At 33.3% G+C, this 52,959-nt stretch overlaps 1 pseudogene; it reads right to left on the minus strand.

The window, feature by feature from the left end:
- Positions 1–31,351: 31,351 nt before the first annotated feature.
- LOC111737678 lies at positions 31,352–31,470 on the minus strand (annotated as a pseudogene).
- Between the last annotated feature and the right edge of the window lie 21,489 nt (positions 31,471–52,959).

Raw genomic sequence — 52,959 nt, forward strand, 5'->3', positions numbered from 1 at the left:
TGTGTGTGTGTGTGTGTGTGTGTGTATGTGTTTATAGGTTATTTTTTGCCTATCAGTGACCAAAATATATAAATTATATTTGAGCCTTTCTTAAGATAAACCTTCACCATGCTTTCTAAAGGGTTTATGTATGTATTAATTTATTTGAATGACAACCAATAATTAAGTATTATTTATTTCTAGTCACTATTTCAAGGGCTCGGCCTATTTACAAAGTCATCTGCAGCATTTATATTTGCTTATTTTGATATTTCCTAGTCTGTATTAAAAATTCATTAAACCCATCAAAAATTCATTAACACTCAGGTTAAAGAAAAAGTTTCTCATTTCTGTTTTCCTGGTTCTCTGTTAGTTGATGTTCACTGTTCTTATTTTTACAGTGAGACTAAAAGTTGCTTGAGAGAAGTATATATTTCTTTTTTTGAATTTTCAGGAATGCTTTGGCACAATGTTTGCCAAATTGTAGGTAGACTCCCAAAGACACATTTGCTACATAAGTAATAACTTGTTAAAAAAAAAAAGAAAGAAAGAAAGGTTGAGAACTGGGAGAAATGGTTTTAAAGGTCTCAGTTTACAATCAAGAGCAGACAAAACCTAAATATTTGCAAAGTTTAGTAAAAGAAGAATTTAATGGTAGTCCTAGTAATAGGCTACTTAATCTGGGGCTCTGGTTCTTTATTTGGATCCCAATATTATTATTACTGCATCAATATTATTATAACTGTGTGTGTGTGTGGGTGGGGGTTATCCACTCATTCATTATTATTCTCTTTAATTATAAGTCATATTAAGTAGGCATTATCCTCATTTTATAAATAAAGTTAATAATGCTAAGAGAAGTTAAGCTATTCATAATTTCACAAGAAGAGTAAATATATTTTTACTTGGTGATGTCTTAATTTAGTGCCCATGCTTCTGGTTATCTATCCAGCTTTCCTTCCATAAGGGCACCTCTTTTGGAACTAGGGGCACTATTCTGGCAAATCCTGATGATATGGCTATTGCTAGGAATTGCTACATGAGTACTCTTGGCGCTGTCATTTCCCTGAACAATATTCCACTTGGATTTACATTTTGGTCAGTCCTTCTCTGACTGACAGAATTTGGTCCAGTTTCTAAAACTTTTTCCAGATTCCCATTGTTTCTGGTCTTGAATTTCTCCATGCTCTCTTTCTACATTGTTGAAGTTACCAAATATCAGTCTTTATCTACACTGTTATAAAACTATCATCAGTTTAAGATAAAAGAGTTAGGGGAGACTTCATATAATAAGTTGAACTTTAGTCAAACGTTGAAGATTGAGTAGGAATTGGATTAGAGAAAGAAATGGTATAGTGCACTTTTGGAAAGAAAAAAAAAAAAACAAATGAAACCTTTGCATTTGAACCCTGAACAATGTATTCAAGTAAGATTCTATCCCTTTTGGGTAGAGAAGTTCATTTATAAAGTGCCAAAAGCCCATTAATAATAAAACCAATAATATATGACTAGAACCTTACGGTGTATATGTCTCTCTTTCTTGTGAGTGAGATTATTGAATCCTCAACTATTACCTTACTATAGTTTGGAAAGATTTAATCATGCTGACTTTACACGAAGGAGAAATAACATCTCAGTCATAAAGTTTAAATTTGCATGGCTAGAATATAAAAATTAGTTTGAGTGTCTGAAAATCAAACCTAGAGTTTTATCTGCCCCAATTTCATTTTGTGTGTGTCTCAATCTGTGTGTAACAAGTAAAGTCACTAGTTTCATAATCTGACTGGGTCTCTAAATAATTATTCCCTGCTCTTCTACCCAGTGGTGATATGGCATTATGCTAGAAAATGTCAAATATAACAATCTCCCTCCACCCCAATTTTGTATATACACTGTGGACTCTAATAAACTATTCTTGAGAAGAAAAGGAAAATTAAAAAAAGTTATAGAAATAAAATCCCCAAATAAACTCAATAAGGTAGATGGCACATAATTCAACTCCATACACATAGATAAAACATATAAAAATGAAATATAGTGTCATTTTATGACTCATGATTAAGCATGCTAAACTGAAGATTAATGCTGTGATTTTAGTCCCATTATTCTTAAGTGTCTCAGTATGAAGTCAGTGCAATGATTGAACCATTTTGTGAAAACTGCTTAACTCATCAAAAAAAGAAAATGTTATTTAAACCTGAAAATAAAGAAGATGTATGTGGCAGGCAGCAGGGGGACCGGTAGGTCAGCTGGTACAGGCTGCTGAACAATTGTGACATTCCAGTTTTGAGATTCCTTGCAGCTCATCATCATAAATATTGAAGAAAATTTTGATATATATCTCGTTCATTAGATGTTCATACTACAACCTAAATTAAGGTATGAATTTTGAAGACAATGTGGTGATATGAATACATGTGCTACAATTTTATTGTATAATTCGACTCTTCATTCTGCCCTCACCCTCAAACAATAATTTTGTAGCTTTGCCAGTGTAATATTTCACTGGCTATTCCAATAAAATTATTGAAACTGATGAAAGCTCCCAGAATGTGCAAACCCTCATGTGAAAACTATTGTGCTATTTCCTGGATTTGGCTGGCTTAAGATACATTTATCTTCTGTACTGTCAGCAGCTGTATTCTGCCTTGGAGAATTGCCTCTCTTCCTATTTGCTTAAGGTCTTGATGGGAAAAGCAATCAAAATTCCTAGATCTTCCTTGGTTAAACTTGCATGGATGAGGCATGATTGGGGAATCTGATTTTTCCTCCCAGAAATGTGAACCTTGAGCAGAGAAAGCAAAGACCACATGTGTTAGAGTTGCTTTATCCCAAATGGTCCATAATAGGACTGCCCCTGATGTCCTCATCCTAAACCCTCAAACTGTGCAGACTCCTGGCTCCTGTCCTTTCCCAAATACAATTCTTCAGCTTTTCTTTGACTTTTAAACTTTACCATAAATTTATTTTTCCCCCTTTTTATGTTTGTTTCTTCTTTCTCTTCCTTTCCTTTTTTCTTGAATTAGTTACAGTTTCTGTTGCTAGCAAATAAAATAAGACAAAGTGAAAACAAAACAATGCTTCACATATGCAGCTAATGTGGTTGAAAAGCTTCATATTTTTACTTTATAGTTTCATGCCACCCACCCTACAGCCCAATCTGAGTTCAGAGGCTTTACTCCAACTCTGATTCCTCATATTGTGGGGGAAAAAAAGTGGTCTTGAAGGAAAAAAAAAAAAACAAAAACAAAAACCTACATACATGGAATCCTATATGCCTCCCATCCCTTTACATATCAAGTTGCCTCAGGTTACCACTTCTGATAGAATAGTGTCCAATTAGTGTCTCTTTTAATGGCAGTACAACCTGAAGAACTCTGTATGACAGCCATTCTTTTTTTTTTTTCCTCCAGCCAGAATTATTCAAAGATTTTTACACAAAAATATAACACAAAGTGAGTGGCTTATTTTCACATCTCAACTGAGGGCCATGAAGTATGGACTTAGGAAAGGAACTTTACTGTAAAGCCCAGGATTAAAAATTCAGATTTGTGTGAAGAGGATTGGCTAGATCTCAGTTCTATCGTAAGTAGTAGGCAAAACAAAGTCAAGTTGGGATTACAAAACTTTAAAAAAAATAAAAATAATTGATATTTATTGTCATTTCATCATGCTGGTGTAACCCCATTCTATTAGTGGTTGCCATGCTATGGACTGCTATACCTTTAAAATGTGCATTTCACCAGTGAGTAAATCTAGCTTTTTATGACTTAAACCACTTGCTCAGTAATATACCAGTATATCTACGGTTGTCATCTGAAATAGCCCAACTCTAGGGCCCACATTGTTCATTACTAGTTTAGGCTGTCTTCTGAACAAGTTGTAAGAGTGAGAATTGAAAGAAAAACAAAGACAGATTGACTTCTTGGTGGTGTTGTAGATCCCTGTAGTTGTAGTTTCCAGAGCCTGCCTTGAAAAGACAAGGTTATAAACTTACATATGTTCATGGAGATTTTATGTGAAAGTGGAGGGGTGAGGTTGGTGTTAGTGTGAAGATTCCATGCTATAAAAGTAAAAACTATAAAAGTAAGCGACATCTGAGTCTGGGAGTGAGATGGACAGACAAGAGATGATGGGGAGGAAAGGACAGAAACAGAGAGACAGAGTGAGTGAGTGTTATGGCCAGTTAAGTATGTGTTTATATTTCCCAGAGTCATACATGATTTGGACAAACTAGGGAGGTTTTATTTGAATCTACCTTTGATCTGAACTCAGTCTTGGCATAGCCCCTTTTCTCTATTTTTTTTCTTTGAAATGGAAGACAGGACTACCTTTGACAGTTTAAACATATTCATCCAATTGCATGTTAAATTCTGAGCAAAACTGAATCTCCTGTTGTGAAAATGCCCTGTGATACTGATTTGCAATCTCCTAGAACCATGATGTTTATCTAAATTGTCTGAGCATACTGCCAAGTTCGACAGACTGAAGAGGAGAGAATATGTCAATCTTTTTGAGTATTTTAGTAGATTCTTAACAGGTTACCAAATCTTTTTTGTTTTTAAAAGTGTGAATATTTATTCTGTATTCCATTCTGGGAAAATCAATGCTGTTTGATTTTGCAATGTTGAAAATGCATGGGTAGCTCGGCAAATTACCTTTCTTCTTTCTTATCAATTGTTTTTCCTATGGAAATATGGGCCAAGAAGTAAAGACTAGGGAGCCAGTGCCTCAGGATATACAGCATCAGACTGACAGTCAGGAGACCAGGATTCTCTTCCCGAAGTTGCTAATGAACAGAATAGTATCGGGCATGCCCATAAACCTGTGTTTGTGTATGAAATGAGAAGGCTGGATTTTATAACAGAGAATCTCTAAAATAGAGTTCATTCTAGAACAATAACTACATTATTTAAAAAAATAAATCTTATTTTAATAAAATATAGAGTTCTATATAAATAAATAATAGAGTTCTCTATATTCATATCTATTTTATGACACATCAAAGGACATAAGATTATTTTTGTAAACAATTAAAGTGTCAGCATTTTTTCAAATAAAAGTTATGTTTTAAAATGTGATAATCCAGGTGTTTACTTTTTATAGAACTGTGGGCCTTCTTTCTCAATAATAGTGACACATCTCATGGACACTGTTATTGGAAATACATATTAGGCTGAAGAATGAGTCCTTTGGCTCTATCTTTTATACATGGATTTTAATACCTAATATTTAGCTGACTTGGCTCAAGGATTTCAAGTTCAGTGTGTCAGTTTATTAAATATTTTCAAATGGTCCTATAGAAAACTCCCTGATAGGCAGCAGCATTTTATGAAAAAAAAAATTGAGGAAAATCTAATACATATGTTAGTAAAATAATAGTTCTCATGCCTCTATGCACCATTTAATATCTTTCACAAAGTTCCAGAGGTCCAAGTTGATCGATTTATCAATGACTTTGAAAAGAAGAGATTTCTATGTGAATGTGGATAGAATGGGAATTAGATAATATTAAGTTGTAGGTAGATCTGGAAAAGGGACACAATGTCAACTAGCTGTTTCAAAATGGACATACATATGACAATATTTTTAGGGAGAATTTTCACTATTACGTGTTTGAAACAATCCTAGTTTTTAAATGTTTCTGTAATAAAGCATTATCTTCATTACATAGTGTTTCATGCCTCGATTATAATAATCTTTTTATTGCAGTGTAATCATTGTGTATGTCTGTTCCTCAAGCAGATTTTCAGGTCTTACTTAGCTCTGAACTCTGGGCCTTGAAAAATGCCTCTTAATAAGTAAGTGTTTGAAAGCTTCTACTTAGCCTTCTGTGTTTATCTTAAAAGTCACTGTCTCAAGGAAGACTTCCCTGATACTCCAGGGTAAGCCAGGACATTCTACCATATATACTTACAGCACCATAAATAAAAGGTGCTTTCTTTTTATTTAGTACTTCACAATTACATATTTATTTATGTGTTTTCCTCTTCTAGGCTCCAAGCTCCAGAGAGATAGGAAGGAAATCTGGAGGGCTTTTAGTCCAATCTCCTGGCCTGAGCCCTGACACTGACTGATAGTAAGTATGCATGAAATATTCCTTGAAAGAATGAAAAAACAAGTTAAAAAAACAAGTCAATCAAGAGTATTGAAATCAGTTTAGCATCTCCACGTGTAACAGATGTGGGTTAAAAATTATAGCATTGAGTTCATGCTATCAAAAGGTATGCTTATAAAACTATCATTTCCCAAACACATCACTGGGGATTCTATTCTGCACCCTCCTCCTCTTGAAAGGTTTGTATTTATCTGTAATACATTTGAATCAGGAAGGCAAGTCTACACAGGCAGATGTTCAACTTGCTCTTTTTTTTTTCCCCCTTTGTTTCCTTCCACTGCGTAGTAAAATAAAGGGCTTCTGTCACTATTTAACACACAGCACAGTAACTCAAACACACTGCTGCTAATTTAAGATTCCTAGTTAACAATACAGGACAATGCAGCTTGTGACAGCAGTAGCTAAATACAGGTGATACATCAATACTAGAATCTCATTAAGGCTAAAGAAAATCTATTTTAACTAAGCCACTTTTTTTTTTAACTAAGTGTTAAATGTAATCATGTCTTCAAATGAGAGTAATACACAGTTGGCATCTATCTATCTATCTATCTATCTATCTATCTATCTATCTATCTATCTATCTATCTATCTATCTATCTATCATCTATCCTATATAAACATCCATCTATCTTGGAATCTTATGAAGAATTGTGATTTTTCTATTTGAGAAAATTTAGAATAATAAAATGAGGAATAACACTATAAATGATTATATTATGTCAAATGACAATGTAAAGTTTTGGTAAAGTCGCACGTGCATTAGATAAAACTTTTGTTATGTGCTTTTTAAATTTACTTCCATCTAAGTTTGATTAGCATATTTTAAAAAGTGACCCTTAAGGCCATCTCACTAGTAATTCTTCATCCAATAGATCTTGTTTGAGAATTCCCTTGAAAGGAACAAAGCATGCCAGACAAATTAAATGAAAGGAACAGATGCAGATTAAGAGTGATGACCATTCTGAGCCTGAACATTTAATTTCACTAAATATTATTTTCCATCTTCATGAGCACATTATAAAGAAATGTTGGAACTTCAATTTCCTCTACCATTTCATTTAATAAAACCTTTGTTTCCTCTGAGCTCTTAAAGAGATGTTAGCTTTAAATCACACTGACTTTACCCTTTGCAATTTACATATGTTGAAGAAATAAAAGCCTTTTCAAGAGTCACCATGGGGCCTGGGAGCCCTCAAAGCAATGTTAAGACCTTGAATTTAATGTGAGCTGCCTCAAACACAAAACACAAATCTTCCCTGTGGAATACTAATGGCTTTTGTGTACAGTTACACTTTCTTGTGATTTTTTTTAAGTCTAAGAGCAGCCCACGTATAAAAAAGCCTTTGTACTGGTGACTGGGAAATGCAACTTCAGCGCTGAGGCAAAATGGCATCATTCCATACGTCATCACTGCATAGTCATATTTATATTGGGATAATTAGGAAAGCTTTGAAAGACTAAAAAGTAATAATACTGAAACTGCAATTCATGGATTGTGCATCACATACCTTAAGTTGAGAATCATATTTGTACGAAGATTTATTCAAAAGGTATTTTAAATATCTAAAATACAGTTCTGAGTTTGGTCTTTGATATCTAACAGTTGATTTTTTTCAAAGTTATTCTTTTTATCAAAGCCACATTTTTACTTTATTTTCTGAAACATATTTCTGGTTTTAAATATCAACAGGATCCATACAAGAATTCTAAAGGTTCAGTGGATGCTGATTTCCTAAAATGACCTCTATCTTGCCCTCATAATAGAGTTTCGTTATATAATTTACATGTCATCAAATGGCCCAGAAGGTTTTAAACATGACAGAAGGGCATTAACATGCTAAGAAATTCTTAGTGATGTTTTCTTTGGAGTCTCTGCAGGTTTAGGAAACTCCAGAAGTTCAAAAGTAGCAGTGAAGAATGCATAGTGGAACAAACAAGCCCTTGAATCCTTGTTCTCAGATCTGACTGCACAATTGTATTATTTCAAGAGTTGGGAAAAAATAAATAAATAAATAAATAAATAAATAAATAAATAAATAGATAGATAGATAGATAGATAGATAGATAGATAAGAGAGAGAGAGAGAGAGAGAGAGAGAGAGAGAGGGAGGGAGGGAGGCTGGGACCTGCAACATTTGGAATAATGATAACATAAAGCCTGTGGTGGAGGAAGCTTGAGCTATACTAACATATAGTATAGGAGCCTGGGACCTGCCCTAAATAAATGAAATTGGAGTCTCTTGGTCTGTATTGTCCAATACAGTAGCCACTAGCAACATGACTGAGAACTTGAAAGGTACTAGTCTGAATCAAGATGTGCTTGAGTATAAAATACACACTGAATTTCAAAAAAGTGCTATGAAACCAAGATACATACTGATGAAGACTCTCTCCTTGACCAGGCTTTAGACAGGCTCCTCTGAATTTTCTTTCAAATAGGCCTCATCCTTGGCCCCTTCCTTAGCAGTTTTAGTAAAAACGCTGCTAAGTTAGTTTTGCTAGAATCACCTCCACCCTTGATATCTGATCAAGTTCCTCATCCCCCCGCCAACCCCCCGCTATTGACAAGAATCCTGTTAGGCCAGTTTGGCAAACACCCCACTAACCATGATGGTTCCTTTTAGTAATTTTTCATTCACAGACCCCCTCATTCACCTTGGCTATAAATTCCCAGTTGTCCCTTGCATTCCAAGTTCGATTCCATCTCTCTCTCCTATTGTAGTAGACTTGAAAACAACTGTATTGCCACATTTAACAATTGTTCAGTTAATAATTTATCTTTAAGAATACAAAAGAATATTAAACATATTAATAATTTTAATATGAATTGAATGTTGAAATGATATTTGGAATATATTAAGTTATATAAAATATATTATCAAAATTAATTTGGCCTGTTTCTTTTTACCTTTCTTCTAAGGTAATTTAAGACAACTTAAAGTTATATATTTACCTTGCAATATTTTTATTAGACAGCAGTGCTCTAGCAGTAAAGCCAGGGCATCAGTAATTTAGAAAACATTTCAGGTGATTAAATGTACAGCAAGGATTGCAACCCTCAATCTTCAATCTCATTAGCACAGGAGGAAAATGTATATTATTCAAATATGTTATATATCTTACTGTGTAATAGGCACAGTTTTATGAGCTTTATACTTATTAATTTGTCATAGCAACAGTATATGGTAAAGACTATTATTATCCCCATTTTATGCATGGAAAAATGAGGTGTAGAGAGACAAACTGCGTTGCTCAATGTCACAGAGCAGTGAAAAGAAGTGTCAGAATTTGAACTTAGGCAGTGGAACGTGAATTCATGTTTTCCACTATTATTCCCTACTATTAGAAATATTTAAGCAAAGGTTATAGTCATTTAATTTTTCTTGAGGAAAATGCATATATGTAAATATATGTGAGTATAAGTATAAATATAAGTATAAATATAAATATATAGAGAGAGCGTTGTCTCTATTTTACCAATATGCTCAGTTATATCAAATTTGCCCCAAAGTTATATCAGACTTCACTTCATGTTTGTCTTCTATAAGATTTGGCATGATAATCCTATTTCCCAATTTTCTGGTCTCCTTAGTATTATAGCAAATGAACTATTTCAATAAATTCCCGATTTACGTGCATTTGAGGTAAAACTCATATTTTCATCTGATTTAATCAAAGGACTTATTTTGTATTGTTAAAGATAAATTATTCACTGGACAGTTAATTCATCTAGTTCAGAGAATCTTTACCAAGGTGTTGGAGTAAAGTATGGCCTGGGGTAGGAAAATGGAAAAAGATGTTTTAATTGTCAAATACAGAGATCAATCTGTAAGAGACTGATTACTAAAACATCCTCTACAATACCACAATACTATTCTCACATAGTTAACAATGCTATCTTAATTCTTTAATATAAAAAGTCGGTATGGTATTATATCAAAAATATGTTAGTATAGCTCACCCTTCCTCCACCACAGGCTTTATGTTATCATTATTCCAAATGTTGCAGAAGTATTGAGACTAGAAACAAAATTATGCAAAATAGACAATAATAGTCATTTGTAGAATATCATTATAAGAATACCTTGAAATGCTCACTGTCTTTAAAATACATTTTAGGCTTCACTATATTTAGTTAGAAATAAGATTCATAATGCTGATAAGATTGAAAGGTTTGTAGTTTGTTTTTGTTTTTAAATGTAGTTCTTTGCTTTTGTTCTCAGCTCTCAGTTTTACTGCCCTTAACAATAATATCCACAGAATTCTCATATCAGGTGCCTCTGCTTACAGGTTCAGTTTTGGACTGGGTAGCACAAGCATTAGACCATATGCTGAGATTAAAGATGCATCAGGTTTGGCATGAGAGGGCCATAATCTATCGATCCCTAAGTGTCCTTGGGCACGTAACTAAACCACTATGCACTCTAGTTTTTTCATCAGAGAAATAAAGAAATATATTAATATTCTATTTGCAGGAATTAAGTAAGATTTGTATAAAACTGCAAGTTCCATTTGCCCTTTTTTTCTTTCTATCCTCATGAGAATAGATGCATTTTAACAGTTCCACAAGCCATTCGAGCAAATGCGCACACGTGCACACACAATCACATGCACACATATACTTCAGTCAGATGAGAATTACTCTAATGATCAACATGATACCAACATGACCAATACCTCCTCATGATATTCCCAAAGGGATAATCTCAATACCCGCAATATGATCTAAAGTACTTCTCTGTTTCCATATTTCATCTGCACACCCCGCCCACAAGTGATCCATGTTCTAAGCTCCTAAATGAAGACCTAATCATCCCCACTCTTGCCTGTTTACCTTATCTAGTTCTACCAGATCTAGCCCAACAAATTGGGTTTCCTAGACCTGAAAAATTGTCCTACAGCAGAGAAATTTTACCTGTGAGCATTCAGATTTTCCTAAAAGCCACATTCCTCTATATATCTCCTTTCTCTTTTGTATATAAATTTCCTCTGTGGTCGTATCAGCCAACTTATGTCAAATGTTTCCCTAATTTTTTTAAAAAAATTGTGAATACCATGATGAATCTGGACCAATTCAGTAAATGAAATAGAATATTCTCTGGAAACTAGGACTCAGAACAGGGAGTTCATCAGTCTAGTGAATCAGAAAATATTATCCCATCTCTTTTCTTTCAACCTAATGTCAGAACTATCTTTATTATCAACTTAATCTGCTATAGAAGATGTAATTGAGAATACTAATTGTCTATAAAAATGCACATCTTTTACAAAGAAAGAATTTCAGCCAGGCATATGGACATTAGTTCTCAGATTTCTTTCTGAAATTTAGGCTGACCTCTCTATTGGCCAATGGTTCTGGTGGTATCATCTGTGGCTGAAATTATCTAGAGATTTAACTGGGGCTGAGTGATCCAAGCCAACTTTATTCATGTGTCTGGCTATTGGCATTTACAGTTATCTGAGCCACATCATCTGTGTTGTCTTTGTCCATGTGTTCTCTCATCATACAGGTTGCCCCACATGCTCATGGATTGTCCCAAGACACTTCCCAATAGGATTCTGTACAAAGTAATATGTACCAGTTCTAGGCTTCTACATTAACACAGTGGATATACTTTTTCATGATTTGTTTCCATGGCCCATCTTCTGAAAACTAAACACAGTGGTGACTAAGTTTAAATCATGCAAAATATGCTACTGGCCTGTGTGTGGCTTATTAATAACTCAAAGGAACCTGGACCCTCATATGATTGTGAAGAGTGCAATTAACCCACTGACCCTACCTGTTGAACTCAGGACAATTATGTGGTAGAGCCATAATTAACTCCTTTGTTCTTTAAGCTGCTATGTTGTTAAGTCAAAATGTAAACTTCTAACTCCCCTCCCCCCAAAAAGGAAAAAAAAACAAAAAACAAAAACAAAAACAAAAACCCCCAAAAAACAGGTGGAATGCAAAACCAGCTTGAACCTTATAGTAGTTAACATTGAAATAAGTCATGATAAATTTCAAATTTTAGTGTCTGTAACTGAAAAACAAAATATAAAATAGACACACTCCAATTAATGGAATCAATATAAGAAATAATATTTTTTGCCCCAAATGACCCATAAAATGAAAGTCAATAAATTATTCTATATGAGAGAAAACAGACATGCAAGTAAGTACTAGTCTGATGTAACATCAATATCTACGAATATAAAAAAAATAATAAAAGTATAATGTCTCAAGCTGTAAGTTCATCTAATGACAAATGCAGAATCAACCATGCTGCCACTGAAACGTTAACAAAAATATTGATCATTAAGTCAATTTTACCATTTTTTTCTACACTTAGTTGTATATACTATGTGAGCAAAACAATTGCAATTTATAAGTTTTATAGGATAGCTGAAGGCGGAGAGTTAAGAGATAACATTTGAATAGCCCATTAAACTTAGTCATCGTTCCCTGGGGGATAATTACCTGTGGTTATTGAGCAAACCTCACTAGAATGTTATTAGTATTTTCAGTGGTTTTGGGAATAGTCTTAAGGCTGTTCCTAGGAGGGTAGAAGATGGGGAAGAAGATGAGGAAATCCTTCTTCCTCTATCATAGATAGCAATTTCTAATTCATTCTCCAGAGACCAAACATATTAAATCTAGCCAAACGAATGTATTAACTAAAAGAAAATGTGTGTGTGTGGTGAGGCGGGGGAGTGGGGGGGGGGGCGAGGGAGTTGGGGGGGGCGGGGGGCGGATTTGGAAAGAAATTTTTTTAAAAAAGAAAGAAAAGTAAAGAAAACAAGAGCCTGGAAAGAAGTGAGCATGTGTCTTAATGGTGAATTTAGAAATAGATTCATCTTGTTTGTTGGTTTCTTGTTCGGCGTTGACATCTATGTGGAGAGAAATTAAGTTTTTCTCACTGTCCTAAAAGCCATTATGAAAGTATTTTTTTTATTTATTTTTTTCTTCATTTAGAAGCAATTTCATGGTTTTAAGTTTCAGTTTTTTGATTCATGGTATTTCCTACTAACTCTTCCCCACTGTGCTTTTTATCTAATTATCTCACGCTCTTTCTCATGTTCCAGTTTTTAATAGGTTTCCTTTTCACAGTTCACTGGATACCAAAGAGTTTCTGGCAATAGAAGAGCTAGGCTTACACCAAGAGTATACTAAAACTGGAAAGGACTCTAAGATTCCGAATTGCAACCACCTCATTGTGCAGATAACAAAACTAAGGCTTAAGAAAGGGGGATCCTTGTCTAACATTGGTGTAATTCAGGGAGAACCAGTTAACCAGGGGCTAATCAGAGTCGGCATATAGTGGGAGCTCAATAAACTCCCGTCTATAAGAATATTTATTATTCTTAGAATTTAGAATATATAAGAATATACATATACAACCTCCATGCAGCCTCCAGTGGCCTTTCCCTACCTGGTCTCTGTTTTTCCTTGGTGGACACAGCTATGCGTATAATATTTGGCAAAGGTTTGTCAAGTATATTTGAGAAAAAGAAACTCCTTCAGACTTATTTTGAAGAAAAGCTTTGGCTTTTACTTGTGAAAAGGTAAAAGTGATTGAAAGCTTATAACTATGCATGACCTTCAGTTGTTACTTATTTTTACCTAACCAATTCCTATCCATTTACTAAATCTCTTCTCTAAAGAGTCACTTCAAGTAATTATAGACCTTTTTCTCCTTCCCTTTAATTTGTAGTATGAAGGGAACATTTACTACTCAGTTGACAATGAAATAAGAATATTTCCCTCTCTTAATGGCTTTTTGGTTTCTCCTATGATTCTTTCTTGACTTTTATATCAGTAGATAGTATATTTCTTTGAGCCAGAAGTCATGTCTTATATACACTATTGATTTTCCCATAATTCATGAAAGGAGCAGACTTACATTTATTGAGTTCTTATAATAATGCTCCATTTTGCCAAGTATTTTACAGATATCATTTCATTTAATCCTTATGAAAATCCCTTGAGGTAGAGCTTATTATCCCATTCTACATAGAAGTGAAAGTGAAGTATAAATATTAGTTAAAAGAAGTTCCCCAAGAACTAAAATTTAGTAAGCAGTAAAACAGGTGATTAATCTAAAGTCAACTTTTTCCTGACAGTACACTTTTCACTAAATAATGTCAGTTGTACTTACTACTTGGCATATAGTGGGAGCTCAATAAACTCCCGACTATAAGAATATTTATTAGTCTTAGAATTTAGAATACGTAAGAATATATATGTACATGACATATATATGTGTGTGTGTGTGTGTGTGTGTGTGTGTGTGTTTATGATTGTGAATCATGTGTATGGATGATTTCAGTCTTTAAAGACAACTTGCTATTTGAGAAATGGCTCTCTCAAATAGAATTATTCAAAAATTCCTCGCCATTGTCTACTCAGCCAATGTACAAATTCAAGCATGTTCAAGCATATCCATCAGTTAATCTTAAAAGCTGTAATATTTTTATGAGAAACTTTATTTAACTTTAATAGGTTTCACACTTGAAAGTTAAAATATAATAGACTTAGTGGTCTTATTCTGGGAGGAGAAATAAAGTCAAATAGAACATTCACAGTGGGAGTTTAAAGGATTTAAAATGCAAGGCAGAGCTTAGTTTAATCAGATACTATACATCAGTGAAGCTTTATGAACAGAATGGGAGTCAATTCTATCAATCTTGGGACAATGACTTCCCTAGAGTAAATTTTTAAAACAAGTTCACACAATGATAGATTATCTCATTTCATAGTTAATTTAGTGAGGATGAGAATTAGGAATAATGTATATGTGGATGACTAAAATAAACACTACCATTCTTTAGCAGGCAAAATTTGGTGGGATGAGTTGAGAAAGTACTGCAAATTATATATTGTTTAATAATCTCAGTGTCACAGATTATCTAGGATTCAATAATAGTAACTTGATCTGTAATGTATGATAGTTTTCTTCAAATTATATTAATAACAATGTTTTATATGCATGTCAGTTAATCATTTATGTACATGTATATTATTCATATGCATTGTTATATGTATAAAATCAATTAATGTTTAATTATAGTTATAATTTATAATTATAAATAGTTATAATTAATATTTGTCCTTTAAATTTATTAACATAATTATAATATTTAATTATGAACATTTAATTATAATAATAATTAAAATAATGTGTTAATAATATTTGCTTTATTAAAAGACATACTAAAATAAGTTTGGTCTTCATACATGTTTCTAATGCCTCAGTTTTATTTTAAGCTTAAACCTTCAAGAACAGCTTTGTGCATCTACAGGCACACTGCAAAAACTCACAAAATCAGAGGTAATCTGAATGTCTGAAAATAGAGAAACAGGTAAATAAATGGTAGTTCTACTCTTTAGAAAGCTATGAGGTAATTTTAAAATTAAAATTATTATTACTATTATAACCCTTACATCGAAGAAATATTGTAATATTCTCTCAAAAAGCATAGTAAAAAATTGAATATTCAGTCTTATTTTAACTAGGTAAAGTTTTAATAACAGCTACTATTAATTAAGTTTCAATTCTATGTTTGAGGATGCACTAGAAGCTTTAAAGATGTTATAAAATTAATCTCTATAAAACATTAAATGACATAAATTTTAAGATGTACCATTAAATTAATAACAACTCTTAAAAATGGGAGAGAGAAAATGAAGCAACACCACATGTTAAATTTATGCATCAATTATAAAATTCTTTTTGACTTTACACATATAGTTTCCAATCAAAACATCAAAATCACATTTCCAAGATTACGTAGGTTCGTTCTTTTCCTCCCAACCAGTTCAGTGAGGTTATGTCATACATTTGTGCTATGGATTAAATTGTGTTCCCCCAAAATTCGTATGTTGATGCCTTAACCCTCCTTCCCCTACCATCATATAACTGTATCTGAAAATAAGGCTTTAGGAGATAATCAAGGTTAAATGAGGTCATAAGGGTGAGGCCCAATCTGACAGGATTAGTGGAATTATAAAAAGAGGAAGAGAGAAAGAGATCTCTCAGTGTACATGCATCAAGGAAAGACATATTCTAAAATCAGTTTGGTCTTCATACATGTGAGAACACAATGAGAAGGAGTTGTCTGCAAGCTAAGAAGAAAGATTTATAAGAAACCAAATCATCTGGCACCTTGATTTTCAACTTTCCAGTCTCCAAAACTGTGAGAAATAAATTTTTGTTGTTTAAGCTATGTAATCCGTGGTATTTTTGTAACAGCAGCAAACAAGACTTATGTAATTTATAATATATAAATATTATGTATTAGAAATAATGTAATTTATAATAATAATCATATATGTTATATAATTATTAATACTTAAATAATAATTATATATTATATATAATATGTATATTATGTATATAAAACATATATTTTATATATTTTTTCCTGGGAGGGGGTCAAAGTCTTCATTCAGTTCTAGGATCCCTAATATACCGGTTGATTATTTTTATTAAATTTGCATTAATTAAATTTTACTCTTTGTGATGTATGGTTCTATGGATTTAATAAAACATACCAAGTCATGTATTCACCAACCCATTACATACAGAACACCTCCTTCATCTTAAAATGCATCCTGCCCATCTCCTTTGTTACAACAACCCCGTCCTGCCAAACTCAAAGCATCCAGCAACCACCTATATGAATTATTTTTTCCTGCCCTAGAATGTCATGTGAGTAGAGTCATAACATGTGGCCCTTTGGGTTTGGTTTCTTTTACTTAGTAAAATGCATTTCAGATTTGCCCATCATTATGCAAATCAATAGTTTATTCCTTTTTCTTGCTCAATAGTATTCCACTGTAAGAATACAACATAGTTTGTTTAGCCATTCATCTGTTGAAAGACATTTTGGCTGCTTTCAGATTTGGGGGATTATGAATAAAGTTGCTATAAAAATTTGCATACAGGATTTTTTATGAATGTATATTTTCACACAAAAAACTTAAGGAAAAAGGAACTGTAGATGAATACAGTACTCTAGTTGGCAAATTTGCTTTTCATGGGGTATGGGTCAATAAGTTTATGCTATATAATATATATACTAGGGTTTAACATATAAGTTAGTGGATGGTGAGTGATGAAACCAGTTTTTCACTGTTGGAGAGGGAAGTTATAAATAAGCAAAGGAGAAGTTTAGAATAAATCCCTGTGGTAATAGATTAGACTAGGAGACAGGATAAATTCATATTTAGCATAGATAGATAGATAGATAGATAGATAGATAGATAGATAGACAGACAGACAGACAGACAGATAAATGAATAGACTGATAGTTAAATGATTAGAGATATGTGTATAGACTTGAGTTAGTGTGCATATCTATATATCCTAGCCTCTGAAAAGGCTCACTGAAAAGGCTTAGGAACAGTGACATTCAAGAAATCACAAGAATACTTAGCATGTTGGTTTCTAAGCAGTGTTTTCCAGCAATAGAAACCAAGCCTTTATGGAGAAATGGCCAATTCCAGAGCTGGGTAGGAAACATACGTAATGAACCTGGAAGATTTTGTAGTACCAAAAATCAAGAAAACACTAAAAAACAAAAGGATGGGACATGCCAACAAGACAGAAGCAAAACTGAAAGGGTTCTCAATGGCCAAAGCTGGATAATTTGAGCAACAAAATTAGTGATGTTATCTGATTATAACCCAAAGTACAAAATAAATATATATTAACTAAATGATCAAGGTTAACATCGCCAGTGATGTTAGTTTACTATCATGATATACACCCTGATATCATGTGATGAGGAGTAACAATTCATGTTTGCGGTATTTCTTCTCCAAACCAATAATCCCCTTCTATCTTGGGGGGGGAAAAAAAAATCTCAAATTGAGGAACAGTCTATAAAATATCTGATCATTATTTTTCAAAACTGTCAAGGTCATGACAATCAAGGAAAGAGCTTAGTCTATATCTATCTCTATACTGCTTTTTCTAAAGTACTTAATATGGATTTAACATTGATAATTATCTTTATAGGGAGCTAAATGTTATGGGAGACATAATGAGCTATTACAATGCATATTTCCTAAGGGAAATTGACCTTGCCTGAAATAATCTACTCTTAAACTTCTTGTTTCACCCTCCTTCTGCCTATAAAAACTTTCCATTTTGTACAACTCCTTAAAGCACCTCTGTATTTACTAGATAGGATGCTATCTGATTCATGAATTGTTTGATAAAACCAAGTAGATCTTTAAATTTACTCTTTTGAAATTTTGTTCTTTAATAACTTTCCGCAATATATTTTTTTCACTGTCTTCTGTAATACACTTTTTTCCTCAAGTGAGAAGCTAGCTACCCTGTATCAGTTTCCTTGATTGAAATGTGTCATTGTTCACCCTCTGGCTGATTTTTAGATGTTCTCTTTATCTTTGGTTTTCAGCAGTTTATCAATGATGTGACTGGTTTTCTTTATCTCGTGTTAACGCTGCATAATGTTTGCTGAGCCTTTTTTTTTTTTTCTGTCCATTGATATTTTCCATTAGGTTTTAAATTTTTTTAATGTGATCTTTTCTGATATGTTTTCTGTTTCCTTCTCTCTCCTCTACTTGGAGAGTTTCAGTTCTACATTTGCTGAACAGTTTGACATTGAATTTCACACATAAAAAAAGAAAAGGAAAAAAAATAAGCAAGAAAAAAAGAAAGAAAGCTTGAGATCACAATAAACCAAAGTCAAAAAAACTGATTTCATTCTAGGAATCAACAACATTTAATGAGATTGAAGCAGACAGCTGGGTATTAGATAAATGACACAGATAGGAAAAAAAAAAATACAACTTGATCAAATAATTAAATATAGGACTGTAATCAAAGAAAATAATCTTATAAAGCAATATCTGATTTTCTATAAGAGACACTTTGAAGACTGAATATATTCAAAAATTTAATCAACTTGTAGTACCAGATCTATATTTTATGAATATGCATCTTACACTAAATATTCCTATTTCCTACAAATTGAAAATGAAGTGGCCAATAAATAACCACGATTTCACTTCTTAGGTAAAACAAGGCTCTAAAAAAATGAAGTGGCCAATAAATAACCATGATTTCACTTCTTAGGTAAAACAAGGCTCTGAAAGAAGAAAGAATAAATAGTTACTTTATTTTTATTTATTCTTATAAATAATACAGTTATAAGTTAATTTTAAGATAGATGAAAAAATTCAAAGTAGTAATTGTGATGCAAACTCTATATAACTTGACTAGTCTTAATGATTTCAAAACTCTTAAATTATATCCCAAATTATCCAATTTGAGAAAAGTACTAAAACCCAGTATTTTTCCTAAGAGGGTTTTACAAGCTTGGCTAGCGGACCTTACTGAAGCAGTCTTAGGCACATTATGGCAATTTGGGAAGGAGGGTAGGGTTTTAGGGATCATTATGCATTTTTATTGGTGCCAAATTCTATACCCCAATTAACGGTGGTAACCACTGTATCCATCTCTATACTGTTTCTTCTAAAGTACTTTATATAGATTTAACATTGATAATTTTCTTTCTAGGGAGCTAAACACATGAGTATATAATCTGATTTACCCTTTAAAACTGCTCATTATATACCAAAATAATATGTCCTGGAAAATGAAAAAGATAGCTGGAGATATTTCCTTATAAAATGATATTCTCTGCATTTGGCTGATTCATAGTGTATCTTTCTACCTAACCTCTTGTGCTTTCTCATTGTATAAAGATAATAAAGAGGAATACAATTTAGAAATTAGTTAACAGCCTTAATTACACATGCCTGATTTCCTTGTTTGGGTCCCAGACTCTAATCCTGCATTGTCGCAGTTCTGTGCTTATTCACATTTTTATTATTGTTGTTTATCTGCATTACTAGCACTGGATACATAGTCTGCACCCAGTAGACATTCAAGAAATACTTCTGAAATAAATAAATGAATGAAGACATATTTTATTGGAAAATAAATGCTCAGCACTAAATATGTATGTAGCTATATGCTAACACCATCCCTCCCACCCCCTATACATGCACACACTGATGTGTCTATGCATATATTGTATGCTTACTTTAGAATATGCAAAAATTATATAAGTATAATGTAATAATACATCTATTAATTAATCACTATTCTTATTATGTGTCAAACACTGTTCTTTGTTCTTTACCTATATTACTTCATTAACTTTAATCACCAACTCTAGGTTTGATACCTTACTCTGCCATTTTTTCTTTAAGAGACCTAAGACAGAGAATCTAAATAAATTTCCCAAGGTCACACAACTGTTAACGAGAGCATTAGGATTCAGAGATGGATCATTTTGTACAAGTCTAGTCTGTAAAGCATTCAAATCGGCCACCTCTCCAATCACTGAAGCATAAAGTGTATATATGAAAACACATTACTCTTGCTATTAAATTATTAGACAGTTGCCCTATTCATTTTATTTTAGCACCCAGATACAACTACATTCAGAAACAAGCATGAAAACTCATACCCAAAAATATATTTGCACATCGATGTTCATAGCAGCATTATCCACAGTGGCCAGGACATGGAAGCAACTGAAGTGTCCTATGATAGATGACTGGATTAAAAAGCTGTGGTACATATATACAATGGAATATTACTCAGCCATAAGAAGATACAAAATACTTCCATTTGCAACAACATGGATGGACCTCGAGAAAATCATGCTAAATGAAATAACTCAGACAGAAAAAGTTTAAAATCACATAATATCACTCATATGTGGAATATAAACCTAAAAGCAACAAATGAAGAGGACAAACAGAGACTCTTGGACATGGACAATAGACTAGTGGTTACCAGGAGGTATGGGGGGAGGAGGGAGGTAGACAGGGAAAAAATATTAAAATCATTTCTTAAAAAAATAATAATAAAGTAAAATAAGAAATAAGCATGAGATAAGTGCATGTATTATAAGGACTTAGAATTTAAGCCAGATTTCTAAAAGGGGGAGAGGGGGCAGCGGGGTGCAAGAATTGGTATCAATTTCTTAAGAACATGCTGGAATTGCACTGTGATGAACTAGGTTTCCAAGCTACTCGGTGAGAGTGAATGCGAGCTTTTGGAAGTGGATGTCGGGATACCTTGTTCATCTTGCTCAGGATCTAATAGGTGTGTAAGTAGCATTAGGAGAAGAAAGGAATTAGGGAGCAAATGAAAGATGGAGGAAAGAAGGGGGAGGGTCTATGGGAAAGGAATGTGTCTTTCCAAACTAGATTTAAGATATTCACGGGCAGAAGCTGACACCTGTTGTTCTTTTCAATCCCGTTACGTTAGATATAATGGCATGCAAAAATACACACACAGACATTCTTTCCTAAAGAAAACATTTACAACCAGTTGTCCAAATAATCTGCTCAAATATTATTAATGTAGCATATTTCTCTCATCATTTAGGTAAAGATAAAAGGCAGGGGATGCTTGGGATAGTTGAATGAATTACCAAAGGCCACATAGATCAGTGTTAGAGCCATGACTTTATACCTGGTCTTCTGGTTTTGAAACATATCATCTTTGTCAGGATGAATATTAAGCCTCACCTTATCCTATGACTTAATAATAATAAATAATTAAATATTGGGCCCTATGACTTAATCATAATAATTAAATATTGGTTCTTAAAAGTCTTACTTTTTTACCAAACTTGGGTCTATAGTTTTAAAAGTTCTATTTTCAATAAAACTTAAAATCTCTAACCTTTTCTGTACTCACTGAACATATTTGAGTCCCATGAACCAATACTATGAAATACTCTCTATGAAAATCCCTTATGATGTGCTGTCAGAATTTCTTCCCACTTAACAGTACCAGTTCAAACAGCTTTTCAGAGATAGCTGTAATTCTGAGGAAAGCCTGAGTCCTTTATGGCTAATCTTGCATGTGGCCCCACCATTCATTTTATTTTTAGCATCATTCAGTTCCCACGACTGTCCCACTCTGACATCAACAGTGGCTTCCAGCTGTATCCGGTCTCCCAAAGGGAACCTGAGGAGAAATTGGGAATGACTACAGGGTTGGAATGAGTTTTCTCAAAGTCTTACTAAAGATGAAGCTCACATATTACATCTTTGGGGACTTCCTAACTTCAGTCTAGTGATATGTATTGACTTTGGAGGCAGTAAAACAACCTCTGTAGATCCTTTCTATTTTGGGTAGAGCTGTACAATCTCAAGTGTTCATGCAATAAATGGTCTTATACACATGCAATAAATGTCTATTTTCAGGGAAAATAGTCTGAACTGAAATTGAACATTTGCTGTATCGGCCACTCTTTCATTATGAATGTATGCATTCATCCCTTCAATTACTATTCCACATATATCATTCATACAAGAAACATAAATTTCACTCCTATCATATATTAGATGTTAGATACTAGGAATGCATGATATGAAAAATAGACTCTAATTTTAAAGACATGTGATCTTGTGGAGAGAATTCTGTGAAGCAAATCTTTATAGTGCTTTATTGTTCACAAAATCATTTCATCTCTATGTTTTTTATTTATTTTTATTCTCTAACCTCTGAGACTTCACCCTTCTTCACTCTACAGTCTCGAATATTTTAAAGTATTTTTTTAAAGAGTTTATTGGTACATATTTAAAGTTTTATGTCAGGAACTATATGCTATTGTTTTTAACTTATTGCTATTGTTCATGATAATACATTATATTTCTTAACCTATCATTTCAGAGTATATAAAATACATTGTTGATTTTATGCTAATTATGTTACCAACTCTGTTATTAGGCTTACTAGCTATATTTGCCTGTTTTTGTTTTGCAGCTACTTCTGTTGGGTGTTTCTCAAGTAAAACGTCTTATACTTGGCAAATAGTGAAAACTGCACTCTTAACTTTCAAAATAATACCTATTATTTTGTTATATCGTTTCATGTTATTGAAGATCACTTCTAGAATGCAGTTCAAAAATAACAATGATATTATCCATTCTCAAACTTATTCTTAGAATTAACAAGAATGCTTCTAATCTAGTGTTTCAGCATTCTTAACGCTTTTTATCTCTTTTTGATATTGATTTTTATTGTGTTAAAGAAAAATTCTATGATCATTATTTTACTAATAGTTTCCAGTAGGCATAAGTTTTAAATTTTTAAAAAGTTTTTGATGTTTATTTATGTTATTTTTATTGACTCTTTCTTTTGATGTATTAAAATAATTTGTTCCCTGATATTAAATTATTGAATTCACCATCTATATTTTATTTGTTTATTTTGTAAGTCAGTTATCAGATTGAACTGGATAGTTGGGGAAAGTTTAATAAACAGTCTATTTACAAAATGTGGCCAGGTTTAAAGAGGTCAAGAAGTACCCTGAGACTAGCAAGTGATTTACTATTCCTAGGTTTGAATGGGCAAGAAGAAAGGAAAGATGGTAGCTATATGAAGAAGGTTGCTTGGCAAGAGATGTGACTCATATTAGAGAGACGCAGCCAACTAACAGAAACAGTGCATGAAGGCAGTCAGTGGAGTAAATCCCCCTGCCTCAGTTCTCCCACTTTCTTCTGCCCACGTAATCTGAAGCCAGAGAGCAGGAAAGTCACCATTGATGCCTTCCGTGAGGGTCTGCTTTCGAGTACACAGAGATGAGTGGAGAACGAGGATGAGCAAATGAAAGACATCTTGATTTCTATCTGCTTCTAAAGAGAATTTTTACTACTCTACTATGGCCCAGTCCTTGCATTACATGTGAGCCTTCTTATTACATAACAAGTGTCCAAACCAATGAAATAGAAATTTTATTAAGAATTATGAAACAAATAATGAGGATACTGTGTTTAAAAGATAGAAGCGGAGACTGGACCTAAGAAACATATCAATGTGCCCTAGAGCTTGGTGAGCAAGAGCACATTGACTTTAGGAAGAAGACAGAGAGGAAGCCAAGCGATAATAAATATTCAGAGTCTTACAGTTCATTGTAAGATGTTAGGTTTTATTCTAAGCACAATAAAAGCCCCTTGAAGGCTTTTACATAGGGAATGTTATGAGCAGATTATCTGAATTATTTATTCCTTAAAAGAATCCTTGATAAAAATCTCTGTACCAGATGATTAATGTAGGTAAGTAAGCAATATTCTTTTCTGAGGATGTGTAGTGGGTGGATATGGCTGTTGAGCAGGGATAGATTTTTAATTACTATTTTTATTTTCTTAGTTCTAAATATTTGTGGATTTTTAAAATTTTTTTCACATATAGGATTGATGACCTACACTTTTCTAAATGTAAAGAACAAATATGAGATGTTATAATTTTTCTAAATAAGCATATACTAGTTTTTATATAGTTTTAAAATGTCTTCTATATTATGTTTGTATTTCTGTATCATATCTTTATAAACTATACTCATTTCTTTGACATATTTACTAGAAATGTTTCTAGCTTATTGATGATTATTTTCCTGAAGAGCGACAATTTTATTTCCAATGTACGTATTTTCTACTTCTTTCTGTTTTAGTTATACTAAGTCCTTGTTTTCCTGTGTATTTTTTTCCCACCCATAAAAGGGAATACTTTTTTTACTATGTTTTTGAGTATAACTTGTAAGTAACTTGTTTTTATTCTTTTTTGTTTGACAACAATATCACTTAAACATTTTAATTTTATTTTGAATAACATATAGGTCGCATCTCATATTTCAAGTCTTTTTTCCTATGATTATTCTATTTAAAAAGGTCTATATTGCAATGCAATGAAATTTTTCCAATATAATTTTAAATTAAAAAATAATGAGTTTTTCTGCATGTCTTTACTATAGCTCCTATACTTGTCTCCAGAGGCAGTGAAGAGGGGATAGCTGGGAAATATTAGTTCTGTGGTGAATTTGGGTTGTGGGTGGCTGGGGAGCACACACTGAAGAGAACAGGTGGTGGTAGCTTCTGAGAGGAGCAGAAGGCTTGCTGTGTCCTGAGGGCCTGAGGCAAGGGGAGAAAGAAGCAGGATTGGGGAGTGAGGAAAGGGTGAAGACTGGGAATATATAAAATGGAGTTGTTTTAACCAAACTGCTAAAACTATTAACATTATAGAAATTGAGGCAATTTCCATTCTTTTTCTAACTAGCCTCAGAACTTAAATTTTTTTGAACTTTCCAGTTCAACATCAGTGCTTGGATATACATTTGGACTTCTAGATAACCTTCTAATTACCCACTGATGAACTCATATATCCAGACCATTGATTAATCCTGAAAGACTCGCATATGCATTCACCTGGCATCTATTACCCAGACCAACAGATGTGACCAGACCTCCTGGCACCCACCTTCCCAACCACCTGCCGTCCATCATCCTGACTGCCTGATATCTAACTGATAACTGTCCTAGATAAATCCTAGGGCTAAGAATGCAAGACTGACAATTCTCAAGATTGCACTTTTAACTAGAAGAACTTTTAACTCTTCTTTCCTCTTTGGAACACTTCTGAGTTTTTGCCTAGCTCTGTTCTCAATCTGCAAACTCCAAGACCCTTGAATAAATCTTTATTATTTATTTCTAGCCAACACCTCCAGACTGTTTTTGAATTTGTTCAACAGGGAAATACCTGTTTTACTTAGAGAGTTTAGGATTCCTGAGCAAACATTATTCTCCATTTACTGATGTATGGAAAAAGGTACAATTTAACGGCATTGTCCCACTGAACCAAGTAACTAAATAAAGAGAAAATTTCACAGACTTTTGGGCGAAAACTGTATTTCTTAGTCAAGCATAGAAAGTAAGTGAACCTCATTCATTTCATAGTATTATAGTATTCCCAGAGGGTGAGAAATGTTCACATTTCTATACTTTCTATAAATTTTCTCCAGTTTCTAAATAGTACTGTTTGAATGAATTTGTTGATAGGTTTATCTCAGCCTAAAGTTAAACACAGACATAAACAGGTCTTAAATATTACTTATTTCCTACATACAGATTTATTAACAGAAGTTTGTAATCATATACAGAATGGGCAAACTATTACAGCTTAATTTTCCCTTAACGATTCGCATCTATCGACAGTAAGCTACTTTCTATTTGTGCCTGCCATTTATCAAACCATTTTCACATATCTCAATTACTGAGAACATGACTCTTTATTCTAGTCAGGGAGGATTCAAACCCCTCACACAAATGCAGGAAACCTGGGAGTTGTCAGGAAGATAATTAATAACAATGTTGCATAGGGGACATTGATGATGAGTAATGAGTGCTCTGCTCAAAAATGCTTTGCTTAGATACACCAGAAATAGAATCCCCGATTAGATGTTCCAAGTCCAAATCCATAGCTCAGATTACATCTTCAGGGCCAGGACTGGCACATAGATTGTATGCCAGGAGACTGACTGAGGAACTGACAGGTTAACCAATCTATTGCCATAATTACAAATGATTCGAATTAAGCCTTTAATATATATGGAGATCTGCGTTAAGTAGTTTGTCACAGTTGTCCTATAAGAAAGGGAACTCTTTTTCCATTTCACAGACAAGGTAACAAAAACATAGATACTGGAAGGAAGGACGGATTATCTTCATACCTAGAAAGCAGTGGTGAGTTATTTTCTGCTTAGTGACATAGAAGATGTCCTTCTTGCCCTGTCTCCTTTAAGTCCATTCATATCCAAAAACCCCGACCTCACCTTCAACTTGGGGAATCATAAAAGAAAGGTCTTGATATCTCAGCACGGATGATCTCAGTCTCTAAAATTTTCACCTCCTAATACATCGTTTCTCTGTCTCAGACATACTCTGCTGTTTGGGATCCCTGTTTCTTTGTAACTTTATCTATCTATCTAACCTGTATGGAACTGCCTCCTAGTTATCTTTTTCTAATTAAAAAAGATTGTTCAATAAGAATGTTTTTATACCAGCATTTGTCAAACTGAATTCCATGGAGCAGTGGTCACACAGAATAATCTATGACAAGAAAGATACCATAATAAAATATATTTCAGTGATATCAATTCTTCTTAGGCCACTGTTAGAGATTCTTTGGAGAATCACAATCAGCTTTAAGAGATTAATGTTTCAGAAAGTTCTGGAGTATTCTTTAGGAATAAAAAAATGTTAATTTTATTTAACAGCATTTCCAGATGTATCTAAGTATAAATCTCCACAAACATATCTTTTCACTACTGTTTATTTATTTCTTAAAGAATAATTTATTTATGTATTTTCTTGCCTATTCCAAAATATAATAACATCTGTCAGTTTTTAGGAAATCCTAAAAAAGGCAAACCTTGGATTTATTATTGAGATTAAATATCCCTTAAGGAGTCATCAAAGAATGACTCTGCAAAGGTTTTATTTTTAGATGCTTCGGTATTAGTTTTCACACAGCCCATGTAGGTTCGGACGTGTCATCTGCTCCTGCAGTTTCCATGAAGTAAATGCTTTCATGACCACAGTCTCATTCCTCAGGGAGGTTGTACGCTCACCTCCATGTCCTCCTTCAAGGAACTAAGCCAGTTAGGAAGAAAAAAGAATAATCCAGAATGCTACCTGTGGGAGACTGACAGTGTCTTCCAGGGGCATTCTCTTGAAGAGGAATCTGGGGACATACCTGTGCTCAGTTTTAAGGGTTCCTTGCTTCTTGCAGAATGCCTGTCAATGCTAGAGAAAAGGAAGTCCAGCTTAGACAATTCTTTGACAGTCCTAAAGAGGACCAATTAGAACTCCAGTTGGGATTCTTTTCCTGGTAAAAGTCTTCAATACAAGTGATTTTCATTATCGACTTGATAGTGACAACTTAATTATCAAATACTCTGTAGAGAATGCAATAACATTAATATGACTTGACACATAATTATCATTTTTCCAATAGAATTACTGTATAGTTAAAGCTCAGTCTTTGCTGTGATAAGGTTTCTGAAATGTTCTTGTTTGGCCATGATGTCGGGTTTACAGTCCTTTGCTATCCTCACCCCTAAATATGTTTTCTCAAAAAAGAGCCAGTCAGAAAATGGAGAAAGAGTAGATTTAAACAATGAAATTTGTGTATCGTTTGTTTCCCCCTGGACTTTTACAGTGGCTATTACTTGAAATCTTAAAGAATAATAAAGGAAGAGACATGGATATTTGCTGCGTGTCTATTATGTGGGAGCTAAAGGCTTTCATACATATTTTGTTTATTCATCTCTCAAATTCAATTCTCAAAAGTGGCTAGTTGATTCTCATTTAAAGATGAGGAAACTAAGGCTCATATAGGTTAATTCCTCATTACCACCAGGGTTGTATTAATACCTGGTATTACAATTCATGTCTGTATATTTTGGAGGCAGTTGTTCTTAGCCTTGTCTACACATTAAAATCACATGGGGAATTCAGTAAGTATTAATACCTGGGTTCTACCACTAGCAACTGGAGTGTGGCCTTAGCATTTGGATTTTAAACAAAACTTTTCAGGCGCTTCTGAAGTAGTCGCAGTTGAGAAACACTGCTCTAAATTGCTTCTACAAAATCTCCCAAGTTGCCAAATAATTATGCTTATATCCTTTCATTCTAGAAACCAAAAACACAAGATGTGCATGACAGAGTAAAGAAAAGTCTCATTTACACAATCAATTTGGTTTCAGCATTTGGGGGGAAATTGAGAAGATCTATAATTTTCGAGAGGAATTGCACTATAATGGAGGAAAACGGTCTTTGGAAATTAGAACAAAACTGGATTTAAATTACTCAGGCAAATCATTTAGGCCAGAAAACTGGCCTCCTCACCATCCATTTTATCATTAGTACTGTTCGTGTTAACTTAATCTTTGTCGGATTACTTTTTAAGCAACTATCCCCATACGCATGACAATGTCTCTGTCCTCGAGGATGTAAATTCTAGCAGAAAAGTCTAAAGCAGGGCTACGACTGATTTAAGACCAAGTAATTCTGGTAGCCCAAGTGATAGCATCATCCTGGGAATCAGAGGGGCCTTTATGGAGTAAGTACAACTAAATGGAGGATTAAATAATACAGAAAACATAGCCACAGAAGTGGCTAAAAGAGGAAAAGCAGAGGTAGGAAAGGACATTTTACTGAGATCAGCATAGTATATAGGTGTGGAAATGAGAGAGTACTACACACAACACCCTTGGAAATTTGCAAATAATTGAGTGTCTCCTAGATGTGGGATAATTTTTGAGAAATGACAAAATATTTTAAACTGTAAATCTATTTAACAGATGCAAAGGATCTTTCCATTAGAAAGGAACTTCTAAAGCCTATTGTTTATTCGCAGTTCTGAAATACAAAATGTCTCATCTTTTGAGTTGAGTCCCAGCAACAGGAATGGGAACAGAGTAAGTACACATTGAGATGGCAGTGGACTCAGTTCTCTTTTTTCTATATTCATTTTCCCAAATCGCAAGTCAATCTCAGGATCTACACATGCAAAATGTAGACAGCCCCTACCACTCTCTGGAAATAGAAGCAAATGTTTTCTGGAAAATCGATGTTGGCAAGCAAAGATATTGCCCTTTTCTGGGATTGGAAAAATTGGTCTTGAATAGCTCTCTCCATTAGTGTTTCTTTTTCCCATCCATTGTCACACCGATAATTAAATATTACCATTCCACAGTAAAGAGAATGTATCTCCTTCAATTATACAGGAAAAAAAAATGTACACTTAACATGATAGAAAGGGCTTTTAAGAAGTAGAAAGCAGAGGGTAAGAAAAATTGCCAAGTTTGAATTCCACTTTTGATGCTGCATTTTCTTTTGTTTTTGCTAGTTACTTTCCAAATGAAATATATAATATCATTCTAAATGTATATGGATTGTAATCAGATCATTGGAGGCTTCCATTGTGGGGTCCTAAAGATTGAGTACATACTGTGACTAGTCTTATATTTAAAAAGAAAGTGTGTTAGTTTATGGCTCTGTAAAAAATACCTATGCTATATTATACCTAAGTATTTCAGTAGTTTCTCAAACTATTCCTTGGCTTCTGGATTCTTGTTTGGATTTTTCTGATTGTGAAGCCAATCTTCATGTGATTTAAAATAGAAGGTTTCATAATCCTTCAGTGGTTTTCATAGTTCTTAAAGCCAGTTATCAACTTAAGATCTGTTTTCACAAACTAATGGCATCTTTCTCCTGTATTTTTGGACATCTGACATGTTCTGTGGTTCCCCATACAATTCTTTGACATTTTAGTATTGTTCATAAAGTTTTTGTGCTTGATCTACATCTCCATCTTTCAAAGCTCACCCCGCCATTCTACCAGGATTTTCAGATATATTAATTTGAATTAAGCTTTACTCTTTTATTCCTGATCTTTCATTAAAAATTTAAACATTTGAATCTTTATTTTTTTTTATTTTTTGATGCACTTAGAACAATATGCCTCATATCCCAATTTACCTTACTAGATTGTGAGTTTCTGGAAGAAAAAGAAAAACAAGAAAGGACATTACCTCCCCATTTCTGTCACCTTCCCTCAGATCACACGTAAACATTGATTTGTTTATTGTGACAGGTACGATGTTTGGTGATTCTTGTTCTTAGTTATATTTCCAGGGAAATTCTTAGATTAATTAAATCTTAAATCAGTATCTCCTTGATTGGTTTAAACTACCCCTTCCCAAGTTACTGAATGACTACTGTAGTTGGTTGTCTTTGGGGGTAAGTCTGATGTGCAACAGTCATAAGGTTAATCATGAAAATACAATGTAGAAAAAAAAAAAAAACACTTGCATATTTTCCATGTTCACATTTACTTTTGTCTCATCTTCTTTTCCTTCTTTTATTTACTTTTTAAAAAATATTCTTTCTTTTTTGTACATTCATATATTTTATACAGTTTTGTACATTGGCTCAACCATTCTCTATAAATCTGTTTAAAACTACACTCTGAAACTTCCCAGAATGTAAAATATTTAAGCATTTTGTTTATGTTTTATGGCTTAACTATGATTGTTGTCATCATTATTACTATTCATTTGAAATAATTATTTTCATAATAATTAATTGCAAGTTATTCTGAGTCCTGGGGCTACTGTGGTTCCTTTGGGAACTCTCTAGACATGGGTTATAGAAAAATGAGATCCAGGTTAACTTGAAGATTTTGTATAAGAAAAAATTACGTTGAGCTTCTTTCCTTTCTTCCTGTTACCCCTGTTATCCTTCCCCAAGTATAAGTTTGACTATAATTTTTTTTTTTTTTTTTAGGTGAGGCAACCCTTGGTTGACCTCACAGATTGCAAGGACCTTGCCAGTTTATAATCCCTTTTTTTTTATTTTTATTTTTTACACCTACAGCACCTGGTCTTCCTAGGTGGTCTCCCATCCAAGTACTAATCAGGCCTGACTCTGCTTAGTTTCAGAGATCAGACGGGACCGGGCTCGTTCAGGCTGGCATGGCCATAGACGGTTTGAGTATAATTTTACATCTAATCTCATTCCCTGAGGTACATATGTGGTCCATAGTTCAACTTTTTTGAGCAAGAAAATGTCTATATAGGCTTAAGAATGTTTACCTTTCTGGCTTCTTCAATGTGTGCCTTTTCTCTTCAGTCTACCACACTAAATTTAATATCGAGAGGAAATCCTGGAGATTTATACTTTACATGAAAGAAATTTCACAAAAAAGTAAAATCCCCACCCCAACCCCACCACTACTCCTTACAGGACAAGGCAAAGCAGCATAAGTTTTTCTCTGACCTTTGTGGAAGCTCTAAATCTTGAGATAGTCTGTCTCTATATATACTTGCCATAGTGAATATGACAGCATTGTTTGCAAACAAGTCTTTCCTTTCTTATTTGTTAAACGGGGCATATTGTGAAGGAAATATACTGAAAGGAGTATTGTAGTTGTTACATGAACTAAAATATGCTTAGTGCCCACAGAGAGTGGGTGCTCAGTGTATGCATTTTTGTTGTATTAAGAACACGTAATATGTCTGTTGAAAAAATGAACAAAAAAAACACCCCGACAAACATAGGTGGGTTTTTTTTTTCTACATTGAACCCCACCTATGTTTGGGTTTTGGCATTTACCAGCTGTTCACCTAAGAATTAAGTTCTTTGAACTTCAGTTTCTTCATCATTGAAAGGAGGATCATACTATTTATTTTCCTGAACCACTGCTATGTTTAAAAAAACAGCAGGTTTTCCAAAATATAACAGATACTTAATGAATGCTTATGGGATGGATGGATGGATGGATGGATGGATGGATGGATGGATGGCCAAACAGATGGATAGAGCAATAAATTGGGATAACTCAAACAAAAAGATGTTGGGGTAGATGAGGATACCTTCATAGGTTAACCTTAGCAATACATTTTTTCTGGAAGAAAAGAAGTTATTATTGATTTTAGCCTCTGGCTTTATCCCAAAGTTATTAGTAGAATTCTATACATCCCTTAAAAACATAGTTTAAATGAGACTCTCATTCTACTCTGTCACCTCCAGCACCCTCACTCACCCCTTACCAGCAGCATACACATTTTCAAAGGAGGAAATAGCATTGCAAGCATTAGGTAGTGGCTCCAACAGGTACCACTTTTATGCCTAAGATCCATTTTTTTTCTGTCTTTTTCTGTGCAGTGTATTATAGATTTGTGAATGGAAAGCAAAAAGAAGGCAACAATTGGATTTGGAAAGGCAGCCCACTCTCGAATTAGATTTTTTATTTTATACGTGCACTATGGAAGTTAAGAGAGAACATATTTTTTTCTCCTGTTAAAAGTTAAACATATTTAATTGAAAGTTGACAAGGTAAATCTGTATTTTTCTTGATTTTCATATTCAGTATTAATCTCAGATTATGCCAACCATTTGTACATATCCTTTAACACAATATTAATTTGTCTCTACTTATTTTCTGCATTTATTGATTTCTATATGTAATTATAAAATTATTTTAATAGGTAGGAGTACGTTATATATTTTTGTGTATTTATGCATATGTGCATGTGTATAGATGTGAATGCACACACTCACATTTGAAAGGTGCTATATTTTTTTAAGAGAGATGAAACATTAGCCATCTTATGTTTCAGACTATATACTGAATTACTTATTGGCTAAGTTCATTAGCATTTCAGTAATGTAACACTTTAATTGTGCTATGAAATTGCTTTAATCTTCCTCTCCTCAGTAATGAGAAATGCCTCACCCTGTTGTAAAACTTTTGAAGTATTGTGCACAATTCTAGATCTCTGTGACCTATTAAAACAGCATCTCTGGAAGGCAAAACTACAGAACTCTTAAATATATCTTCCCAGTCCTTTCACAAACTTGATTTTAGTTTACCTTCTCAGTTCCCACTCCATCTGTCCCCACTCACCATTTCTAGGATCTAGCCCTCAAGAGTGGTTCACTATCCCTGGGCATACATATACTTTTATTCTGTTAACTAAACATACGATAGATTTATATAGATTTGTTTTTATGAAGGAGTTGATTATTTAACCAGTTTGTATCTCACTCAGTGAGACTGAAAGCTCCACAAGGCAGAACTCCTTTCTGTCTTCCGTACTACTGTATATTCAGTGTCTACCATACACAATCTATGTTCAAGTAAATAAATAAATGGAATAATTTATTAAATCTCTATTTTTACATAAATATTTTTAAATTCCTGATCAATAAGAAGTAGTTAATTTGACTATCTAAATTTTTAAGAGTTCAGCCTAAAGCAACAAACTCAGTATTTCCATTATAGTAAGATTATATTTGAAAGAGGGTAAAGAGATAAATATATGAGCCAATTTAGGGCTGTTCAATTGAGGATAAATTCTGAGAAAGTTCAAGAAACAAGTCAAATTCCATTGTGTCCTCAGCCTTTTGAATTTGTAAGGGAAGAACCTGAAGCTGTAGAAGTCCACACAAAACAGTGAAAGAATATACTGGTTTATCCAAATACATCTTCTGACTCTCAGAAACCATTTTTCTTGCCACACTCTTGTCTTTTTTCATCTGTAAGACTATCTCTCTGGCTCAGCTGTCCTCTCTATCTCTTCCAATGTGTATAGCTATCACACAGCTATCATACTCTGTGTGGACTGTAATCACTGGCAGACATGTTATGTTTCATAGCTCTACATCCCACCTGAGAATTTATGTTCATCTCAAGTTGTTTTGGGATGTTCTTATCACTGGCTTTTCCATACTGATTTCACAACTTAATAGTTGTATGTTTTGCGTAAGTCACTTAACCTCTTGAGCCTTAATTTCCTCAACTGAAAGATGATATCTAATCAAAGGGGTTATTATGAAGACTATATTAAGAATGAAACTTAAAATTTGAATCATGAATAAATAAACAATATCCTATGTTTGATGATGTATCTTACCTTTAACATTTATGTTTTAACCTAATAAAAAAAGGAGAAAAAAGAAAGAAAAAGAAAATTAAAAGAAAAAAATTCTATGTGTGTAGAGGAAAAAAAAAAACGGCATACAACAGTTAAACTTGTAAATTACATGTTACTTGATGGACAAAAGTACAAGATTTGTTTCTTTCTTGTGGGGTAGATTGAAATCAGCAGTGCTTGAAAGAAATGTCTACCTTTCCATTCGAGAAAAACTCCTGAAATACATGATTTGCATATGTATTTAATGTAGTTACATGAAAAAATGACTAATAAATAATTTATTGAGTGAATTTTATTCATCTTAAGACAATGACCTTTCTCTACAAAGGTAACTGCACTTGCCTCCAGCTATGCGAATCACTTGATTTTTCTTTTTTCTTTTTTCATTAGGGAGAACAGTTTTGGCAACTCTATTCTTGAAATGAGATGTCAACCAAATGCTCAAAAATGTATGAATTGACATTTTGTGTCTTTTAAATATTCAGTCTTTCTAGATGTATCAGTCCTTTCTAGGGTATAGATAGCTATTAAAAATCAGTTGCAAGAAAAAAAGTCATGACATAAAAAGAAGATTTTATAACACATGGCTTGGAATTCTATTGTGGTGCCTCAGATCAATCAAACCAACGAGCATCAAAGTTCAGTTTCACCATCAGTATTTTTATGATCATTTTTCCTTTTTTTTTCTATTTTCTCCTATGGTTGGATTATAGACGGCTCCAGGTAATGTTTGCGTTGTAAAATTGAGGCCGGCAATTTCATCCCCCCATAAAACTACCTAACAATTATGATAGCATTGAAATGGTACATAAATGAGTTCTTCATAAAGCAGAAAAGAAAAATGGTACAACAGTTAAGCTTTTTAATGATGGGCATGAAAGCACTGCTGCTGATTAGATTCTTTGCTAATTACCTTCTGTTACTTAGATAGGAAATATTTCAGCAGAATAGAAACATCTATTCATAAATAGTTGGTAACAATATGAAAACATTTGATTCTAAAGTTGGAAAGTAACTCTCAGGGTCATATCATCTAGTCTTCAGCTTCTAGACAAATTTAATCACACACCACCTGAAACATAACTCCAATGACTTCCATGTAGTTAGAGAGTATCTACTTTCTACAACATGATGAAAAAAGTGACAGTAGTAGTATTTGAGCTGAGATATGAAAACAAGATCTATGTAAAGAACTTTCTGAGAAGGAGGACAGTAAATGCAAAAGCACTAAGGCAAGAATGAACTAGGCATATAAATAAAGGAGAAGGTAGTACAAGATGAGTTCAGAGATTTAGGCAGGAGTCAAATGAAAGGGACCTTTTGGACCAGACCAAGATATTGGAAATTTATTCCTCTAGTTATTAAAAAGCCTAGAGAATTTAATCATAGGAATGTTATCATGCAAATTAAGTGAAGACAATCACCTGCTGCTAAGTGAAAATGGGTTGTGGGAATGTAAATTTGTTATGGCCTGAATCGTATCCCCTCAAATTAATATATTGAGGCTTTAACTTTCAATGTGTCTGTACTTGAAAATAGGAACTTTAAGAAAGTAATTAAGGTTAAATGAGGCCATAAGAGTGGGGCCCTACTCTAATAGGAGTGGTGTTCATTTAAGAAAGAAAAAAGAAACTAGGAGCACTCATACAGAGAAGAAAGGCCATGTGAGGACGTGGTGAAAAGGCAGCCATATGTAAGCCAGGAAGAGAGGTCTCACCAGAAATCAACCTTGCTGGCACCTTGATCTTGGACTTTCATGCTCCAGAATTGTAAGAAAACTAATTTCTGCTGTTTAAGTCACCCAATCTGTGGAATCCTGTTATGATATCCTGAGCAGACTAATACAAAGGTTATTGAGTAATCCTGGTACTGGTGAAGGAAGTTTATGTTAATTAAAATAAAAATGAGGAGAAATAGGAAGATTTAAGATATATTTTAAAGGTAGAGCTTTCTACCTCTAATAAATTAGGTATAGTGTTAAGGGAAAGACATACGGTAATAATATGATAGTACCATTACCTGTTTCAGAGACAGATGGAAGGAGAGCATATTATGAATTGAAGAGAATTGGTGATTCTTTTTCTAACATGCTAATTTTGAGATACAGATGGAGATATAAAGAACTTGGATGCATAATTAGTAATTCAGAGAAAATATATATTTGGAAGTTATTATCGCCCCCTGTAAAAGCAATAGTATTCTACCTTTTAATTTCCAGTTGCACATAATTTAATTACTTTCAGGGTGAACCAAATACATGAGCACATATGTACACAAACACACACATATACACATCTGCCAAAGCACAACCAACATTTATTAAAAGGCTATGACATTCCAGGAACTGCTGTTCTCTGGGATTATGTTATTCTCCAGAGAAACGGGCCTAATATCTATTCTCTTAGAGGCTTACAATCTAGAGGGTAGTAATTAAGTATGTGAATGTGGAATATAGACAAGAAAATAGATAACTACAACTTAATAAAGTATAATAAATGCTGTCATGACATCACATATGAATTGGAATGGGACCTCACTGTAGGGGTAGTATAGTGGGCAGAATAAAGAGCTCCCAACGATGCCCATTCAATCCTCAGGACTTGTGATTATGCTATATTACATGGCAAAAGGAAATTAAGGTTATACATGCAATTATGGTTGTTAACAACTGATGTTAATCCAGGAGAGTATCCTGGATTATCTGTGTGGGCCCAATCTGATTGCGTGTTTCTTTAAAAGTAGAAGAAGAGAGAAGAGTCAGAGATGCAATCTGAAAAGGATTTTACTGCCCATGTCTGACTTTTAAGGTAGAAATAAGGGACCATGAGCCAAGCACTGTGGGTGACCTTTTGAAGATGGAAAGGCAAAGGAACAGATCTTCCTCTATAACCTACAGAAAAACAGCCCTACAAACACTTTGATTTCAGCAAAATGAGACCTTTATTAAACTTCTGATCTACAGAACTTTAGATGTGTATTGCTTGTATTGCTTCAAGTCAATATGTTTGTGGCAATTTGTTATAGTAACAGTAGAAAATTAATACATATACATAATTCAGCCTTCATGATCAAGGAGGAATTTTTTTAAAGAAATTACACCCAAGTTGTGATAGAGGTTATCCTGAAGTAGGAGAAGGGGAAAGCAAAATACTTGATCCAAACAGATGGGATAGCAGGTATCAAGATTTAGAGCCAAGAGAAAGAACAATTTGTACAATCATATATACACTATTATTTAGTAAATCCTTCAAATCATATTTACTATATTATTTAGCAAGTTCTTCAATACTAGAAATATTACAAATGCAACTGTCATGAAGTTAGATTTAGTAAAGAAAATCTCTGATTTTATACTAAATAATTATTTTCCAGACTAGTCCTAGTCATATTTATGTGTATGTATACATAAATATGATACATCAAAAGTTATTGAAATCATCCCCTACTCTACCCATACATAGAAGCCTTAAAAACTTTTATTGTACTGTTTGAAGATAAATATTTACTTGAAGAAGTGTATAGGATAAAGTGGCATTGTGAGAGATGTGGAAAACCCTAGAGGAATATGAAAGGCAATGAGTCCACTGACCAGAACAATGGAAGAAGTGATCTGAAAGAAACAAATGAGCAAAACTTTAATACACGAAACACTGAAATGAAAGGGGTAAGACTGAGGGGTAGAAAACAATGGTAATTAAACAGAAAAAAAATCCTCTACAACAGTAGAACTTCGTTGTAACACATAGGCTCATTTCAGAGCTTCCAGTAAACCAAAAGGTAAATCATACAATTTGAAATATAACCACATTCGATAAAAGATAAGTTGGCCTAGATGGAGGGTCTTCTCTTCTCACACCAGCACTATCAAAGAAACGCATCACTGTTATGACTGCTCATGTAGCAGTGGGCAGAATACAGGGTCTGATGTTCAGTCCTAATAAAAAAAAAAAATACTTAGCTATTAAATGACCAGACATTTACAGACATGATAAGCCTAGAAAATATTAACGTGTATGTTAATGATTGGGGTTAGTATAATAGAGATCAGTGGTTGTGTTGTGCCTTTTGGGGGATTTCTCAATGACCTATGAGAGTCTCAGTGAGGGAGGAAGTTTACAGATAAAAGGTATTTGTAAAATACAAATTTAATCTCCAGTTATTGCCATTCCACCTTGAAATCAATGATGCTCATATCAAAGATTTTCCCCAGTAAAGAGTTTAAAATTTTGTTTAACATAGGGTTCAACAAATATGATAGACTCTGAATTCAGTCTATCACACTCTAGAGTATAAAGAGTATAGGATACTGGACTATTATTGCCTCAAAATTGACATTACTTCTATCTTTTATAAAGTGATAGAATATAATAATTATCATTTCTACCTCTACTATGACCAATATTTTACATACTGAGAGCATGTGAGGCTTAGCAAATGAGAAAACAGGCTCAGAAAATATTTTTCCTTCCTTCCTTCCTCCCTTCTTTCTTTCCTTCCTTTTTCTCTCCCTCCCTTCCTCTTCTCCTTTCTTCTTTTCTTTTTTCTTTGTGTAAAATATATATTTCTCAAATAAGTGTCACATACTGTTAGTAAGCCCTAGAGACAAACATTAGTCTAGCAGAGGAGAAATCAGGATTTCAAAAACTCCAACTTGTGGAAGTTCAAATGACCTGCACCATCTACGCAGCTATTATGTCTTGTTAGAGTCAACTAACTCCTGTCCATTCTAAACATAAATTAAGGCAATTGCTATTGCCTGCTTTGGACTTTGCACTATCATCTGAGAATAAATATGATGTTTGGAAAATAAAAGTGTCTAGGGCTATACAAAAATAGATATCCAAACTCCATTTCCTATTAAATGCAGTAGTACATCAAGTGGATGTTGCCTTTCACATATTTATTCAGAAAGATGTATTATAGGTACAAGTAATGGTGCTTAATGATGGCAAACCTATACCTATCTAAAGAGATGACATTTGAACTAGGAAGTAAATGATGAGAAGAAGCCATCTATGCAGTGAGACAGTAGAAGGACATTTGAGACAGATGAAAGACACAAACTCTCTGAAATCCAAGAGAGTTTTCATTATTCAAAGAAATTGAAGAAAAGTGTGGTGGGCAAATAGCCCTTGATCATCACACCTCCTAGTATTTATGCCTTTGTGTAAGCCTCTACCCTTGAATGTGGGTTGGAGCTGGGGTTTGCTTCTAACCAACAGAATACAGAAAATGTAATGGTACACATTTTCAATAAAATTGTAACTTCTGTCTTGCTGGCAGATTCTCACTATTGACTCTCACCCTTGCTGACTTTGATGAAGCCAGAGGCCATACAGGGGAGACTCACATGGCAATAAACTGAGAGCCAACAGTCAAACAGAAACTGAGGATAGTCCATGGCCAACAGCCAGCAAGGAACTGAGACATTTAGTCCAACAGGCTGCAGGAAGCTGAATCCTGCCACTATCCAGATAATCTTAGAAGCAGGCCCTTCCTTAGTTGAGATTTCAGATGAAACCCCAGCTTTAGGTAAAACCATGGTTGCAGGCTCCTGAGAATCTTGAAGAACACCCAGCTAAACTCGACACTTATCCCTAACCCAGTGAAACTGTGGAATAAAATGACTGTTATTTTAAGCTGCTCATTTTATGTTAATATTGTTATGCAGAAATAGATAACTGATAGAGTAATCGAGGCTAGGATGTTCTGAGAGTTACAGAGGTGGAGTGAGGTAAAGATGGAAACCTCAGCATGAACAGATTTCAGAGGGTCTTTTAGGTTATAATGAGGAGCTTATCTTTTATTCTCAATGTAGCAGGAAGCCACTGAAGGATATAAGAATGGTCACCTGATCTGATTTACATTTTAACAGATTATTCAGGTTAATCTATGATAAAAATATTTGTCTGATTGAAGATATAAGAAACCATAAAACTAGCAATTTACAGGAGGAACAATATCTTTGTGATCAAAGGTAATTTTGCAAAGAAACCACTGAAATAAACTTTGAAAGCAATGTAGGATATGATGGTCCTAATAGGAGTTGGGGAATATTCTATGGTAGGATAGAAAGTTTGAGTAGTTACGGATGTGGAAATGAATGAGTCTTACATAAATGGGTGGTTATATTTTTGATTAAAGTAGGGAATCCACATCAAGAAGTAAAAATGATCTGGTTTAAGAAGTAATTGAATTTCTTCATCATATTAGAAAAAATTAAAGACATTGGAATTAGAGAGTCTGAGACTCAGGCTCATTCATAAGTTATTAATACTGAGCCTCCTGGAGATGTTCCTTATGGAAGCTCTTCCAACTGTAACAATGTGATCAAGGTAAATACTTTTATCATCCACACACAATGAGAAAATACTGAATCTAATAGAGGAATATATTAGTTGTGAAAACAGATTATGCACATCTTATGATGAAATATCCATATGGAGTGAATTACATCAGAACACTAGATGGGCTTTAAACATGTGAATGATAGAAAATAAAAGTATAACACTCTTTGATTTCCAACCTTTTTGATAGGTTTGGAAAATGGTGAACATTTTATTTCTAAATTAAGTGAAGAAATATAAAAATAAAAAAGGAAACAGAAATTTCACAGAAGTTGACAGCTGAAGACCTGAATGAAGAAATACCTCACCTTGCTTTATGACAACAAAAACAAAACAAAATGAACACGCACAAGTGGGATTTTAGACTTGAGATATGATAATCTCCCTAAGTTTGTATTACTGTTTGTGGAGAGTAAAACCCTCTCCTGTTTCTACCTTTTGTTTAATAGAAAGCATGGGAAGAGTCTCCTCTCAAATCTTAAAGATTTCTGAGAAAAGAATGCTTAGCATATATCATCTGCTTATAATAAAAACTAGCATAATATTTCATCAAAGCTCCTGTACTTGACAGCCTCAATACATGAAAGAATTAGGTAGGGGCTTCAAAGGCCTGTGGTGAAAAAGCCTCTGGTTTTGAGTACTAAGATATTTTATTTTACCTTCTTAGAGAATTGTAGTGACAATTATTTGTGAGCACACATTTAAATGTTTTGCCTGTCACAAAAAGTACCAATTTTTACTTGCATGCCATTTAATGTTTATACTATCATTGTAATCTAAACACTATGATATTAATCTTATTAGATAAGGAAGCAATTAATATCTTGAAATGTATACCTATCTAAATTATCTATTTTTATAATTTATATTTTATACAATCTATTTTCAGTAATAAAAAATGGAAAATAAAGATGAGAAAAAAATTCAACCATAATTTATCATCAGTGAGTCACTATTTTTCATAACTTGGTGCATTCAATATAGGTTTCATATCTAGCCATATATCAAGAATTATATATCTATATATGTATATAGATATATTTAAGCTAGAATTAGTTCTTTTCATTCACAAAATATTTCATGAATCTTATCATGTAAATATGTACACATCTATATTATTTTTATTTTTCACTGATTTATTTCAAACACTCAAGACAGAATTTTGCATATATTGGATGCACAATAATTATTTTGTGAATGAAATACTTAAAATTCTTTGTTATTACATCATTTAAATTTGCCATGGTTTAATAAAATACATTTTATTAAACACATAGCAAGATGGTAAATGAATGTGAACCTATACTTATTTAATTATTTCCAAAAATTCCAACATTTCTAAGGCATAGTTGTTAGGCTTAGATTAAAGGGAGAAGAATTCTAAGGGTCAATAACTTTTTTTCCTTCCCAATACTACACAGTGCTGCCATCCCGGCAAACTTGATAATGCATAAAAAATGAACATTCTTATTATTAAAGTAGGAAAACTTCACTTATAGCTTCCACTGGATTTTACATTATATGCAAATATCATTTCTTCACTATCCCCAAGTATACTGTCCCCTGATATTGTGTGTCTGAAACACTGTCCACAGAATATAAATGTTTTGAATTATTCAAACACAGAAGACCAGAAGATTTGCAGAACTTAGAATACTTTGTGCACAGTAGATGCTCAACAAGTAGGATATCTTACTGTTGTTATCTTGGTTGTGATATTTGGTTTTACTCTTCATTATCTTAACATTATTATTTCTGTTATTATTATTATATGAATGTCAGGTCACAACAAACACTGGGGAGATAATGAAGAATATTCATTAAAAAGTTATGTTTTATACAAAAATATTATCATGGCTTTCAAATTCAGTTTGTAAAGATGTATGCTGACCAAAATTCACAACAGGTACCTAAATTGAAAATTGCCTTTAAAATCAAAGTTCCCAAAAAAGATAGACAAATGACCAATCAGAACACAAAATGTTGCTCAATATCATTTGTTAGGGAAATATATATCAAATGATCTTGATATTGTCGTGCTAAGCAAAATAAGTCTGATGGAAAAAGTTGAGAATCATATGATTTCACTTATATGTAAGGTATAAAAATGAAAGCAGCAAATTAATAAGATAAACAAAAACTCATAGACACAGACAACAGTTTAGTGGCTACCAGAAGGAAAAGGGGTTGGGGGAACGTAGATAAGAATAAAAGGAGTCAAATATATGGTGATGGAAGGAGATTTGACTTTGGGTGGTGGCCACAAAATGCAATACACAGATGACATATTACTGAACTGTATACTTGAAAGCTATATAATTTAATTAACCAATGTCACCCTGATAAATTTAATTAAAACAATGAGATGCTTGCTACTTCATACCCACAGGGTGGCTAAAATAAAAAGATAATCACAAGTGTAGTAAAGATGTGAATAAACTGGAATACCATTGACATTGGGATTATAAAATGGTGTACTTTGGAAAACAGCCCAGCAGCCCTTCTAATGACTAAAGATAGAGTTATCATACGACCTAGCAATTCTCACTTCTAAATAGATATAGCCATGAAAATCTAATGCTTATGTCCACAGAAAAACTTGTTCATGAATGTTCAAGTCAGCATTATTAACTATAGCCAAAAAGAAGAAACAATTCAAATGTCTATAAATTGATAAGTAGATACACAAAATGTGGTATATCCATATGATCAAATATTATCTGGCTATACAAAGGAATGAAATACTGATTCATTCAAAACATGAATGGATCTTGAAAATATTATGCTAAGTGAAAGAAGTCAGACATAATAGACACCATATTTTATGATTTCACTTTTATAATATAGACATAAAATATATGAGTGGTTGCCAGGAGAAGAAAAGGAAGAAGGTATGAGGAGTGACTGCCAAAGGGCATGCATGGGGTTCCTTTCTAGGGCAATGAAATGTTCTGGAATTAGATAGTGGTCATGACTATACAACTTTGTTAATATACTAAAATTCACTGAACTGTATACTTTCAAAGGGTGAGTTTTAATGCACATGAATTATTTCTCAGTAAAGCTGCCACAAAAATAACAAAAACACCTATTCTATCTCTAAAAATGTGCTAGTTAATTTCACATTTTTTCCAATGAATCCTTTTATGAAAACCTTATAAAGCAGTAAATAATTTAATATCGCCTTTGTTATAGGACTCTTGGAGATAATATAAAAGAAACCATGTTTTATAAAGTCATGTTTTAAACTCCCATCTAGAATGGTCTATTATATCCATGAGACCAGAGAAGATAGTTTGAACAATCCTAGAAGCATTTGGATTTTCTTATTAATTTGCATTATGATACATGTCCGTGAAAAACATAAGTCCACTTAGACTTGATCAAGAAATGAACTGGAGGGGCAAAAGCTGTACATCAGGAATGGTGTGTAATTTTCCCTTTGGACTTTCTCCCTTTCAACATATGAATTCTAAAGCCTGGGATCATGCCCCTGTCTCTACACCATCCATTTCTCTTAACCTGGATAACGAATGTCAATCCTTAGGTACTAGCCCAGGTGTTCATTCTCCTAGTAATTCTATTCTTTCCTTGGTTACTATTCAACCTGAAATTGTTTCCTCCCTACTATTCATACATTGTGCTCCCTAAGTATATGCTTACTACACTTTCCACTTGGCTTTGGACTCTTTGAGAAAAGACACTCACTATATTTTTTTCACTAGAATATTCCTAGACCCTAGCAAAGAGCTTGAAACTTAATACACATTCAATAAAAATTTGCCAATGCGATAAAAACATTTAAAGATTGTGCTAGAAGTATGTCTTTTAGAGCATTTGTACTGTTGTTAGTGCAGTTACTTTGCATGACCATGGTAATTTGTACCATAGATAGGGCTCAAGTTAATTCATTTTAACCATCTAAATAAGTTTCAAATATCAAAAAATAAGTCATTCTCTCATATATGACCTTTCCCAATACACTATTAATCTTTCGATAATTGAGCTTTATTAGTACACATGTGTCAAGGCAACTCTTTGAGAAATGTCAGACATCTCAGATAAACAGGCACAATCCCAGTGGTGTGACATTGTCAGAAAAGAAGGTAGAGGAGGAAACAGGCATGTCCTGAGGAAGAAAATATAAATTAACAATGACTTTATCAAGATTCCACAAGGAAAACAGGTTTAATAATCACCTACAGCCATTTCTCCCTATACAGAAATACTATCTCTTCCTGGCATCTATTTAATTAAATAGTCCTTACACAAAATCAATAATTAGTCACTCTGAAGATAGTTGAGGGATTTTAAGGTCAGCACAAGTCATAAACAGGCAGCTTTACCAAGTCGAATCAAATTACTGAATAAATTACAAAGGAACTTCAGACTTGGGATGGATGGCTACGTGGAACTAAAATATATTTCTAAAAATGATGATAATAGAAGTGAGACAACTTCACTAATGTCACACAGTTATGAATTGGCAGCACCGGAATTCAAATCCCAGGGTATTTAATTCAGAAGCCAAGGGTTTTCATCTAGTAAATAAGATCAAATGAATATATAAATAAATGAGTTACTGAATTAATGGATGAATTTTCTTTGAGCTTTACACCACTTCAGAAATAGTGGGATAATCTATTTAAATAACTTTAAAATATCATTAGAGAAAATTCAAACACTGCATATATTTATGATCCCCCAGATAATCATCATCCAACATCAACCTCAATCCATGAAATTATTCGTTCATAGATCATCTTATTTCATGTATGTTCCCATTCAATATACTCTCCCATCTCTGGACTACTTTGAGGCAAATTCCAGATATGCTATTTTATCTTTAAATATTTTAGCGTCATCTTTATTATATGTTTATATATTTTTAAACATTCACAATGTTGGTATCATACATTAAATAATGTGTTAGCATTATTGAATATCTAGTCAGTGACCAAAGTCTTCAGTTACCCTATTAATATTTTATTCTCTTACAGTGTGGTTTTATGAATTATGATAAGGGTGCTAAGTCTCTTAAATATTATTAATTGATCAATTGTGTCTGTTCTCTCTTTTTTGTCTCTCTGTGTCTCTCTAAGCCTTTCTTTCTCTCTCTTATTTCTTTTCTCTCTTCTCTTTCCTTACAATTTATTTCTTGAAAATCCAGGTCACTTGTTCAGTAGTTTTCCTCAGTTCAGATTTTGCTGATTATACCTATATCGTATCATTTAACACGACTCTCTATATGCTGTGTTTTTCTGTAAATGGATAGATCTCGATCAGGATTTTTCAACCCCTGCACTGCTGACATTTTTTTTATTAAGTAATTTAGATAATTCTGAATGCATAGAATGCTAAATGTACATTGTAAGATATTTAGCAACATCCCTGGCCTCTATCCACTAGATGTCAATAGCACCTTCCAGGTTACAATTAAAAAAAAAAAAAAATTCTCTCCAGACTTTGCCAAATTCCTCTGGGGGAAAGAATTGCACATGCTGGGAACCATTATTTAGATCAAGGTTTTGTTGTTGTTTTGTTGTTCTCATTTTATTTACTAGTTTTTTTTATACTAATTCATAAGAGATGTTATGTTCTTTCATAAGTTTTCTCTTTTAACAAAGGTGATAGCTATCACTGAATATTTTTCATACCCATAAAATCATTAAGGGTTGCAAAATGGTGACTCTAGTTTTATCAAAACTTCTGGGGTTTTGTGTGTGTTTGTTGTTGTTTTATTTAGCTAGAATACTTCCATTAAAGAAAAGTTTCCCTCATTTTTGGTTAGTCTGAGATATAACATGTATAATGAAGACAGGATAATGCTTTTCTTTCCTGTTACTAGTTTACAAAAGAGTAACTCCTAGCATTCTCTAAAGGTGATCAGAACTGATGATTTTTGTTTTGCTTTGTTTTCATAATAATGGACTCTTTAATTAAATCATATTTTATGAATTTTAATCCACTTCAGTTATTATCCCTATTGATTATCAAATTATCTTATCTTTGGCCAATACACCCTCTTCAGTTTGACTTCCAATTCCTTTAGCTTTGATATGACTATGGTAGTCTTTGACTATATTCTTGATTTTTTGTCTTCAGTGGTGTTCCAAGTTCATCCTTTATACTTCCTGCCTAAGCCTAGAATTAAGTATTTCTACAAGGAGCTCTTCTTCTTTTTATTAAAATCTATTACTGTTTAACTGGTAATTATATTTTATTTCTATGAACTTCTGCAGAATATTATTTCTACTGCTTAGTTGGGATATTATGAAAATGGAAAAAGTCATTTTTTAAGTCTGATTTTAGCAGTTCCTATGGACTGTAAAGATATTGAAGACAAAATGTATGTTACTCATCCTTGTACCCTCAATAACTAATCGAGTACATTGTGAATAGTTGATGTATCAAAAATGATTGCTTTGCAAAAAAAGGGAAAAAAAAGTGGTTCCTAGTTGAGTAGTAGTAGTGACATTAACGTCTGTGCTATCTGAGATACCAAATGAACATATTTTCACTAATTCCCTTTCATCTTCCTCAACATTTAAACTTGTATACAAAGAAAGCCACCATTTTGAAAAGGACATAGATGTTCTTTGTTAAAAGAACCAAAACACATTAAACAGAGTAGCTATGATTTTAAGTAAAAATAAAGCTATCTGTCCACATTAAAAAAAGAATAAGAGTCAAAGAAAATCACATTAATTTGTACTACCTGTAGAACAAATTAGCAAATGTTGTGACCATCTGTGAAAGACACCAGGGCCACATAAGACATGGAATTATTTAATGTGTTAAATCCATTTAAAATGTTTGTATCCTGTTAGTTCTAACATAATTACTATGTTAATTTCTGTGTGTTTTGCATATTAAACAGAACACACTCTGGGAAGCTAATGGCTGCTATGTCAGCTTTTTATTAAATCACAAAATAAACATGCACAATCCTGCTTCCAAAGATAATTAGTTTACTATTTCTGCCAGAGCTTAAATATTGGGTATGCTTTGAAGATGTGACTTCCATTTGGTGTGACAATGGGCCTGTGGTAGCTTCTTGAGTCCTCAGATCATCCTCAAGGCAAGAGCACTTTCAAGGGGAGAGAATTCAAAAGTTTTATTTTTCTTTTCTAACCTTCATTTTTAGCACTACATAGTTATAAAAATAACCAACAAACATTTATAGCATAGGTCTACATAGGTATTAAGGGGCACGTAGATAAATATAAAACTTATTTCTGGGGTGCAAAACATTTCAATCAAATTGGAAATATAGGATGCAAGACAGTCCAGATTACACTAATTTTAAGCAGGTCACAAAATGGCAACCAGAAGTCTGGGCCTGAAGCTCCAGACAGAATATGTATGTCTTAGAGGAAGCTAAAAACTACTTATGCTAAAATAACACATAAGCAAAACGAGACCTAATAAGCCTGTGGACAGAAGCAGGCTAACTCTGGTGAGCCTCAGAGAAGAATGTCTCCAAATTGCCTTATAAGCAGCCTCATCTCACAGGACAGCTATAGGCTTGGCAGTACAGGCATTTGTGTTTTCTCATTCACTTCTCTTACCTTCTCTGAGCAATAAACTAAGCAGATATTTTTGTGTGGTGTAAAAGTTATTCTGGGACCTCTAATGCACTTAATCTAACCTGAACTCCATTCAATATATTTAATGTAATCTCAGGGATGTCTCTGAGTCTTAGTTTTCAATTGTGTGAAATGGAACCAATACTAAACCTGTCATAATACTAATGAAAAATCAAGTGAGATGATTTTTGTAAAAAACAAAAGCCTCGCTTGTGCCTTGTAGTGCATGCTTTTAAGTATATAACTTATGTATACTTATGTTATAATTATATAAATACTATATACATATATACATACATAAACATGTATATACTACAAATGTACACATACATGTGTATATACAAATAAATACATTCATCTTTCAGGTCTTTTAGGGGGATAATAGTGTCTATTTTTATTTTTAATTCTAGGCAGGCAGACCATGGACCACTTTAGATTCTAATGCAAAAGAAAAAGTGTTTATAATATAAAATTATAAGATATTTTATGAATTTTAACATCTTCTAAAATATAAACATTCAAATGTTGATTATACATTCTATTTTATTAAATATTATTATTTTTATTTAAATAACATAAAATATGGTTTATTTGCCATATGCTTTAATCTCTTGATTTTCAAATTTTCAAACATATTTTATATATTTTTCTCACTTGACCTTAAAAAGAAATCCTGAATGATGAAGTGATCACAAGTATTGATATTTAATGATATATATCCTAAAATACTGAGTGGTTAAAGGAATTAAGCAAAGATCAAAGTTAGTCGTGACAGTCAGAACTAAACCCCAGGTCTCCTTTCACTCTATTCAAGATTTGTTTCACCATCCAGATGGTGACTTTCCTAAGATTGTTGAATATTAGTATTTTTCTCCCTTCTGTTTTCTTCTTTCTTCCTTTTTTGGTTGTTTTCCCTTGAAAACTCTCCAAAACTGAGCAGGTGAAAAGAAAGCTTTCAAACTGATTTGTATCCCCAGTGTCTGTGATGAGCTTTTAAGTTTCCAGGTTTTGCATAAAATTTTTATATAAATGTATCCTAATATCCTGGCATCCTTTAAAAGATGCTTATTAATTTATGTTGATTCGGGATCATTATCATTTTCATCAATGATTACCCTTAGCTATAATAAAGTGGTGCTGAAGGCAGCATTCCCCAAAGTGGATTCTGAAGATGCATCATGCAGCCTTTCCAGAGGATTGCATGCAAAATTAGTCCCTGTTTTCCATGTTTCCAGAGTATTTACTTCATACCCTCAAGCACAATTTCATTACACCATTGTTTTCAAAGTTTTTCTCGTGAAATTCTGTAGAGACATTCATTAGTTGTGTGAGTTCTGGCCAAGTCAACTCATGTTCTTAAAACTCACAGTTCCCTAATCTGTGAAATGGGAAAAACAATATATTTCTATTGATTCTTTTGAAATGATTTAAAAGACAAATTATGCAAATTATCTGTGATGAGATCTAGTGTTTAGTAAATGCTTAACACATGTGAGTATTTTACCTCTGTATCCTAGATTAATTCTTTTAATGCTGTGCTCACAAAAAAAGAAATACATTTTTATAGGTCATTAAAAATTGTTGGATACGTAGATTTATAAATAAGTTCAGACTGTATTATTCTAATCAATGTATCCTTGAATATATCAACATAGCAGTAAATAAGATCACAAGATAAATATTTTCTTCTGCCCCTTTGTCCAATTGCTCTAGATAACTTAAATTTACCTTGCCCCTCCTCTCTATCACTTTATAAAATTCCTCTGTCCCAAGAGTTGTTCTCACCCCATGCTTCCCTAGGGAGTCATGGAGATGTTCTTTCCTAGAAGTACAGTAAAAACTATAGACCATTCTTAGCAGATTCTTTCATCTCTTACATCTACCCTTGCTCCATTATCTTTGAATGTAAAATTATGACCAAATTATTTTTGACCTCTGCATAGTTATTTCCCAGCAGGCTTTTCGATATTTCACATAAATATATACCTGACAAATGTTCCCTACTGGTAGCTTAGACAGAACAGTAGCCTGAGTAAATGCAGTTTAGGCTTAAGCTGAGGACATCCTTTTAAAGTCTCCCAATTTATTCACAGATGCTGCTCAATATTCATAAAGCGACATGCTCATAGAACTTGTAGAGTGGCCAATCGTCCAAGTTTATCTGGAACTGGGGGCACTGCTGGGACATGGAACTTTCAATGCTAAAAGTAGGAAAGACTGGAGCAAACCAGAGCAAACTGGTCATTGTATGTTGAAAATGGCCATGAAGTAGATTGTTTCAACGCATAAAACTTATTTATCATCATTTATTGAATCATATGTTTATTATCTAGCTCTTGTACTTCACTGCACCTTCCCCAGAATATAAACTTATTGAGAACAGAGAGACGTTGTCTGTATTAGTCACTCGTAATAGCCATATTAGTCGCATGACAGATTCTCAGAAATGTTTACTGAAAGAAGTAAAGCAGGGAAGAATGGAGGAAGAGGAGGAGAAATGAAGGAAGAACAGAAGAAAGAAGAAGTGGAAGATCAAACATGTGCTTGTTTATATGTCTCATTCAACATCTATGGCACAATTAATGGGAACTTACACATACAATTATTGAGGGGAAAATCCTAAAACCCTATTTTTTTTTTTTTCTAGGCTGTGGCCGATGACTAACTCCCTGAACTCTAGAGCACTGGTAAGCAAGAGCTTCCTGCACACTACTGATACTATGACTGCAAGTACTAAAAGATATTAAACATTTCAAAAAGATATACTTTATTGGCTGAAAATGTCATAGGCAATAAAAATCAGATTTATCTATATCTGCTGTCTTATAAGCCTAAAAATTCAGCCTGATACATAATCATTGCTAATGCTTTCTGTTCAACCACACACTGCTTAATTCTGTCATGTTATTTTCTTCTGAGTTAAATATTCAATTCTGCATTACATTTACTTCAGCCTATTTCCCTTGAATCCTTGACAGGGTTTTAGATTATTCAGGCTAATTCTAAGAGGAAGTGACTCTGTGGGATCCAATTACAGATGAGATGATAGTTCAAATTCAGTGGCATGGCATCTGTGGCCCTTCAATATTGGGAGCTGAACAACTTCTGCCTTGTCTCTTGTCACTTCCAAACTTCAGCTACATAGTATTCCTCTCTTTCCAGTTATGGCCCACTTCTCCTTGCTTTGCCAAAGACTGTGATATCTGAGTTACCTCTTTGTCTGCTTAATTCAACCCAAGAAAAATTTTTTGGTATGTTTTTGTGAAGCCACCAGTCAAAAGTACGTGTCCTTAGCCCAAAGTCACTGTATGTTTTAATAAACTCAATTGGAATTATCATTTAATTCTATCATACTCACTGGACTATGAACTTCATGAGGATAGGGACATTCATACGTATCTTTAAACTCTTGCCATCTAGCACAGTGCCTGCTACAGAAATAAGATGAGCTCATACTTATTAAATAAACACCAGCAAAAAATGCTGCATGAGTCTCTATAAAACTATTAAGTAAATTAAAGCATTATTTATTGTAAGCCATAGAAATACTAAAAAATCTTTTAACAAGCTTACTTTTTACTCGTTCTTCCTTTTACTTAAAATGGCTATCACAATTAATTTTATAAATTTTTAAAAGTTAATCTGCTATTATTAAAAGAGCTATTTGAGTGTGCTTATTTTACATGTTTTTCTTTCAAATTAACTTTTAGGATATAGATCCAGATACATAAAAAGAAATTTGCACCATAGCTATAGCATTTTCTTTTGGGAAAATTCACTGTATAAAGTAGGATTTTTCTGGAGCCTCTCTTGTTAAATAATATGTTTTTCTTGAGCCTCTCCTGTAAGCTGTCACATGAGCTACCATGGTAAATGTTTTGCAATCTCCTTTCAAAGTTGACTTTTCAAATTCACTGCAGTGCCATAAAAATATTGGACATCAGAATCAGTTTGCTGAACTTTTTTGAACAGTTAAGGTTTTACATGATGAACTTTATGTAAACCTCATGTTATGCTATGAGTCTATAAAATTGATATTAATGTAAATAAATCTTATTTTTACATAAATATTCTAAACGCCTTATATCTTCTTAAGATTCAAAATTATTTGTGTCATATATTAGCAGTGTAACTTTGGCGACCTAGCAAAACTCTGCAAGCCTCAGTCTGTTCTTCTATAAACTGCTACAAATGATCACTCCAGTACAAAGATTTCTGAAGATAAACAAAATACAATATAAATTTTATTGCAGGATATCTATTCTCAAAGAAATGTAGTTTACTTTTTTTTTTTTTCCCCCTTCTTCCTCCATGTGTTCCAGGAATTTCATAACCCCTACTCCCTCAAGAATACTTTCTAACATTTTTCATGCCTGGAATTTGGTGTCTCTTACAGGTTACTTAGAAAAGCTACCGCTGGCCAATTTCCCTGTTATTTTGACTAAAATGTGTTCCTTCTCTCTGGTTGTTGCCTCTGTCTTCCTTGGCTCATAATCAAGCCCTCTATATACAAGATGTATAAAAAAATATTTTTACTCATATGCTATTCCCTTTCTTTCCTGTTACACATTTAATCTTTATTATTTCAAATTAATACTATT

Source organism: Pteropus vampyrus, unplaced genomic scaffold (assembly GCF_000151845.1).
Source record: "Pteropus vampyrus isolate Shadow unplaced genomic scaffold, Pvam_2.0 Scaffold29, whole genome shotgun sequence".
Taxonomy (NCBI): domain Eukaryota; kingdom Metazoa; phylum Chordata; class Mammalia; order Chiroptera; family Pteropodidae; genus Pteropus; species Pteropus vampyrus.